This window comes from Dendrobates tinctorius, unplaced genomic scaffold (assembly GCF_039654945.1).
Source record: "Dendrobates tinctorius isolate UK_male_01 unplaced genomic scaffold, ASM3965494v1 ptg000184l, whole genome shotgun sequence".
Classification (NCBI taxonomy): domain Eukaryota; kingdom Metazoa; phylum Chordata; class Amphibia; order Anura; family Dendrobatidae; genus Dendrobates; species Dendrobates tinctorius.
The window spans coordinates 19,041,115-19,113,203 of NW_027361851.1; the positions used below are offsets into that span (position 1 = coordinate 19,041,115).

General features: G+C 36.0%; 13 non-coding genes across 13 annotated transcripts; all 13 read right to left on the reverse strand.

Moving 5' to 3' along the window:
- Nucleotides 1-7,632: 7,632 nt before the first annotated feature.
- Nucleotides 7,633-7,705, reverse strand: TRNAF-GAA (transfer RNA phenylalanine (anticodon GAA)). Its single transcript has one exon. It is a non-coding gene; the product is annotated as a tRNA-Phe (tRNA).
- Nucleotides 7,706-11,612: 3,907 nt separating this feature from the next.
- Nucleotides 11,613-11,685, reverse strand: TRNAF-GAA (transfer RNA phenylalanine (anticodon GAA)). The gene has a single exon. It is a non-coding gene; the product is annotated as a tRNA-Phe (tRNA).
- Nucleotides 11,686-19,621: 7,936 nt separating this feature from the next.
- On the reverse strand, nt 19,622-19,694 carry TRNAF-GAA (transfer RNA phenylalanine (anticodon GAA)). The gene has a single exon. It is a non-coding gene; the product is annotated as a tRNA-Phe (tRNA).
- An 8,957-nt stretch (nt 19,695-28,651) lies between these two features.
- TRNAL-UAG (transfer RNA leucine (anticodon UAG)) lies at nt 28,652-28,734 on the reverse strand. Its single transcript has one exon. It is a non-coding gene; the product is annotated as a tRNA-Leu (tRNA).
- A 1,902-nt stretch (nt 28,735-30,636) lies between these two features.
- On the reverse strand, nt 30,637-30,719 carry TRNAL-UAG (transfer RNA leucine (anticodon UAG)). The gene has a single exon. It is a non-coding gene; the product is annotated as a tRNA-Leu (tRNA).
- A 993-nt stretch (nt 30,720-31,712) lies between these two features.
- TRNAF-GAA (transfer RNA phenylalanine (anticodon GAA)) lies at nt 31,713-31,785 on the reverse strand. The gene has a single exon. It is a non-coding gene; the product is annotated as a tRNA-Phe (tRNA).
- Nucleotides 31,786-32,620: 835 nt separating this feature from the next.
- Nucleotides 32,621-32,703, reverse strand: TRNAL-UAG (transfer RNA leucine (anticodon UAG)). The gene has a single exon. It is a non-coding gene; the product is annotated as a tRNA-Leu (tRNA).
- A 1,903-nt stretch (nt 32,704-34,606) lies between these two features.
- TRNAL-UAG (transfer RNA leucine (anticodon UAG)) lies at nt 34,607-34,689 on the reverse strand. Its single transcript has one exon. It is a non-coding gene; the product is annotated as a tRNA-Leu (tRNA).
- A 1,922-nt stretch (nt 34,690-36,611) lies between these two features.
- TRNAL-UAG (transfer RNA leucine (anticodon UAG)) lies at nt 36,612-36,694 on the reverse strand. Its single transcript has one exon. It is a non-coding gene; the product is annotated as a tRNA-Leu (tRNA).
- A 30,279-nt stretch (nt 36,695-66,973) lies between these two features.
- On the reverse strand, nt 66,974-67,056 carry TRNAL-UAG (transfer RNA leucine (anticodon UAG)). Its single transcript has one exon. It is a non-coding gene; the product is annotated as a tRNA-Leu (tRNA).
- A 993-nt stretch (nt 67,057-68,049) lies between these two features.
- TRNAF-GAA (transfer RNA phenylalanine (anticodon GAA)) lies at nt 68,050-68,122 on the reverse strand. Its single transcript has one exon. It is a non-coding gene; the product is annotated as a tRNA-Phe (tRNA).
- An 835-nt stretch (nt 68,123-68,957) lies between these two features.
- TRNAL-UAG (transfer RNA leucine (anticodon UAG)) lies at nt 68,958-69,040 on the reverse strand. Its single transcript has one exon. It is a non-coding gene; the product is annotated as a tRNA-Leu (tRNA).
- Nucleotides 69,041-70,943: 1,903 nt separating this feature from the next.
- TRNAL-UAG (transfer RNA leucine (anticodon UAG)) lies at nt 70,944-71,026 on the reverse strand. Its single transcript has one exon. It is a non-coding gene; the product is annotated as a tRNA-Leu (tRNA).
- Between the last annotated feature and the right edge of the window lie 1,063 nt (nt 71,027-72,089).

A 72,089-nucleotide genomic window follows, 5' to 3' on the forward strand; every position in this document is an offset into this window, starting at 1 on the left:
TAGATAAGTTCCGTGGGGGGTCTAGTGTCCAAAATGGGGTCACTTGTGGGGAGTTTCAATAGTTTAGGTACATCAGGGGCTCTCCAAACGCACATGACAACCGCAGACCATTCCATCAAAGTCTGCGTTCCAAAACGTCACTGCTTCCCTTCCGAGCCCCGACGTGTGTCCATACAGTAGTTTTCTCCCACATATGGGGTGTCAGCGTACTCAGGACAAATTGGACAACAACTTTTGGGGTCCAATTTCTCCTGGTACCCTTGGGAAAATAAAAAAAATGGTGACTAAAAGATCATGTTTGTGGAAAAAATACGAATTTTTTATTTTCACGCCCGGGCGTTGTAAACTTCTGTGAAGCACTGGGGGGGTCAAAGTGCTCACCACACATCTAGATAAGTTCCTTGGGGGGTCTAGTTTACAAAATGGTGTCATTTGTGGGGGGTTTCCACTGTTTAGGTACATTAGGGGCTCTCCAAAGGCAACATGACACCCGCAGACCATTCCATCAAAGTCTGCATTCCAAAACGTCACTACTTCCCTTCCGAGCCCTGACGTGTGCCCATACAGTAGTTTTCTCCCACATATGGGGTAGCAGCGTACTCAGGACAAATTGGAAAACAACTTTTGGGGTCCAATTTCTCCTGGTACCCTTGGGAAAATAAAAAAAATGGTGACTAAAAGATCATGTTTGTGGAAAAAATACGAATTTTTTATTTTCACGCCCGGGCGTTGTAAACTTCTGTGAAGCACTGGGGGGGTCAAAGTGCTCACCACACATCTAGATAAGTTCCTTGGGGGGTCTAGTTTACAAAATGGTGTCATTTGTGGGGGGTTTCCACTGTTTAGGTACATTAGGGGCTCTCCAAAGGCAACATGACACCCGCAGACCATTCCATCAAAGTCTGCATTCCAAAACGTCACTACTTCCCTTCCGAGCCCTGACGTGTGCCCATACAGTAGTTTTCTCCCACATATGGGGTAGCAACGTACTCAGGACAAATTGGAAAACAACTTTTGGGGTCCAATTTCTCCTGGTACCCTTGGGAAAATAAAAAAATGGTGACTAAAAGATCATGTTTGTGGAAAAAATACGAATTTTTTATTTTCACGCCCGGGCGTTGTAAACTTCTGTGAAGCACTGGGGGGGTCAAAGTGCTCACCACACATCTAGATAAGTTCCTTGGGGGGTCTAGTTTACAAAATGGTGTCATTTGTGGGGGGTTTCCACTGTTTAGGTACATTAGGGGCTCTCCAAAGGCAATATCACACCCGCAGACCATTCCATCAAAGTCTGCATTCCAAAACGTCACTACTTCCCTTCCGAGCCCCGACGTGTGCCCATACAGTAGTTTTCTCCCACATATGGGGTATCAGCATACTCAGGACAAATTGGACAACAACTTTTGGGGTCCAATTTCTCCTGGTACCCTTGGGAAAATAAAAAAATGGTGACTAAAAGATCATGTTTGTGGAAAAAATACGAATTTTTTATTTTCACGCCTGGGCGTTGTAAACTTCTGTGAAGCACTGGGGGGGTCAAAGTGCTCACCACACATCTAGATAAGTTCCATGGGGGGTCTAGTTTCCAAAATGGTGTCATTTGTGGGGGGTTCCACTGTTTTGGTACATCAGGAGTTTTCCAAACGCGACATGGTGTCCGATCTCAATTCCAGCCAAAAACGTCAAATGGCGCTGCTTCCCTTCCGAGCTCTGCCATGCCCCCAAATAGTGGTTTACCCCCACATGTGGGGTATCAGCGTACTCAGGACAAATTGCACAATAACTTTTAGGGTCCTGTTACCCTTGGAAAAATAAGAATTGAGGGTGAAAAGATCATTTTTGTGGAAAAAATATGATTTTTTAATTGTATGGCTTTATGTTATAAACTTCTGTGAAGCCCATGGGGGTTCAAAGTTCTCACCACACATCTAGATAAGTTCCTTAGGGTGTCTAGTTTCCAAAATGGTGTCATTTGTGGGGGGTTTCCACTGTTTTGGTACATCAGGGGTTTTCCAAACGCGACATGGTGTCCGATCTCAATTCCAGCCAAAAACGTCAAATGGCGCTGCTTCCCTTCCGAGCTCTGCCATGCGCCCAAATAGTGGTTTACCCCCACATGTGGGGTATCAGCGTACTCAGGACAAATTGCACAATAACTTTTAGGGTCCTGTTACCCTTGGAAAAATAAGAATTGAGGGTGAAAAGATCATTTTTGTTTAAAAAATATGATTTTTTAATTGTATGGCTTTATGTTATAAACTTCTGTGAAGCCCATGGGGGTTCAAAGTTCTCACCACACATCTAGATAAGTTCCTTAGGGGGTCTAGTTTCCAAAATGGTGTCATTTGTGGGGGGTTTCCACTGTTTTGGTACATCAGGGGTTTTCCAAACGCGACATGGTGTCCGATCTCAATTCCAGCCAAAAACGTCAAATGGCGCTGCTTCCCTTCCGAGCTCTGCCATGCGCCCAAATAGTGGTTTACCCCCACATGTGGGGTATCAGCGTACTCAGGACAAATTGCACAATAACTTTTAGGGTCCTGTTACCCTTGGGAAAATAAAAATTGGGGTGAAAAGATCATTTTTGTGGAAAAAATATGATTTTTTAATTGTACCGCTGTACGTTATAAACTTCTGTAAAGCCCTTGTGGGTTCAAAGTTCTCACCACATATCTAGATAAGTTCCTTGGGGGGTCTAGTTTCCAAAATGGGGTCACTTGTAGGGGGTTTCCACTGTTTAGGTACATCAGGGACTCTCCAAACGTGACATGGCGTCCAATCTGAATTCCAGCCAATTTTGCATTGAAAAAGTCAAACGGCGCTCCTTCCATTCTGAGCTCTGCCATGCGCCGAAACAGTCGTTCCCCCCCACATATCAGGTATCTGCGTACTCAGGACAAATTGCACAATAACTTTTGCAGTTCAATTTCTCCTGTTACCCTTGGTAAAATAAAAAAAATTGAACCTGAAGTATTTTTTTTATGAAAAAAAGTTAGATGTTCATTTTTTTTTAAATATTCAAAAAAATTCCTGTGACGCACCTAAAGGGTTAATAAACTTCTTGAATGTGGTTTTGAGCACCTTAAGGGGTGCAGTTTTTAGAATGGTGTCACTTTTGTGTATTTTCTATCATATAGACCCCTCAAAGTGACTTCAAATGTGATGTGGTCCTAAAATTAAAATGGTGTTGTAAAAATGAGAAATCGCTGGTCAACTTTTAACCCTTATAACTTCCTAACAAAAAAAAATTTTGGTTCCAAAATTGTGCTGATGTAAAGTAAACATGTGGGAAATGTTAGTTATCAAGTTTTTTGTGTGCCTTATCTCTGTGATTTAAGGGCATAAAAATTCAAAGTTGGAAAATTGCGAAATTTTCAAAATTTTCGCCAAATTTCCGTTTTTCTCACAAATAAACGCAAGTTATTTGAATGAAATTTTACCACTAACATGAAGTACAATATGTCACGAGAAAACAATGTCAGAATCACCGGGATCCATGGAAGCGTTCGAGAGTTATGACCTCATAAAGGTACAGTGGTCAGAATTGTAAAAATTGGCCCGGTCATGAACGTGCAAACCACCCTTGGGGGTGAAGGGGTTAATATCTCCTTAAAATGTAAATGGTGAAGAAAAAGCATTTTGCCGAAACCCGGGACCTTTAGATGTTCAGTCTAACGCTCTCCCAACTGAGATATTTCGGCCATAGCTATACATTTTCTGGGGGGTTTGACACTCTGCAAATGTCAAGTGTCACACCTGGAGGGATATATTATAATTTTTCATTTGACTGTTTTTTGAAGCATGATTTCTATTTGAAACGCCTTCCATTTTGCTGTACACATTTAATAACATTCATTAACTATTTGTGAATGAGTAGAAAAAGACAGCAATTTTGCCATTGAATTTTTACATTTTCAGTTTGTCTCCATGCACCAGTATAATTCTGACCCTGTGCTTCTAGAATAGGTCATGGTCGCACATAAAACACAATTTGCATGCATAATGTTACATCAAGTTTTATTTTTTATGAGATGCAAACAATTGGAGCAAAAAAGAGACAAAAATTTAGAGAAAATATTTTATTGATTGTTAAAAGTGAGACCATTTGTCCCAAAATGTGCTGAAACATGTCAGAATGACATGGGCATTTCACATTTTTTAAACTATGATTACCTACTTGTTAAGTTTTTGTTTATTAAGTATCGTTATGGTCTATTGATGTATGAGGTGAAAACTATGAAAGTAGACTTACCAGCAAATCCGTTTCTAGATATATTTCATGACAGCACTGTAGAAGGTTGATTCCCTACCCTAATAGGGACAGAGAACACAAAGAGGTGAAATAGTCCCTCCTCATTGACTGTCCAAAGGATTTTTCTAGTGCCAAAAGAACAACAGACATATGCACAAAAAATCTGTTTGATGTTCCTAGAGTTCTTTTTTGAGAGGACAAATTCAGATTCACTCCAAAGACTCTCAGGAAATTTTTCAAAACCACATTACTAAGTTTTGTTTGACCTCATCTAATCAATAAATGAAGATAAAGTTTCTTAAAATTAAATGTTGATGTCAAGAAGTGGGATTTGAACCCACGCCTCCAGGGGAGACTCCGACCTGAACGCTGCGCCTTAGACCGCTCGGCCATCCTGACTTTGATATGCAATTGGAACTTAACTCCTTCCATGCTAGTCAGCAGAAATGTTACCATTTTTTGTGATTACAAACTTGTCACACCACCCCAAAAAAGTCAATAAATAACATTTTTTATATGCGTACTTTTCGTCTGCATTAATTTTTAAACCTCCATTTATTTTGTTTGGATATTAGAAATGTTAGATTTCTCACAAATGGGGTGATGCACCACATTTCTTCAGAAACTACTGTTTGGCCACACAGCAGGGCTTTGAAAGGAAGAGCCCTATTTGGGTTTTGCAATGCAGATTTTGCAGGAATACCTTGCAGATGAAATTTGCAGAGTACCAAAACAGCATAAAACCTCCCAAAGTGACCACATTTTAGAAATTATTTTGCACAATGAGTTAATCAACACCTGCAATTACTATTGTCAGCCTATAGGTGTTTTCACTCTGAACCATCCAGCATTGCAAGTATGCCAGTTTAGTGCCCAGCTTTTGCTTGCAGAGGCAAGCAACCCATACATTTTTAAGTGGGCTCTACTCACTGGAGCAATGTCAAATATGTAGATGCTTTGTCTCACCATTAAAGTAGAAACCTCCTATATTTCAAATTAAAGATGACGGACCTGTGTGGAGCTTGTGTTTTTTGCCTTTTTGACTTTGTCCACAGCATATTTTTTAAGGACATTTGTCTCAGTAATGCCTCAGTGTTTCAAAGTCAAACAAGCTGACTATAATCATTCAGCTAGTGTCTGATAAGTGCTGTCTGTTTCAGCTATCAGGTTACCTTTTAATCCTCTTACAGCTAAGTCAATCTGAAATAAAACAAAATAGAGGAAAAATTACTAAAAAACATTCATGTGTTCAAAAGGAAAAAGTTACCGTTTCTCAAATTTTTAACATTTTGTTTTCTGTAAATAGTTAAGATTTTTAGGCCTTTTGATCATGATCAGTCCATGTGCTTTGTTTAATATCTCCTTAAAATGTAAACGGTGAAGAAAAAGCATTTTGCCGAAACCCAGGATTGGACCAGGGACCTTTAGATCTTCAGTCTAACGCTCTCCCAACTGAGCTATTTCGGCCATATCTATACATTTTCTGGGGGGTTTGACACTCTGCAAATGTCAAGTGTCACACCTGGAGGGATATATTATAATTTTTCATTTGACTGTTTTTTGAAGCATGATTTCTATTTGAAACGCCTTCCATTTTGCTGTACATATTTAATAACATTCATTAACTATTTGTGAATGAGTAGAAAAAGACAGCAATTTTGCCATTGAATTTTTACATTTTCAGTTTGACTCCATGCACCAGTATAATTCTGACCCTGTGCTTCTAGAATAGGTCATGGTCGCACATAAAACACAATTTGCATGCATAATGTTACATCAAGTTTTATTTTTTATGAGATGCAAACAATTGGAGCAAAAAAGAGACAAAAATTTAGAGAAAATATTTTATTGATTGTTAAAAGTGAGACCATTTGTCCCAAAATGTGCTGAAACATGTCAGAATGACATGGGCAATTCACATTTTTTAAACTATGATTACCTACTTGTTAAGTTTTTGTTTATTAAGTATCGTTATGGTCTATTGATGTATGAGGTGAAAACTATGAAAGTAGACTTACCAGCAAATCCGTTTCTAGATATATTTCATGACAGCACTGTAGAAGGTTGATTCCCTACCCTAATAGGGACAGAGAACACAAAGAGGTGAAATAGTCCCTCCTCAATGACTGTCCAAAGGATTTTTCTAGTGCCAAAAGAACAACAGACATATGCACAAAAAATCTGTTTGATGTTCCTAGAGTTCTTTTTTGAGAGGAAAAATTCAGATTCACTCCAAAGACTCTCAGGAAATTTTTCAAAACCACATTACTAAGTTTTGTTTGACCTCATCTAATCAATAAATGAAGATAAAGTTTCTTGAAATTAAATGTTGATGTCAGAAGTGGGACCTGAACGCAGCGCCTTAGACCGCTCGGCCATCCCGACTTCGATATGCAATTGGAACTTAACTCCTTCCATGCTAGTCAGCAGAAATGTTACCATTCCTTGTGATTAAAAACTTGTCACACCACCCCAAAAAAGTCAATAAATAACATTTTTTATATGCGTACTTTTCGTCTGCATTAATTTTTAAACCTCCATTTATTTTGTTTGGATATTAGAAATGTTAGATTTCTCACAAATGCGGTGAAGCACCACATTTCTTCAGAAACTACTGTTTGGCCACACAGCAGGGCTTTGAAAGGAAGAGCCCTATTTGGGTTTTGCAATGCAGATTTTGCAGGAATACCTTGCAGATGAAATTTGCAGAGTACCAAAACAGCAGAAAACCTCCCAAAGTGACCACATTTTAGAAATTATTTTGCACAATGAGTTAATCAACACCTGCAATTACTATTGTCAGCCTATAGGTGTTTTCACTCTGAACCATCCAGCATTGCAAGTATGCCAGTTTAGTGCCCAGCTTTTGCTTGCAGAGACAAGCAACCCATACATTTTTAAGTGGGCTCTACTCACTGGAGCAATGTCAAATATGTAGATGCTTTGTCTCACCATTAAAGTAGAAACCTCCTATATTTCAAATTAAAGATGACGGACCTGTGTGGAGCTTGTGTTTTTTGCCTTTTTGACTTTGTCCACAGCATATTTTTTAAGGACATTTGTCTCAGTAATGCCTCAGTGTTTCAAAGTCAAACAAGCTGACTATAATCATTCAGCTAGTGTCTGATAAGTGCTGTCTGTTTCAGCTATCAGGTTACCTTTTAATCCTCTTACAGCTAAGTCAATCTGAAATAAAACAAAATAGAGGAAAAATTACTAAAAAACATTCATGTGTTCAAAAGGAAAAAGTTACCGTTTCTCAAATTTTTAACATTTTGTTTTCTGTAGATAGTTAAGATTTTTAGGCCTTTTGATCATGATCAGTCCATGTGCTTTGTTTAATATCTCCTTAAAATGTAAACGGTGAAGAAAAAGCATTTTGCCGAAACCCGGGATTGGACCAAGGACCTTTAGATCTTCAGTCTAACGCTCTCCCAACTGAGCTATTTCGGCCATATCTATACATTTGCTGGGGGGTTTGACACTCTGCAAATGTCAAGTGTCACACCTGGAGGGATATATTATAATTTTTCATTTGACTGTTTTTTGAAGCATGATTTCTATTTGAAACGCCTTCCATTTTGCTGTACATATTTAATAACATTCATTAACTATTTGTGAATGAGTAGAAAAAGACAGCAATTTTGCCATTGAATTTTTACATTTTCAGTTTGTCTCCATGCACCAGTATAATTCTGACCCTGTGCTTCTAGAATAGGTCATGGTCGCACATAAAACACAATTTGCATGCATAATGTTACATCAAGTTTTATTTTTTATGAGATGCAAACAATTGGAGCAAAATAGAGACAAAAATTTAGAGAAAATATTTTATTGATTGTTAATGTTAAAAGTGAGACCATTTGTCCCAAAATGTGCTGAAACATGTCAGAATGACATGGGCATTTCACATTTTTTAAACTATGATTACCTACTTGTTAAGTTTTTGTTTATTAAGTATCGTTATGGTCTATTGATGTATGAGGTGAAAACTATGAAAGTAGACTTACCAGCAAATCCGTTTCTAGATATATTTCATGACAGCACTGTAGAAGGTTGATTCCCTACCCTAATAGGGACAGAGAACACAAAGAGGTGAAATAGTCCCTCCTCATTGACTGTCCAAAGGATTTTTCTAGTGCCAAAAGAACAACAGACATATGCACAAAAAATCTGTTTGATGTTCCTAGAGTTCTTTTTTGAGAGGACAAATTCAGATTCACTCCAAAGACTCTCAGGAAATTTTTCAAAACCACATTACTAAGTTTTGTTTGACCTCATCTAATCAATAAATGAAGATAAAGTTTCTTGAAATTAAATGTTGATGTCAGAAGTGGGAGTCTGCGACCTGAACGCAGCGCCTTAGACCGCTCGGCCATCCTGACTTCGATATGCAATTGGAACTTAACTCCTTCCATGCTAGTCAGCAGAAATGTTACCATTTCTTGTGATTAAAAACTTGTCACACCACCCCAAAAAAGTCAATAAATAACATTTTTTATATGCGTTCTTTTCGTCTGCATTAATTTTTAAACCTCCATTTATTTTGTTTGGATATTAGAAATGTTAGATTTCTCACAAATGCGGTGATGCACCACATTTCTTCAGAAACTACTGTTTGGCCACACAGCAGGGCTTTGAAAGGAAGAGCCCTATTTGGGTTTTGCAATGCAGATTTTGCAGGAATACCTTGCAGATGAAATTTGCAGAGTACCAAAACAGCAGAAAACCTCCCAAAGTGACCACATTTTAGAAATTATTTTGCACAATGAGTTAATCAACACCTGCAATTACTATTGTCAGCCTATAGGTGTTTTCACTCTGAACCATCCAGCATTGCAAGTATGCCAGTTTAGTGCCCAGCTTTTGCTTGCAGAGACAAGCAACCCATACATTTTTAAGTGGGCTCTACTCACTGGAGCATTGTCAAATATGTAGATGCTTTGTCTCACCATTAAAGTAGAAACCTCCTATATTTCAAATTAAAGATGACGGACCTGTGTGGAGCTTGTGTTTTTTGCCTTTTTGACTTTGTCCACAGCATATTTTTTAAGGACATTTGTCTCAGTAATGCCTCAGTGTTTCAAAGTCAAACAAGCTGACTATAATCATTCAGCTAGTGTCTGATAAGTGCTGACTGTTTCAGCTATCAGGTTACCTTTTAATCCTCTTACAGCTAAGTCAATCTGAAATAAAACAAAATAGAGGAAAAATTACTAAAAAACATTCATGTGTTCAAAAGGAAAAAGTTACCGTTTCTCAAATTTTTAACATTTTGTTTTCTGTAGATAGTTAAGATTTTTAGGCCTTTTGATCATGATCAGTCCATGTGCTTTGTTTAATATCTCCTTAAAATGTAAACGGTGAAGAAAAAGCATTTTGCCGAAACCCGGGATCTTTAGATCTTCAGTCTAACGCTCTCCCAACTGAGCTATTTCGGCCATATCTATACATTTTCTGGTGGGTTTGACACTCTGCAAATGTCAAGTGTCACACCTGGAGGGATATATTATAATTTTTCATTTGACTGTTTTTTGAAGCATGATTTCTATTTGAAACGCCTTCCATTTTGCTGCACATATTTAATAACATTCATTAACTATTTGTGAATGAGTAGAAAAAGACAGCAATTTTGCCATTGAATTTTTACATTTTCAGTTTGTCTCCATGCACCAGTATAATTCTGACCCCGTGCTTCTAGAATAGGTCATGGTCGCACATAAAACACAATTTGCATGCATAATGTTACATCAAGTTTTATTTTTTATGAGATGCAAACAATTGGAGCAAAAAAGAGACAAAAATTTAGAGAAAATATTTTATTGATTGTTAATGTTAAAAGTGAGACCATTTGTCCCAAAATGTGCTGAAACATGTCAGAATGACATGGGCATTTCACATTTTTTAAACTATGATTAGCTACTTGTTATGTTTTTGTTTATTAAGTATCGTTATGGTCTATTGATGTATGAGGTGAAAACTATGAAAGTAGACTTACCAGCAAATCCGTTTCTAGATATATTTCATGACAGCACTGTAGAAGGTTGATTCCCTACCCTAATAGGGACAGAGAACACAAAGAGGTGAAATAGTCCCTCCTCATTGACTGTCCAAAGGATTTTTCTAGTGCCAAAAGAACAACAGACATACGCACAAAAAATCTGTTTGATGTTCCTAGAGTTCTTTTTTGAGAGGATAAATTCAGATTCACTCCAAAGACTCTCAGGAAATTTTTCAAAACCACATTACTAAGTTTTGTTTGACCTCATCTAATCAATAAATGAAGAAAAAAGTTTCTTGAAATTAAAAGTTGATGTCAGAGGTGGGATTTGAACCACTTGTAAACGGTGAAGAAAAAGCATTTTGCCGAAACCCGGGATTGGACCAGGGACCTTTAGATCTTCAGTCTAACGCTCTCCCAACTGCGCTATTTCGGCCATATCTATACATTTTCTGGGGGGTTTGACTCTCTGCAAATGTCAAGTGTCACACCTGGAGGGATATATTATAATTTTTCATTTGACTGTTTTTTGAAGCATGATTTCTATTTGAAACACCTTCCATTTTGCTGTACATATTTAATAACATTCATTAACTATTTGTGAATGAGTAGAAAAAGACAGCAATTTTGCCATTGAATTTTTACATTTTCAGTTTGTCTCCATGCACCAGTATAATTCTGACCCTGTGCTTCTAGAATAGGTCATGGTCGCACATAAAACACAATTTGCATGCATAATGTTACATCAAGTTTTATTTTTTATGAGATGCAAACAATTGGAGCAAAATAGAGACAAAAATTTAGAGAAAATATTTTATTGATTGTTAATGTTAAAAGTGATACCATTTGTCCCAAAATGTGCTGAAACATGTCAGAATGACATGGGCATTTCACATTTTTTAAACTATGATTACCTACTTGTTAAGTTTTTGTTTATTAAGTATCGTTATGGTCTATTGATGTATGAGGTGAAAACTATGAAAGTAGACTTACCAGCAAATCCGTTTCTAGATATATTTCATGACAGCACTGTAGAAGGTTGATTCCCTACCCTAATAGGGACAGAGAACACACAGAGGTGAAATAGTCCCTCCTCATTGACTGTCCAAAGGATTTTTCTAGTGCCAAAAGAACAACAGACATATGCACAAAAAATCTGTTTGATGTTCCTAGAGTTCTTTTTTGAGAGGACAAATTCAGATTCACTCCAAAGACTCTCAGGAAATTTTTCAAAACCACATTACTAAGTTTTGTTTGACCTCATCTAATCAATAAATGAAGAAAAAAGTTTCTTGAAATTAAAAGTTGATGTCAGAGGTGGGATTTGAGCCACTTGTAAACGGTGAAGAAAAAGCATTTTGCCGAAACCCGGGATTGGACCAGGGACCTTTAGATCTTCAGTCTAACGCTCTCCCAACTGAGCTATTTCGGCCATATCTATACATTTTCTGGGGGGTTTGACACTCTGCAAATGTCAAGTGTCACACCTGGAGGGATATATTATAATTTTTCATTTGACTGTTTTTTGAAGCATGATTTCTATTTGAAACGCCTTCCATTTTGCTGTACATATTTAATAACATTCATTAACTATTTGTGAATTAGTAGAAAAAGACAGCAATTTTGCCATTGAAGTTTTACATTTTCAGTTTGTCTCCATGCACCAGTATAATTCTGACCCTGTGCTTCTAGAATAGGTCATGGTCGCACATAAAACACAATTTGCATGCATAATGTTACATCAAGATTTATTTTTTATGAGATGCAAACAATTGGAGCAAAATAGAGACAAAAATTTAGAGAAAATATTTTATTGATTGTTAATGTTAAAAGTGAGACCATTTGTCCCAAAATGTGCTGAAACATGTCAGAATGACATGGGCATTTCACATTTTTTAAACTATGATTAACTACTTGTTAAGTTTTTGTTTATTAAGTATCGTTATGGTCTATTGATGTATGAGGTGAAAACTATGAAAGTAGACTTACCAGCAAATCCGTTTCTAGATATATTTCATGACAGCACTGTAGAAGGTTGATTCCCTACCCTAATAGGGACAGAGAACACAAAGAGGTGAAATAGTCCCTCCTCATTGACTGTCCAAAGGATTTTTCTAGTGCCAAAAGAACAACAGACATACGCACAAAAAATCTGTTTGATGTTCCTAGAGTTCTTTTTTGAGAGGATAAATTCAGATTCACTCCAAAGACTCTCAGGAAATTTTTCAAAACCACATTACTAAGTTTTGTTTGACCTCATCTAATCAATAAATGAAGAAAAAAGTTTCTTGAAATTAAAAGTTGATGTCAGAGGTGGGATTTGAACCACTTGTAAACGGTGAAGAAAAAGCATTTTGCCGAAACCCGGGATTGGACCAGGGACCTTTAGATCTTCAGTCTAACGCTCTCCCAACGGCGCTATTTCGGCCATATCTATACATTTTCTGGGGGGTTTGACACTCTGCAAATGTCAAGTGTCACACCTGGAGGGATATATTATAATTTTTCATTTGACTGTTTTTTGAAGCATGATTTCTATTTGAAACACCTTCCATTTTGCTGTACATATTTAATAACATTCATTAACTATTTGTGAATGAGTAGAAAAAGACAGCAATTTTGCCATTGAATTTTTACATTTTCAGTTTGTCTCCATGCACCAGTATAATTCTGACCCTGTGCTTCTAGAATAGGTCATGGTCGCACATAAAACACAATTTGCATGCATAATGTTACATCAAGTTTTATTTTTTATGAGATGCAAACAATTGGAGCAAAATAGAGACAAAAATTTAGAGAAAATATTTTATTGATTGTTAATGTTAAAAGTGAGACCATTTGTCCCAAAATGTGCTGAAACATGTCAGAATGACATGGGCATTTCACATTTTTTAAACTATGATTACCTACTTGTTAAGTTTTTGTTTATTAAGTATCGTTATGGTCTATTGATGTATGAGGTGAAAACTATGAAAGTAGACTTACCAGCAAATCCGTTTCTAGATATATTTCATGACAGCACTGTAGAAGGTTGATTCCCTACCCTAATAGGGACAGAGAACACACAGAGGTGAAATAGTCCCTCCTCATTGACTGTCCAAAGGATTTTTCTAGTGCCAAAAGAACAACAGACATATGCACAAAAAATCTGTTTGATGTTCCTAGAGTTCTTTTTTGAGAGGACAAATTCAGATTCACTCCAAAGACTCTCAGGAAATTTTTCAAAACCACATTACTAAGTTTTGTTTGACCTCATCTAATCAATAAATGAAGAAAAAAGTTTCTTGAAATTAAAAGTTGATGTCAGAGGTGGGATTTGAGCCACTTGTAAACGGTGAAGAAAAAGCATTTTGCCAAAACCCGGGATTGGACCAGGGACCTTTAGATATTCAGTCTAACGCTCTCCCAACTGAGCTATTTCGGCCATATCTATACATTTTCTGGGGGGTTTGACACTCTGCAAATGTCAAGTGTCACACCTGGAGGGATATATTATAATTTTTCATTTGACTGTTTTTTGAAGCATGATTTCTATTTGAAACGCCTTCCATTTTGCTGTACATATTTAATAACATTCATTAACTATTTGTGAATTAGTAGAAAAAGACAGCAATTTTGCCATTGAAGTTTTACATTTTCAGTTTGTCTCCATGCACCAGTATAATTCTGACCCTGTGCTTCTAGAATAGGTCATGGTCGCACATAAAACACAATTTGCATGCATAATGTTACATCAAGATTTATTTTTTATGAGATGCAAACAATTGGAGCAAAATAGAGACAAAAATTTAGAGAAAATATTTTATTGATTGTTAATGTTAAAAGTGAGACCATTTGTCCCAAAATGTGCTGAAACATGTCAGAATGACATGGGCATTTCACATTTTTTAAACTATGATTAACTACTTGTTAAGTTTTTGTTTATTAAGTATCGTTATGGTCTATTGATGTATGAGGTGAAAACTATGAAAGTAGACTTACCAGCAAATCCGTTTCTAGATATATTTCATGACAGCACTGTAGAAGGTTGATTCCCTACCCTAATAGGGACAGAGAACACAAAGAGGTGAAATAGTCCCTCCTCATTGACTGTCCAAAGGATTTTTCTAGTGCCAAAAGAACAACAGACATACGCACAAAAAATCTGTTTGATGTTCCTAGAGTTCTTTTTTGAGAGGATAAATTCAGATTCACTCCAAAGACTCTCAGGAAATTTTTCAAAACCACATTACTAAGTTTTGTTTGACCTCATCTAATCAATAAATGAAGAAAAAAGTTTCTTGAAATTAAAAGTTGATGTCAGAGGTGGGATTTGAACCACTTGTAAACGGTGAAGAAAAAGCATTTTGCCGAAACCCGGGATTGGACCAGGGACCTTTAGATCTTCAGTCTAACGCTCTCCCAACTGCGCTATTTCGGCCATATCTATACATTTTCTGGGGGGTTTGACACTCTGCAAATGTCAAGTGTCACACCTGGAGGGATATATTATAATTTTTCATTTGACTGTTTTTTGAAGCATGATTTCTATTTGAAACACCTTCCATTTTGCTGTACATATTTAATAACATTCATTAACTATTTGTGAATGAGTAGAAAAAGACAGCAATTTTGCCATTGAATTTTTACATTTTCAGTTTGTCTCCATGCACCAGTATAATTCTGACCCTGTGCTTCTAGAATAGGTCATGGTCGCACATAAAACACAATTTGCATGCATAATGTTACATCAAGTTTTATTTTTTATGAGATGCAAACAATTGGAGCAAAATAGAGACAAAAATTTAGAGAAAATATTTTATTGATTGTTAATGTTAAAAGTGAGACCATTTGTCCCAAAATGTGCTGAAACATGTCAGAATGACATGGGCATTTCACATTTTTTAAACTATGATTACCTACTTGTTAAGTTTTTGTTTATTAAGTATCGTTATGGTCTATTGATGTATGAGGTGAAAACTATGAAAGTAGACTTACCAGCAAATCCGTTTCTAGATATATTTCATGACAGCACTGTAGAAGGTTGATTCCCTACCCTAATAGGGACAGAGAACACACAGAGGTGAAATAGTCCCTCCTCATTGACTGTCCAAAGGATTTTTCTAGTGCCAAAAGAACAACAGACATATGCACAAAAAATCTGTTTGATGTTCCTAGAGTTCTTTTTTGAGAGGACAAATTCAGATTCACTCCAAAGACTCTCAGGAAATTTTTCAAAACCACATTACTAAGTTTTGTTTGACCTCATCTAATCAATAAATGAAGAAAAAAGTTTCTTGAAATTAAAAGTTGATGTCAGAGGTGGGATTTGAGCCACTTGTAAACGGTGAAGAAAAAGCATTTTGCCGAAACCCGGGATTGGACCAGGGACCTTTAGATATTCAGTCTAACGCTCTCCCAACTGAGCTATTTCGGCCATATCTATACATTTTCTGGGGGGTTTGACACTCTGCAAATGTCAAGTGTCACACCTGGAGGGATATATTATAATTTTTCATTTGACTGTTTTTTGAAGCATGATTTCTATTTGAAACGCCTTCCATTTTGCTGTACATATTTAATAACATTCATTAACTATTTGTGAATTAGTAGAAAAAGACAGCAATTTTGCCATTGAAGTTTTACATTTTCAGTTTGTCTCCATGCACCAGTATAATTCTGACCCTGTGCTTCTAGAATAGGTCATGGTCGCACATAAAACACAAATTGCATGCATAATGTTACATCAAGATTTATTTTTTATGAGATGCAAACAATTGGAGCAAAATAGAGACAAAAATTTAGAGAAAATATTTTATTGATTGTTAATGTTAAAAGTGAGACCATTTGTCCCAAAATGTGCTGAAACATGTCAGAATGACATGGGCATTTCACATTTTTTAAACTATGATTAACTACTTGTTAAGTTTTTGTTTATTAAGTATCGTTATGGTCTATTGATGTATGAGGTGAAAACTATGAAAGTAGACTTACCAGCAAATCCATTTCTAGATATATTTCATGACAGCACTGTAGAAGGTTGATTCCCTACCCTAATAGGGACAGAGAACACAAAGAGGTGAAATAGTCTCTCCTCATTGACTGTCCAAAGGATTTTTCTAGTGCCAAAAGAACAACAGACATATGCACAAAAAATCTGTTTGATGTTCCTAGAGTTCTTTTTTGAGAGGACAAATTCAGATTCACTCCAAAGACTCTCAGGAAATTTTTCAAAACCACATTACTAAGTTTTGTTTGACCTCATCTAATCAATAAATGAAGATAAAGTTTCTTGAAATTAAATGTTGATGTCAGAAGTGGGAGAAGTAGGAGTCTGCGACCTGAACGCAGCGCCTTAGACCGCTCGGCCATCCTGACTTCGATATGCAATTGGAACTTAACTCCTTCCATGCTAGTCAGCAGAAATGTTACCATTTCTTGTGATTAAAAACTTGTCACACCACCCCAAAAAAGTCAATAAATAACATTTTTTATATGCGTACTTTTCGTCTGCATTAATTTTTAAACCTCCATTTATTTTGTTTGGATATTAGAAATGTTAGATTTCTCACAAATGCGGTGATGCACCACATTTCTTCAGAAACTACTGTTTGGCCACACAGCAGGGCTTTGAAAGGAAGAGCCCTATTTGGGTTTTGCAATGCAGATTTTGCAGGAATACCTTGCAGATGAAATTTGCAGAGTACCAAAACAGCAGAAAACCTCCCAAAGTGACCACATTTTAGAAATAATTTTGCACAATGAGTTAATCAACACCTGCAATTACTATTGTCAGCCTATAGGTGTTTTCACTCTGAACCATCCAGCATTGCAAGTATGCCAGTTTAGTGCCCAGCTTTTGCTTGCAGAGACAAGCAACCCATACATTTTTAAGTGGGCTCTACTCACTGGAGCAATGTCAAATATGTAGATGCTTTGTCTCACCATTAAAGTAGAAACCTCCTATATTTCAAATTAAAGATGACGGACCTTTGTGGAGCTTGTGTTTTTTGCCTTTTTGACTTTGTCCACAGCATATTTTTTAAGGACATTTGTCTCAGTAATGCCTCAGTGTTTCAAAGTCAAACAAGCTGACTATAATCATTCAGCTAGTGTCTGATAAGTGCTGTCTGTTTCAGCTATCAGGTTACCTTTTAATCCTCTTACAGCTAAGTCAATCTGAAATAAAACAAAATAGAGGAAAAATTACTAAAAAACATTCATGTGTTCAAAAGGAAAAAGTTACCGTTTCTCAAATTTTTAACATTTTGTTTTCTGTAGATAGTTAAGATTTTTAGGCCTTTTGATCATGATCAGTCCATGTGCTTTGTTTAATATCTCCTTAAAATGTAAACGGTGAAGAAAAAGCATTTTGCCGAAACCCGGGATTGGACCAGGGACCTTTAGATCTTCAGTCTAACGCTTTCACAACTGAGCTATTTCGGCCATATCTATACATTTTCTGGTGGGTTTGACACTCTGCAAATGTCAAGTGTCACACCTGGAGGGATATATTATAATTTTTCATTTGACTGTTTTTTGAAGCATGATTTCTATTTGAAACGCCTTCCATTTTGCTGCACATATTTAATAACATTCATTAACTATTTGTGAATGAGTAGAAAAAGACAGCAATTTTGCCATTGAATTTTTACATTTTCAGTTTGTCTCCATGCACCAGTATAATTCTGACCCCGTGCTTCTAGAATAGGTCATGGTCGCACATAAAACACAATTTGCATGCATAATGTTACATCAAGTTTTATTTTTTATGATATGCAAACAATTGGAGCAAAAAAGAGACAAAAATTTAGAGAAAATATTTTATTGATTGTTAAAAGTGAGACCATTTGTCCCAAAATGTGCTGAAACATGTCAGAATGACATGGGCATTTCACATTTTTTAAACTATGATTACCTACTTGTTAAGTTTTTGTTTATTAAGTATCGTTATGGTCTATTGATGTATGAGGTGAAAACTATGAAAGTAGACTTACCAGCAAATCCGTTTCTAGATATATTTCATGACAGCACTGTAGAAGGTTGATTCCCTACCCTAATAGGGACAGAGAACACAAAGAGGTGAAATAGTCCCTCCTCATTGACTGTCCAAAGGATTTTTCTAGTGCCAAATGAACAACAGACATATGCACAAAAAATCTGTTTGATGTTCCTAGAGTTCTTTTTTGAGAGGACAAATTCAGATTCACTCCAAAGACTCTCAGGAAATTTTTCAAAACCACATTACTAAGTTTTGTTTGACCTCATCTAATCAATAAATGAAGATAAAGTTTCTTGAAATTAAATGTTGATGTCAGAAGTGGGATTGGAACCCAAGCCTCTAGGGGAGACTGCGACCTGAACGCAGCGCCTTAGACCGCTCGCCTTAGACCGCTTCGATATGCAATTGGAACTTAACTCCTTCCATGCTAGTCAGCAGAAATGTTACCATTCCTTGTGATTAAAAACTTGTCACACACCCCAAAAAAGTCAATAAATAACATTTTTTATATGCGTACTTTTCGTCTGCATTAATTTTTAAACCTCCATTTATTTTGTTTGGATATTAGAAATGTTAGATTTCTCACAAATGCGGTGATGCACCACATTTCTTCAGAAACTACTGTTTGGCCACACAGCAGGGCTTTGAAAGGAAGAGCCCTATTTGGGTTTTGCAATGCAGATTTTGCAGGAATACCTTGCAGATGAAATTTGCAGAGTACCAAAACAGCAGAAAACCTCCCAAAGTGATCACATTTTAGAAATTATTTTGCACAATGAGTTAATCAACACCTGCAATTACTATTGTCAGCCTATAGGTGTTTTCACTCTGAACCATCCAGCATTGCAAGTATGCCAGTTTAGTGCCCAGCTTTTGCTTGCAGAGACAAGCAACCCATACATTTTTAAGTGGGCTCTACTCACTGGAGCAATGTCAAATATGTAGATGCTTTGTCTCACCATTAAAGTAGAAACCTCCTATATTTCAAATTAAAGATGATGGACCTGTGTTCAGCTTGTGTTTTTTGCCTTTTTGACTTTGTCCACAGCATATTTTTTAAGGACATTTGTCTCAGTAATGCCTCAGTGTTTCAAAGTCAAACAAGCTGACTATAATCATTCAGCTAGTGTCTGATAAGTGCTGTCTGTTTCAGCTATCAGGTTACCTTTTAATCCTCTTACAGCTAAGTCAATCTGAAATAAAACAAAATAGAGGAAAAATTACTAAAAAACATTCATGTGTTCAAAAGGAAAAAGTTACCGTTTCTCAAATTTTTAACATTTTGTTTTCTGTAGATAGTTAAGATTTTTAGGCCTTTTGATCATTATCAGTCCATGTGCTTTGTTTAATATCTCCTTAAAATGTAAACGGTGAAGAAAAAGCATTTTGCCGAAACCCGGGATTGGACCAGGGACCTTTAGATCTTCAGTCTAACACTCTCCCAACTGAGCTATTTCGGCCATTTCTATACATTTTCTGGGGGGTTTGACACTCTGCAAATGTCAAGTGTCACACCTGGAGGGATATATTATAATTTTTCATTTGACTGTTTTTTGAAGCATGATTTCTATTTGAAACGCCTTCCATTTTGCTGTACATATTTAATAACATTCATTAACTATTTGTGAATGAGTAGAAAAAGACAGCAATTTTGCCATTGAATTTTTACATTTTCAGTTTGTCTCCATGCACCAGTATAATTCTGACCCTGTGCTTCTAGAATAGGTCATGGTCGCACATAAAACACAATTTGCATGCATAATGTTACATCAAGTTTTATTTTTTATGAGATGCAAACAATTGGAGCAAAAAAGAGACAAAAATTTAGAGAAAATATTTTATTGATTGTTAAAAGTGAGACCATTTGTCCCAAAATGTGCTGAAACATGTCAGAATGACATGGGCATTTCACATTTTTTAAACTATGATTACCTACTTGTTAAGTTTTTGTTTATTAAGTATCGTTATGGTCTATTGATGTATGAGGTGAAAACTATGAAAGTAGACTTACCAGCAAATCCGTTTCTAGATATATTTCATGACAGCACTGTAGAAGGTTGATTCCCTACCCTAATAGGGACAGAGAACACAAAGAGGTGAAATAGTCCCTCCTCATTGACTGTCCAAAGGATTTTTCTAGTGCCAAAAGAACAACAGACATATGCACAAAAAATCTGTTTGATGTTCCTAGAGTTCTTTTTTGAGAGGACAAATTCAGATTCACTCCAAAGACTCTCAGGAAATTTTTCAAAAACCACATTACTAAGTTTTGTTTGACCTCATCTAATCAATAAATGAAGATAAAGTTTCTTGAAATTAAATGTTGATGTCAGAAGTGGGATTTGAACCCACGCATCCAGGGGAGACTGCGACCTGAACGCAGCGCCTTAGACCGCTCGGTATTAGACCGCTCGCCTTAGACCGCTTCAATATGCAATTGGAACTTAACTCCTTCCATGCTAGTCAGCAGAAATGTTACCATTCCTTGTGATTAAAAACTTGTCACACCACCCCAAAAAAGTCAATAAATAACATTTTTTATATGCGTACTTTTGGTCTGCATTAATTTTTAAACCTCCATTTATTTTGTTTGGATATTAGAAATGTTAGATTTCTCACAAATGCGGTGATGCACCACATTTCTTCAGAAACTACTGTTTGGCCACACAGCAGGACTTTGAAAGGAAGAGCCCTATTTGGGTTTTGCAATGCAGATTTTGCAGGAATACCTTGCAGATGAAATTTGCAGAGTACCAAAACAGCAGAAAACCTCCCAAAGTGACCACATTTTAGAAATTATTTTGCACAATGAGTTAATCAACACCTGCAATTACTATTGTCAGCCTATAGGTGTTTTTACTCTGAACCATCCAGCATTGCAAGTATGCCAGTTTAGTGCCCAGCTTTTGCTTGCAGAGACAAGCAACCCATACATTTTTAAGTGGGCTCTACTCACTGGAGCAATGTCAAATATGTAGATGCTTTGTCTCACCATTAAAGTAGAAACCTCCTATATTTCAAATTAAAGATGACGGACCTGTGTTCAGCTTGTGTTTTTTGCCTTTTTGACTTTGTCCACAGCATATTTTTTAAGGACATTTGTCTCAGTAATGCCTCAGTGTTTCAAAGTCAAACAAGCTGACTATAATCATTCAGCTAGTGTCTGATAAGTGCTGTCTGTTTCAGCTATCAGGTTACCTTTTAATCCTCTTACAGCTAAGTCAATCTGAAATAAAACAAAATAGAGGAAAAATTACTAAAAAACATTCATGTGTTCAAAAGGAAAAAGTTACCGTTTCTCAAATTTTTAACATTTTGTTTTCTGTAGATAGTTAAGATTTTAAGGCCTTTTGATCATGATCAGTCCATGTGCTTTGTTTAATATCTCCTTAAAATGTAAATGGTGAAGAAAAAGCATTTTGCCGAAACCCGGGATTGGACCAGGGACCTTTAGATCTTCAGTCTAACGCTCTCCCAACTGAGCTATTTCTGCCTTATCTATACATTTTCGGGGGGGTTTGACACTCTGCAAATGTCAAGTGTCACACCTGGAGGGATATATTATAATTTTTCATTTGACTGTTTTTTGAAACATGATTTCTATTTGAAACGCCTTCCATTTTGCTGTACATATTTAATAACATTCATTAACTATTTGTGAATGAGTAGAAAAAGACAGCAATTTTGCCATTGAATTTTTACATTTTCAGTTTGTCTCCATGCACCAGTATAATTCTGACCCTGTGCTTCTAGAATAGGTCATGGTCGCACATAAAACACAATTTGCATGCATAATGTTACATCAAGTTTTATTTTTTATGAGATGCAAACAATTGGAGCTAAAAAGAGACAAAAATTTAGAGAAAATATTTTATTGATTGTTAATGTTAAAAGTGAGACCATTTGTCCCAAAATGTGCTGAAACATGTCAGAATGACATGGGCATTTCACATTTTTTAAACTATGATTACCTACTTGTTAAGTTTTTGTTTATTAAGTATCGTTATGGTCTATTGATGTATGAGGTGAAAACTATGAAAGTAGACTTACCAGCAAATCCGTTTCTAGATATATTTCATGACAGCACTGTAGAAGGTTGATTCCCTACCCTAATAGGGACAGAGAACACAAAGAGGTGAAATAGTCCCTCCTCATTGACTGTCCAAAGGATTTTTCTAGTGCCAAAAGAACAACAGACATATGCACAAAAAATCTGTTTGATGTTCCTAGAGTTCTTTTTTGAGAGGACAAATTCAGATTCACTCCAAAGACTCTCAGGAAATTTTTCAAAACCACATTACTAAGTTTTGTTTGACCTCATCTAATCAATAAATGAAGATAAAGTTTATTGAAATTAAATGTTGATGTCAGAAGTGGGATTTGAACCCACGCCTCCAGGGGAGACTGCGACCTGAACGCAGCGCCTTAGACTGCTCTGTATTAGACCGCTCGCCTTAGACCGCTTCGATATGCAATTGGAACTTAACTCCTTCCATGCTAGTCAGCAGAAATGTTACCATTCCTTGTGATTAAAAACTTGTCACACCACCCCAAAAAAGTCAATAAATAACATTTTTTATATGCGTACTTTTCGTCTGCATTAATTTTTAAACCTCCATTTATTTTGTTTGGATATTAGAAATGTTAGATTTCTCACAAATGCGGTGATGCACCACATTTCTTCAGAAACTACTGTTTGGCCACACAGCAGGGCTTTGAAAGGAAGAGCCCTATTTGGGTTTTGCAATGCAGATTTTGCAGGAATACCTTGCAGATGAAATTTGCAGAGTACCAAAACAGCAGAAAACCTCCCAAAGTGACCACATTTTAGAAATTATTTGCACAATGAGTTAATCAACACCTGCAATTACTATTGTCAGCCTATAGGTGTTTTCACTCTGAACCATCCAGCATTGCAAGTATGCCAGTTTAGTGGCCAGCTTTTGCTTGCAGAGACAAGCAACCCATACATTTTTAAGTGGGCTCTACTCACTGGAGCAATGTCAAATATGTAGATGCTTTGTCTCACCATTAAAGTAGAAACCTCCTATATTTCAAATTAAAGATGACGGACCTGTGTTCAGCTTGTGTTTTTTGCCTTTTTGACTTTGTCCACAGCATATTTTTTAAGGACATTTGTCTCAGTAATGTCTCAGTGTTTCAAAGTCAAACAAGCTGACTATAATCATTCAGCTAGTGTCTGATAAGTGCTGTCTGTTTCAGCTATCAGGTTACCTTTTAATCCTCTTACAGCTAAGTCAATCTGAAATAAAACAAAATAGAGGAAAAATTACTAAAAAACATTCATGTGTTCAAAAGGAAAAAGTTACCGTTTCTCAAATTTTTAACATTTTGTTTTCTGTAGATAGTTAAGATTTTTAGGCCTTTTGATCATGATCAGTCCATGTGCTTTGTTTAATATCTCCTTAAAATGTAAACGGTGAAGAAAAAGCATTTTGCCGAAACCCGGGATTGGACCAGGGACCTTTAGATCTTCAGTCTAACGCTCTCCCAACTGAGATATTTCTGCCATATCTATACATTTTCTGGGGGGTTTGACACTCTGCAAATGTCAAGTGTCACACCTGGAGGGATATATTATAATTTTTCATTTGACTGTTTTTTGAAGCATGATTTCTATTTGAAACGCCTTCCATTTTGCTGTACATATTTAATAACATTCATTAACTATTTGTGAATGAGTAGAAAAAGACAGCAATTTTGCCATTGAATTTTTACATTTTCAGTTTGTCTCCATGCACCAGTATAATTCTGACCCTGTGCTTCTAGAATAGGTCATGGTCGCACATAAAACACAATTTGCATGCATAATGTTACATCAAGTTTTATTTTTTATGAGATGCAAACAATTGGAGCAAAAAAGAGACAAAAATTTAGAGAAAATATTTTATTGATTGTTAAAAGTGAGACCATTTGTCCCAAAATGTGCTGAAACATGTCAGAATGACATGGGCATTTCACATTTTTTAAACTATGATTACCTACTTGTTAAGTTTTTGTTTATTAAGTATCGTTATGGTCTATTGATGTATGAGGTGAAAACTATGAAAGTAGACTTACCAGCAAATCCGTTTCTAGATATATTTCATGACAGCACTGTAGAAGGTTGATTCCCTACCCTAATAGGGACAGAGAACACAAAGAGGTGAAATAGTCCCTCCTCATTGACTGTCCAAAGGATTTTTCTAGTGCCAAAAGAACAACAGACATATGCACAAAAAATCTGTTTGATGTTCCTAGAGTTCTTTTTTGAGAGGACAAATTCAGATTCACTCCAAAGACTCTCAGGAAATTTTTCAAAACCACATTACTAAGTTTTGTTTGACCTCATCTAATCAATAAATGAAGATAAAGTTTCTTGAAATTAAATGTCAGAAGTGGGATTTGAACCCACGCCTCGAGGGGAGACTGCGACCTGAACGCAGCACCTTAGACCGCTCGGTATTAGACCGCTCGCCTTAGACCGCTTCGATATGCAATTGGAACTTAACTCCTTCCATGCTAGACAGCAGAAATGTTACCATTCCTTGTGATTAAAAACTTGTCACACCACCCCAAAAAAGTCAATAAATAACATTTTTTATATGCGTACTTTTCGTCTGCATTAATTTTTAAACCTCCATTTATTTTGTTTGGATATTAGAAATGTTAGATTTCTCACAAATGCGGTGATGCACCACATTTCTTCAGAAACTACTGTTTGGCCACTCAGCTGGGCTTTGAAAGGAAGAGCCCTATTTGGGTTTTGCAATGCAGATTTTGCAGGAATACCTTGCAGATGAAATTTGCAGAGTACCAAAACAGCAGAAAACCTCCCAAAGTGACCACATTTTAGAAATTATTTTGCACAATGAGTTAATCAACACCTGCAATTACTATTGTCAGCCTATAGGTGTTTTCACTCTGAACCATCCAGCATTGCAAGTATGCCAGTTTAGTGCCCAGCTTTTGCTTGCAGAGACAAGCAACCCATACATTTTTAAGTGGGCTCTACTCACTGGAGCAATGTCAAATATGTAGATGCTTTGTCTCACCATTAAAGTAGAAACCTCCTATATTTCAAATTAAAGATGACGGACCTGTGTGGAGCTTGTGTTTTTTGCCTTTTTGACTTTGTCCACAGCATATTTTTTAAGGACATTTGTCTCAGTAATGCCTCAGTGTTTCAAAGTCAAACAAGCTGACTATAATCATTCAGCTAGTGTCTGATAAGTGCTGACTGTTTCAGTTATCAGGTTACCTTTTAATCCTCTTACAGCTAAGTCAATCTGAAATAAAACAAAATAGAAGAAAAATTACTAAAAAACATTCATGTGTTCAAAAGGAAAAAGTTACCGTTTCTCAAATTTTTAACATTTTGTTTTCTGTAGATAGTTAAGATTTTTAGGCCTTTTGATCATGATCAGTCCATGTGCTTTGTTTAATATCTCCTTAAAATGTAAACGGTGAAGAAAAAGCATTTTGCCGAAACCCGGGACCTTTAGATCTTCAGTCTAACGCTCTCCCAACTGAGCTATTTCGGCCTTATCTATACATTTTCTGGGGGGTTTGACACTCTGCAAATGTCAAGTGTCACACCTGGAGGGATATATTATAATTTTTCATTTGACTGTTTTTTGAAGCATGATTTCTATTTGAAACGCCTTCCATTTTGCTGTACATATTTAATAACATTCATTAACTATTTGTGAATGAGTAGAAAAAGACAGCAATTTTGCCATTGAATTTTTACATTTTCAGTTTGTCTCCATGCACCAGTATAATTCTGACCCTGTGCTTCTAGAATAGGTCATGGTCGCACATAAAACACAATTTGCATGCATAATGTTACATCAAGTTTTATTTTTTATGAGATGCAAACAATTGGAGCAAAAAAGAGACAAAAATTTAGAGAAAATATTTTATTGATTGTTAATGTTAAAAGTGAGACCATTTGTCCCAAAATGTGCTGAAACATGTCAGAATGACATGGGCATTTCACATTTTTTAAACTATGATTACCTACTTGTTAAGTTTTTGTTTATTAAGTATCGTTATGGTCTATTGATGTATGAGGTGAAAACTATGAAAGTAGACTTACCAGCAAATCCGTTTCTAGATATATTTCATGACAGCGCTGTAGAAGGTTGATTCCCTACCCTAATAGGGACAGAGAACACAAAGAGGTGAAATAGTCCCTCCTCATTGACTGTCCAAAGGATTTTTCTAGTGCCAAAAGAACAACAGACATATGCACAAAAAATCTGTTTGATGTTCCTAGAGTTCTTTTTTGAGAGGACAAATTCAGATTCACTCCAAAGACTCTCAGGAAATTTTTCAAAACCACATTACTAAGTTTTGTTTGACCTCATCTAATCAATAAATGAAGATAAAGTTTCTTGAAATTAAATATTGATGTCAGAAGTGGGATTTGAACCCACGCCTCCAGGGGAGACTGCGACCTGAACGCAGCGCCTTAGAACGCTCGGTATTAGACCGCTCGCCTTAGACAGCTTCGATATGCAATTGGAACTTAACTCCTTCCATGCTAGTCAGCAGAAATGTTACCATTCCTTGTGATTAAAAACTTGTCACACCACCCCAAAAAAGTCAATAAATAACATTTTTTATATGCGTACTTTTCGTCTGCATTAATTTTTAAACCTCCATTTATTTTGTTTGGATATTAGAAATGTTAGATTTCTCACAAATGCGGTGATGCACCACATTTCTTCAGAAACTACTGTTTGGCCACACAGCAGGGCTTTGAAAGGAAGAGCCCTATTTGGGTTTTGCAATGCAGATTTTGCAGGAATACCTTGCAGATGAAATTTGCAGAGTACCAAAACAGCAGAAAACCTCCCAAAGTGACCACATTTTAGAAATTATTTTGCACAATGAGTTAATCAACACCTGCAATTACTATTGTCAGCCTATAGGTGTTTTCACTCTGAACCATCCAGCATTGCAAGTATGCCAGTTTAGTGCCCAGCTTTTGCTTGCAGAGACAAGCAACCCATACATTTTTAAGTGGGCTCTACTCACTGGAGCAATGTCAAATATGTAGATACTTTGTCTCACCATTAAAGTAGAAACCTCCTATATTTCAAATTAAAGATGACGGACCTGTGTTCAACTTGTGTTTTTTGCCTTTTTGACTTTGTCCACAGCATATTTTTTAAGGACATTTGTCTCAGTAATGCCTCAGTGTTTCAAAGTCAAACAAGCTGACTATAATCATTCAGCTAGTGTCTGATAAGTGCTGTCTGTTTCAGCTATCAGGTTACCTTTTAATCCTCTTACAGCTAAGTCAATCTGAAATAAAACAAAATAGAGGAAAAATTACTAAAAAACATTCATGTGTTCAAAAGGAAAAAGTTACCGTTTCTCAAATTTTTAACATTTTGTTTTCTGTAGATAGTTAAGATTTTTAGGCCTTTTGATCATGATCAGTCCATGTGCTTTGTTTAATATCTCCTTAAAATGTAAACGGTGAAGAAAAAGCATTTTGCCGAAACCCGGGATTGGACCAGGGACCTTTAGATCTTCAGTCTAACGCTCTCCCAACTGAGATATTTCTGCCATATCTATACATTTTCTCGGGGGTTTGACACTCTGCAAATGTCAAGTGTCATACCTGGAGGGATATATTATAATTTTTCATTTGACTGTTTTTTGAAGCATGATTTCTATTTGAAACGCCTTCCATTTTGCTGTACATATTTAATAACATTCATTAACTATTTGTGAATGAGTAGAAAAAGACAGCAATTTTGCCATTGAATTTTTACATTTTCAGTTTGTCTCCATGCACCAGTATAATTCTGACCCTGTGCTTCTAGAATAGGTCATGGTCGCACATAAAACACAATTTGCATGCATAATGTTACATCAAGTTTTATTTTTTATGAGATGCAAACAATTGGAGCAAAAAAGAGACAAAAATTTAGAGAAAATATTTTATTGATTGTTAAAAGTGAGACCATTTGTCCCAAAATGTGCTGAAACATGTCAGAAGGACATGGGCATTTCACATTTTTTAAACTATGATTACCTACTTGTTAAGTTTTTGTTAATTAAGTATCATTATGGTCTATTGATGTATGAGGTGAAAACTATGAAAGTAGACTTACCAGCAAATCCGTTTCTAGATATATTTCATGACAGCACTGTAGAAGGTTGATTCCCTACCCTAATAGGGACAGAGAACACAAAGAGGTGAAATAGTCCCTCCTCATTGACTGTCCAAAGGATTTTTCTAGTGCCAAAAGAACAACAGACATATGCACAAAAAATCTGTTTGATGTTCCTAGAGTTCTTTTTTGAGAGGACAAATTCAGATTCACTACAAAGACTCTCAGGAAATTTTTCAAAACCACATTACATGAAGATAAAGTTTCTTGAAATTAAATGTTGATTTCAGAAGTGGGATTTGAACCCACGCCTCCAGGGGAAACTGCAACCTAAACGCAGCGCCTTAGACCACTCGGCCATCCTGACTTGGAAATGCAATTGGAACTTAACTCCTTCCATGCTAGTCAGCAGAAATGTTACCATTCCTTGTGATTAAAAACTTGTCACACCACCCCAAAAAAGTCAATAAATAACATTTTTTATATGCGTACTTTTCGTCTGCATTAATTTTTAAACCTCCATTTATTTTGTTTGGATATTAGAAATGTTAGATTTCTCACAAATGCGGTGATGCACCACATTTCTTCAGAAACTACTGTTTGGCCACACAGCAGGGCTTTGAAAGGAAGAGCCCTATTTGGGTTTTGCAATGCAGATTTTGCAGGAATACCTTGCAGATGAAATTTGCAGAGTACCAAAACAGCAGAAAACCTCCCAAAGTGACCACATTTTAGAAATTATTTTGCACAATGAGTTAATCAACACCTGCAATTACTATTGTCAGCCTATAGGTGTTTTCACTCTGAACCATCCAGCATTGCAAGTATGCCAGTTTAGTGCCCAGCTTTTGCTTGCAGAGACAAGCAACCCATACATTTTTAAGTGGGCTCTACTCACTGGAGCAATGTCAAATATGTAGATGCTTTGTCTCACCATTAAAGTAGAAACCTCCTATATTTCAAATTAAAGATGACGGACCTGTGTGGAGCTTGTGTTTTTTGCCTTTTTGACTTTGTCCACAGCATATTTTTTAAGGACATTTGTCTCAGTAATGCCTCAGTGTTTCAAAGTCAAACAAGCTGACTATAATCATTCAGCTAGTGTCTGATAAGTGCTGTCTGTTTCAGCTATCAGGTTACCTTTTAATCCTCTTACAGCTAAGTCAATCTGAAATAAAACAAAATAGAGGAAAAATTACTAAAAAACATTCATGTGTTCAAAAGGAAAAAGTTACCGTTTCTCAAATTTTTAACATTTTGTTTTCTGTAGATAGTTAAGATTTTTAGGCCTTTTGATCATGATCAGTCCATGTGCTTTGTTTAATATCTCCTTAAAATGTAAACGGTGAAGAAAAAGCATTTTGCCGAAACCCGGGATTAGACCAGGGACCTTTAGATCTTCAGTCTAATGCTCTCCCAACTTTGCTATTTCAGCCATATCTATAAATTTTCTGGGGGGTTTGACACTCTGCAAATGTCAAGTGTCACACCTGGAGGGATATATTATAATTTTTCATTTGACTGTTTTTTGAAGCATGATTTCTATTTGAAACGCCTTCCATTTTGCTGTACATATTTAATAACATTCATTAACTATTTGTGAATGAGTAGAAAAAGACAGCAATTTTGCCATTGAATTTTTACATTTTCAGTTTGTCTCCATGCACCAGTATAATTCTGACCCTGTGCTTCTAGAATAGGTCATGGTCGCACATAAAACACAATTTGCATGCATAATGTTACATCAAGTTTTATTTTTTATGAGATGCAAACAATTGGAGCAAAAAAGAGACAAAAATTTAGAGAAAATATTTTATTGATTGTTAAAAGTGAGACCATTTGTCCCAAAATGTGCTGAAACATGTCAGAATGACATGGGCATTTCACATTTTTTAAACTATGATTACCTACTTGTTAAGTTTTTGTTTATTAAATATCGTTATGGTCTATTGATGTATGAGGTGAAAACTATGAAAGTAGACTTACCAGCAAATCCGTTTCTAGATATATTTCATGACAGCACTGTAGAAGGTTGATTCCCTACCCTAATAGGGACAGAGAACACAAAGAGGTGAAATAGTCCCTCCTCATTGACTGTCCAAAGGATTTTTCTAGTGCCAAAAGAACAACAGACATATGGACAAAAATCTGTTTGATGTTCCTAGAGTTCTTTTTTGAGAGGACAAATTCAGATTCACTCCAAAGACTCTCAGGAAATTTTTCAAAACCACATTACATGAAGATAAAATTTCTTGAAATTAAATGTTGATGTCAGAAGTGGGATTTGAACCCACGCCTCCAGGGGAAACTGCAACCTAAACGCAGCGCCTTAGACCACTCTGCCATCTTGACTTCGATATGCAATTGGAACTTAACTCCTTCCATGCTAGTCAGCAGAAATGTTACCATTCCTTGTGATTAAAAACTTGTCACACCACCCCAAAAAAGTCAATAAATAACATTTTTTATATGCGTACTTTTCGTCTGCATTAATTTTTAAACCTCCATTTATTTTGTTTGGATATTAGAAATGTTAGATTTCTCACAAATGCGGTGATGCACCACATTTCTTCAGAAACTACTGTTTGGCCACACAGCAGGGCTTTGAAAGGAAGAGCCCTATTTGGGTTTTGCAATGCAGATTTTGCAGGAATACCTTGCAGATGAAATTTGCAGAGTACCAAAACAGCAGAAAACCTCCCAAAGTGACCACATTTTAGAAATTATTTTGCACAATGAGTTAATCAACACCTGCAATTACTATTGTCAGCCTATAGGTGTTTTCACTCTGAACCATCCAGCATTGCAAGTATGCCAGTTTAGTGCCCAGCTTTTGCTTGCAGAGACAAGCAACCCATACATTTTTAAGTGGGCTCTACTCACTGGAGCAATGTCAAATATGTAGATGCTTTGTCTCACCATTAAAGTAGAAACCTCCTATATTTCAAATTAAAGATGACGGACCTGTGTGGAGCTTGTGTTTTTTGCCTTTTTGACTTTGTCCACAGTATATTTTTTAAGGACATTTGTCTCAGTAATGCCTCAGTGTTTCAAAGTCAAACAAGCTGACTAATCATTCAGCTAGTGTCTGATAAGTGCTGTCTGTTTCAGCTATCAGGTTACCTTTTAATCCTCTTACAGCTAAGTCAATCTGAAATAAAACAAAATAGAGGAAAAATTACTAAAAAACATTCATGTGTTCAAAAGGAAAAAGTTACCGTTTCTCAAATTTTTAACATTTTGTTTTCTGTAGATAGTTAAGATTTTTAGGCCTTTTGATCATGATCAGTCCATGTGCTTTGTTTAATATCTCCTTAAAATGTAAACGGTGAAGAAAAAGCATTTTGCCGAAACCCGGGATTGGACCAGGGACCTTTAGATCTTCAGTCTAACGCTCTCCCAACTGAGCTATTTCGGCCATATCTATACATTTTCTGGGGGGTTTGACACTCTGCAAATGTCAAGTGTCACACCTGGAGGGATATATTATAATTTTTCATTTGACTGTTTTTTGAAGCATGATTTCTATTTGAAACGCCTTCCATTTTGCTGTACATATTTAATAACATTCATTAACTATTTGTGAATGAGTAGAAAAAGACAGCAATTTTGCCATTGAATTTTTACATTTTCAGTTTGTCTCCATGCACCAGTATAATTCTGACCCTGTGCTTCTAGAATAGGTCATGGTCGCACATAAAACACAATTTGCATGCATAATGTTACATCAAGTTTTATTTTTTATGAGATGCAAACAATTGGAGCAAAAAAGAGACAAAAATTTAGAGAAAATATTTTATTGATTGTTAAAAGTGAGACCATTTGTCCCAAAATGTGCTGAAACATGTCAGAATGACATGGGCATTTCACATTTTTTAAACTATGATTACCTACTTGTTAAGTTTTTGTTTATTAAATATCGTTATGGTCTATTGATGTATGAGGTGAAAACTATGAAAGTAGACTTACCAGCAAATCCGTTTCTAGATATATTTCATGACAGCACTGTAGAAGGTTGATTCCCTACCCTAATAGGGACAGAGAACACAAAGAGGTGAAATAGTCCCTCCTCATTGACTGTCCAAAGGATTTTTCTAGTGCCAAAAGAACAACAGACATATGCACAAAAAATCTGTTTGATGTTCCTAGAGTTCTTTTTTGAGAGGACAAATTCAGATTCACTCCAAAGACTCTCAGGAAATTTTTCAAAACCACATTACATGATGATAAAGTTTCTTGAAATTAAATGTTGATGTCAGAAGTGGGATTTGAACCCACGCCTCCAGGGGAAACTGCAACCTAAACGCAGCGCCTTAGACCACTCGGCCATCTTGACTTCGATATGCAATTGGAACTTAACTCCTTCCATGCTAGTCAGCAGAAATGTTACCATTCCTTGTGATTAAAAACTTGTCACACCACCCCAAAAAAGTCAATAAATAACATTTTTTATATGCGTACTTTTCGTCTGCATTAATTTTTAAACCTCCATTTATTTTGTTTGGATATTAGAAATGTTAGATTTCTCACAAATGCGGTGATGCACCACATTTCTTCAGAAACTACTGTTTGGCCACACAGCAGGGCTTTGAAAGGAAGAGCCCTATTTGGGTTTTGCAATGCAGATTTTGCAGGAATACCTTGCAGATGAAATTTGCAGAGTACCAAAACAGCAGAAAACCTCCCAAAGTGACCACATTTTAGAAATTATTTTGCACAATGAGTTAATCAACACCTGCAATTACTATTGTCAGCCTATAGGTGTTTTCACTCTGAACCATCCAGCATTGCAAGTATGCCAGTTTAGTGCCCAGCTTTTGCTTGCAGAGACAAGCAACCCATACATTTTTAAGTGGGCTCTACTCACTGGAGCAATGTCAAATATGTAGATGCTTTGTCTCACCATTAAAGTAGAAACCTCCTATATTTCAAATTAAAGATGACGGACCTGTGTGGAGCTTGTGTTTTTTGCCTTTTTGACTTTGTCCACAGCATATTTTTTAAGGACATTTGTCTCAGTAATGCCTCAGTGTTTCAAAGTCAAACAAGCTGACTATAATCATTCAGCTAGTGTCTGATAAGTGCTGTCTGTTTCAGCTATCAGGTTACCTTTTAATCCTCTTACAGCTAAGTCAATCTGAAATAAAACAAAATAGAGGAAAAATTACTAAAAAACATTCATGTGTTCAAAAGGAAAAAGTTACCGTTTCTCAAATTTTTAACATTTTGTTTTCTGTAGATAGTTAAGATTTTTAGGCCTTTTGATCATGATCAGTCCATGTGCTTTGTTTAATATCTCCTTAAAATGTAAACGGTGAAGAAAAAGCATTTTGCCGAAACCCGGGATTGGACTAGGGACCTTTAGATCTTCAGTCTAACGCTCTCCCAACTGAGCTATTTCGGCCATATCTATACATTTTCTGGGGGGTTTGACACTCTGCAAATGTCAAGTGTCACACCTGGAGGGATATATTATAATTTTTCATTTGACTGTTTTTTGAAGCATGATTTCTATTTGAAACGCCTTCCATTTTGCTGTACATATTTAATAACATTCATTAACTATTTGTGAATGAGTAGAAAAAGACAGCAATTTTGCCATTGAATTTTTACATTTTCAGTTTGTCTCCATGCACCAGTATAATTCTGACCCTGTGCTTCTAGAATAGGTCATGGTCGCACATAAAACACAATTTGCATGCATAATGTTACATCAAGTTTTATTTTTTATGAGATGCAAACAATTGGAGCAAAAAAGAGACAAAAATTTAGAGAAAATATTTTATTGATTGTTAAAAGTGAGACCATTTGTCCCAAAATGTGCTGAAACATGTCAGAATGACATGGGCATTTCACATTTTTTAAACTATGATTACCTACTTGTTAAGTTTTTGTTTATTAAATATCGTTATGGTCTATTGATGTGTGAGGTGAAAACTATGAAAGTAGACTTACCAGCAAATCCGTTTCTAGATATATTTCATGACAGCACTGTAGAAGGTTGATTCCCTACCCTAATAGGGACAGAGAACACAAAGAGGTGAAATAGTCCCTCCTCATTGACTGTCCAAAGGATTTTTCTAGTGCCAAAAGAACAACAGACATATGCACAAAAAATCTGTTTGATGTTCCTAGAGTTCTTTTTTGAGAGGACAAATTCAGATTCACTCCAAAGACTCTCAGGAAATTTTTCAAAACCACATTACATGAAGATAAAGTTTCTTGAAATTAAATGTTGATGTCAGAAGTGGGATTTGAACCCACGCCTCCAGGGGAAACTGCAACCTAAACGCAGCGCCTTAGACCACTCGGCCATCTTGACTTCGATATGCAATTGGAACTTAACTCCTTCCATGCTAGTCAGCAGAAATGTTACCATTCCTTGTGATTAAAAACTTGTCACACCACCCCAAAAAAGTCAATAAATAACATTTTTTATATGCGTACTTTTCGTCTGCATTAATTTTTAAACCTCCATTTATTTTGTTTGGATATTAGAAATGTTAGATTTCTCACAAATGCGGTGATGCACCACATTTCTTCAGAAACTACTGTTTGGCCACACAGCAGGGCTTTGAAAGGAAGAGCCCTATTTGGGTTTTGCAATGCAGATTTTGCAGGAATACCTTGCAGATGAAATTTGCAGAGTACCAAAACAGCAGAAAACCTCCCAAAGTGACCACATTTTAGAAATTATTTTGCACAATGAGTTAATCAACACCTGCAATTACTATTGTCAGCCTATAGGTGTTTTCACTCTGAACCATCCAGCATTGCAAGTATGCCAGTTTAGTGCCCAGCTTTTACTTGCAGAGACAAGCAACCCATACATTTTTAAGTGGGCTCTACTCACTGGAGCAATGTCAAATATGTAGATGCTTTGTCTCACCATTAAAGTAGAAACCTCCTATATTTCAAATTAAAGATGACGGACCTGTGTGGAGCTTGTGTTTTTTGCCTTTTTGACTTTGTCCACAGCATATTTTTTAAGGACATTTGTCTCAGTAATGCCTCAGTGTTTCAAAGTCAAACAAGCTGACTATAATCATTCAGCTAGTGTCTGATAAGTGCTGTCTGTTTCAGCTATCAGGTTACCTTTTAATCCTCTTACAGCTAAGTCAATCTGAAATAAAACAAAATAGAGGAAAAATTACTAAAAAACATTCATGTGTTCAAAAGGAAAAAGTTACCGTTTCTCAAATTTTTAACATTTTGTTTTCTGTAGATAGTTAAGATTTTTAGGCCTTTTGATCATGATCAGTCCATGTGCTTTGTTTAATATCTCCTTAAAATGTAAGCGGTGAAGAAAAAGCATTTTGCCGAAACCCGGGATTGGACTAGGGACCTTTAGATCTTCAGTCTAACGCTCTCCCAACTGAGCTATTTCGGCCATATCTATACATTTTCTGGGGGGTTTGACACTCTGCAAATGTCAAGTGTCACACCTGGAGGGATATATTATAATTTTTCATTTGACTGTTTTTTGAAGCATGATTTCTATTTGAAACGCCTTCCATTTTGCTGTACATATTTAATAACATTCATTAACTATTTGTGAATGAGTAGAAAAAGACAGCAATTTTGCCATTGAATTTTTACATTTTCAGTTTGTCTCCATGCACCAGTATAATTCTGACCCTGTGCTTCTAGAATAGGTCATGGTCGCACATAAAACACAATTTGCATGCATAATGTTACATCAAGTTTTATTTTTTATGAGATACAAACAATTGGAGCAAAAAAGAGACAAAAATTTAGAGAAAATATTTTATTGATTGTTAAAAGTGAGACCATTTGTCCCAAAATGTGCTGAAACATGTCAGAATGACATGGGCATTTCACATTTTTTAAACTATGATTACCTACTTGTTAAGTTTTTGTTTATTAAATATCGTTATGGTCTATTGATGTGTGAGGTGAAAACTATGAAAGTAGACTTACCAGCAAATCCGTTTCTAGATATATTTCATGACAGCACTGTAGAAGGTTGATTCCCTACCCTAATAGGGACAGAGAACACAAAGAGGTGAAATAGTCCCTCCTCATTGACTGTCCAAAGGATTTTTCTAGTGCCAAAAGATTTTTCTAGTGCCAAAAGAACAACAGACATATGCACAAAAAATCTGTTTGATGTTCCTAGAGTTCTTTTTTGAGAGGACAAATTCAGATTCACTCCAAAGACTCTCAGGAAATTTTTCAAAACCACATTACATGAAGATAAAGTTTCTTGAAATTAAATGTTGATGTCAGAAGTGGGATTTGAACCCACGCCTCCAGGGGAAACTGCAACCTAAACGCAGCGCCTTAGACCACTCTGCCATCTTGACTTCGATATGCAATTGGAACTTAACTCCTTCCATGCTAGTCAGCAGAAATGTTACCATTCCTTGTGATTAAAAACTTGTCACACCACCCCAAAAAAGTCAATAAATAACATTTTTTATATGCGTACTTTTCGTCTGCATTAATTTTTAAACCTCCATTTATTTTGTTTGGATATTAGAAATGTTAGATTTCTCACAAAAGCGGTGATGCACCACATTTCTTCAGAAACTACTGTTTGGCCACACAGCAGGGCTTTGAAAGGAAGAGCCCTATTTGGGTTTTGCAATGCAGATTTTGCAGGAATACCTTGCAGATGAAATTTGCAGAGTACCAAAACAGCAGAAAACCTCCCAAAGTGACCACATTTTAGAAATTATTTTGCACAATGAGTTAATCAACACCTGCAATTACTATTGTCAGCCTATAGGTGTTTTCACTCTGAACCATCCAGCATTGCAAGTATGCCAGTTTAGTGCCCAGCTTTTGCTTGCAGAGACAAGCAACCCATACATTTTTAAGTGGGCTCTACTCACTGGAGCAATGTCAAATATGTAGATGCTTTGTCTCACCATTAAAGTAGAAACCTCCTATATTTCAAATTAAAGATGACGGACCTGTGTGGAGCTTGTGTTTTTTGCCTTTTTGACTTTGTCCACAGCATATTTTTTAAGGACATTTGTCTCAGTAATGCCTCAGTGTTTCAAAGTCAAACAAGCTGACTATAATCATTCAGCTAGTGTCTGATAAGTGCTGTCTGTTTCAGCTATCAGGTTACCTTTTAATCCTCTTACAGCTAAGTCAATCTGAAATAAAACAAAATAGAGGAAAAATTACTAAAAAACATTCATGTGTTCAAAAGGAAAAAGTTACCGTTTCTCAAATTTTTAACATTTTGTTTTCTGTAGATAGTTAAGATTTTTAGGCATTTTGATCATGATCAGTCCATGTGCTTTGTTTAATATCTCCTTAAAATGTAAACGGTGAAGAAAAAGCATTTTGCCGAAACCCAGGATTGGACCAGGGACCTTTAGATCTTCAGTCTAACGCTCTCCCAACTGAGCTATTTCGGCCATATCTATACATTTTCTGGGGGGTTTGACACTCTGCAAATGTCAAGTGTCACACCTGGAGGGATATATTATAATTTTTCATTTGACTGTTTTTTGAAGCATGATTTCTATTTGAAACGCCTTCCATTTTGCTGTACATATTTAATAACATTCATTAACTATTTGTGAATGAGTAGAAAAAGACAGCAATTTTGCCATTGAATTTTTACATTTTCAGTTTGTCTCCATGCACCAGTATAATTCTGACCCTGTGCTTCTAGAATAGGTCATGGTCGCACATAAAACACAATTTGCATGCATAATGTTACATCAAGTTTTATTTTTTATGAGATGCAAACAATTGGAGCAAAAAAGAGACAAAATTTTAGAGAAAATATTTTATTGATTGTTAAAAGTGAGACCATTTGTCCCAAAATGTGCTGAAACATGTCAGAATGACATGGGCATTTCACATTTTTTAAACTATGATTACCTACTTGTTAAGTTTTTGTTTATTAAATATCGTTATGGTCTATTGATGTATGAGGTGAAAACTATGAAAGTAGACTTACCAGCAAATCCGTTTCTAGATATATTTCATGACAGCACTGTAGAAGGTTGATTCCCTACCCTAATAGGGACAGAGAACACAAAGAGGTGAAATAGTCCCTCCTCATTGACTGTCCAAAGGATTTTTCTAGTGCCAAAAGAACAACAGACATATGCACAAAAAATCTGTTTGATGTTCCTAGAGTTCTTTTTTGAGAGGACAAATTCAGATTCACTCCAAAGACTCTCAGGAAATTTTTCAAAACCACATTACATGAAGATAAAGTTTCTTGAAATTAAATGTTGATGTCAGAAGTGGGATTTGAACCCACGCCTCCAGGGGAAACTGCAACCTAAACGCAGCGCATTAGACCACTCAGCCATCTTGACTTCGATATGCAATTGGAACTTAACTCCTTCCATGCTAGTCAGCAGAAATGTTACCATTCCTTGTGATTAAAAACTTGTCACACCACCCCAAAAAAGTCAATAAATAACATTTTTTATATGCGTACTTTTCGTCTGCATTAATTTTTAAACCTCCATTTATTTTGTTTGGATATTAGAAATGTTAGATTTCTCACAAATGCGGTGATGCACCACATTTCTTCAGAAACTACTGTTTGGCCACACAGCAGGGCTTTGAAAGGAAGAGCCCTATTTGGGTTTTGCAATGCAGATTTTGCAGGAATACCTTGCAGATGAAATTTGCAGAGTACCAAAACAGCAGAAAACCTCCCAAAGTGACCACATTTTAGAAATTATTTTGCACAATGAGTTAATCAACACCTGCAATTACTATTGTCAGCCTATAGGTGTTTTCACTCTGAACCATCCAGCATTGCAAGTATGCCAGTTTAGTGCCCAGCTTTTGCTTGCAGAGACAAGCAACCCATACATTTTTAAGTGGGCTCTACTCACTGGAGCAATGTCAAATATGTAGATGCTTTGTCTCACCATTAAAGTAGAAACCTCCTATATTTCAAATTAAAGATGACGGACCTGTGTGGAGCTTGTGTTTTTTGCCTTTTTGACTTTGTCCACAGCATATTTTTTAAGGACATTTGTCTCAGTAATGCCTCAGTGTTTCAAAGTCAAACAAGCTGACTATAATCATTCAGCTAGTGTCTGATAAGTGCTGTCTGTTTCAGCTATCAGGTTACCTTTTAATCCTCTTACAGCTAAGTCAATCTGAAATAAAACAAAATAGAGGAAAAATTACTAAAAAACATTCATGTGTTCAAAAGGAAAAAGTTACCGTTTCTCAAATTTTTAACATTTTGTTTTCTGTAGATAGTTAAGATTTTTAGGCCTTTTGATCATGATCAGTCCATGTGCTTTGTTTAATATCTCCTTAAAATGTAAACGGTGAAGAAAAAGCATTTTGCCGAAACCCGGGATTGGACTAGGGACCTTTAGATGTTCAGTCTAACGCTCTCCCAACTGAGCTATTTCGGCCATATCTATACATTTTCTGGGGGGTTTGACACTCTGCAAATGTCAAGTGTCACACCTGGAGGGATATATTATAATTTTTCATTTGACTGTTTTTTGAAGCATGATTTCTATTTGAAACGCCTTCCATTTTGCTGTACATATTTAATAACATTCATTAACTATTTGTGAATGAGTAGAAAAAGACAGCAATTTTGCCATTGAATTTTTACATTTTCAGTTTGTCTCCATGCACCAGTATAATTCTGACCCTGTGCTTCTAGAATAGGTCATGGTCGCACATAAAACACAATTTGCATGCATAATGTTACATCAAGTTTTATTTTTTATGAGATGCAAACAATTGGAGCAAAAAAGAGACAAAAATTTAGAGAAAATATTTTATTGATTGTTAAAAGTGAGACCATTTGTCCCAAAATGTGCTGAAACATGTCAGAATGACATGGGCATTTCACATTTTTTAAACTATGATTACCTACTTGTTAAGTTTTTGTTTATTAAATATCGTTATGGTCTATTGATGTGTGAGGTGAAAACTATGAAAGTAGACTTACCAGCAAATCCGTTTCTAGATATATTTCATGACAGCACTGTAGAAGGTTGATTCCCTACCCTAATAGGGACAGAGAACACAAAGAGGTGAAATAGTCCCTCCTCATTGACTGTCCAAAGGATTTTTCTAGTGCCAAAAGAACAACAGACATATGCACAAAAAATCTGTTTGATGTTCCTAGAGTTCTTTTTTGAGAGGACAAATTCAGATTCACTCCAAAGACTCTCAGGAAATTTTTCAAAACCACATTACATGCCTCCAGGGGAGACTGCGACCTAAACGCAGCGCCTTAGACCACTCGGCCATCCTGACTTCGATATGCAATTGGAACTTAACTCCTTCCATGCTAGTCAGCAGAAATGTTACCATTCCTTGTGATTAAAAACTTGTCACACCACCCCAAAAAAGTCAATAAATAACATTTTTTATATGCGTACTTTTCGTCTGCATTAATTTTTAAACCTCCATTTATTTTGTTTGGATATTAGAAATGTTAGATTTCTCACAAATGCGGTGATGCACCACATTTCTTCAGAAACTACTGTTTGGCCACACAGCAGGGCTTTGAAAGGAAGAGCCCTATTTGGGTTTTGCAATGCAGATTTTGCAGGAATACCTTGCAGATGAAATTTGCAGAGTACCAAAACAGCAGAAAACCTCCCAAAGTGACCACATTTTAGAAATTATTTTGCACAATGAGTTAATCAACACCTGCAATTACTATTGTCAGCCTATAGGTGTTTTCACTCTGAACCATCCAGCATTGCAAGTATGCCAGTTTAGTGCCCAGCTTTTGCTTGCAGAGACAAGCAACCCATACATTTTTAAGTGGGCTCTACTCACTGGAGCAATGTCAAATATGTAGATGCTTTGTCTCACCATTAAAGTAGAAACCTCCTATATTTCAAATTAAAGATGACGGACCTGTGTGGAGCTTGTGTTTTTTGCCTTTTTGACTTTGTCCACAGCATATTTTTTAAGGACATTTGTCTCAGTAATGCCTCAGTGTTTCAAAGTCAAACAAGCTGACTATAATCATTCAGCTAGTGTCTGATAAGTGCTGTCTGTTTCAGCTATCAGGTTACCTTTTAATCCTCTTACAGCTAAGTCAATCTGAAATAAAACAAAATAGAGGAAAAATTACTAAAAAACATTCATGTGTTCAAAAGGAAAAAGTTACCGTTTCTCAAATTTTTAACATTTTGTTTTCTGTAGATAGTTAAGATTTTTAGGCCTTTTGATCATGATCAGTCCATGTGCTTTGTTTAATATCTCCTTAAAATGTAAACGGTGAAGAAAAAGCATTTTGCCAAAACCCAGGATTGGACCAGGGACCTTTAGATCTTCAGTCTAACGCTCTCCCAACTGAGATATTTCGGCCATATCTATACATTTTCTGGGGGGTTTGACACTCTGCAAATGTAAAGTGTCACACCTGGAGGGATATATTATAATTTTTCATTTGACTGTTTTTTGAAGCATGATTTCTATTTGAAACGCCTTCCATTTTGCTGTACATATTTAATAACATTCATTAACTATTTGTGAATGAGTAGAAAAAGACAGCAATTTTGCCATTGAATTTTTACATTTTCAGTTTGTCTCCATGCACCAGTATAATTCTGACCCTGTGCTTCTAGAATAGGTCATGGTCGCACATAAAACACAATTTGCATGCATAATGTTACATCAAGTTTTATTTTTTATGAGATGCAAACAATTGGAGCAAAAAAGAGACAAAAATTTAGAGAAAATATTTTATTGATTGTTAAAAGTGAGACCATTTGTCCCAAAATGTGCTGAAACATGTCAGAATGACATGGGCATTTCACATTTTTTAAACTATGATTACCTACTTGTTAAGTTTTTGTTTATTAAATATCGTTATGGTCTATTGATGTGTGAGGTGAAAACTATGAAAGTAGACTTACCAGAAAATCCGTTTCTAGATATATTTCATGACAGCACTGTAGAAGGTTGATTCCCTACCCTAATAGGGACAGAGAACACAAAGAGGTGAAATAGTCCCTCCTCATTGACTGTCCAAAGGATTTTTCTAGTGCCAAAAGAACAACAGACATATGCACAAAAAATCTGTTTGATGTTCCTAGAGTTCTTTTTTGAGAGGACAAATTCAGATTCACTCCAAAGACTCTCGGGAAATTTTTCAAAACCACATTACATGAAGATAAAGTTTCTTGAAATTAAATGTTGATGTCAGAAGTGGGATTTGAACACACGCCTCCAGGAGAGACTGCGACCTGAACGCAGCGCCTTAGACCGCTCGGCCATCCTGACTTCGATATGAAATTGGAACTTAACTCCTTCCATGCTAGTCAGCAGAAATGTTACCATTCCTTGTGATTAAAAACTTGTCACACCACCCCAAAAAAGTCAATAAATAACATTTTTTATATGCGTACTTTTCGTCTGCATTAATTTTTAAACCTCCATTTATTTTGTTTGGATATTAGAAATGTTAGATTTCTCACAAATGCGGTGATGCACCACATTTCTTCAGAAACTACTGTTTGGCCACACAGCAGGGCTTTGAAAGGAAGAGCCCTATTTGGGTTTTGCAATGCAGATTTTGCAGGAATACCTTGCAGATGAAATTTGCAGAGTACCAAAACAGCAGAAAACCTCCCAAAGTGACCACATTTTAGAAATTATTTTGCACAATGAGTTAATCAACACCTGCAATTACTATTGTCAGCCTATAGGTGATTTCACTCTGAACCATCCAGCATTGCAAGTATGCCAGTTTAGTGCCCAGCTTTTGCTTGCAGAGACAAGCAACCCATACATTTTTAAGTGGGCTCTACTCACTGGAGCAATGTCAAATATGTAGATGCTTTGTCTCACCATTAAAGTAGAAACCTCCTATATTTCAAATTAAAGATGACGGACCTGTGTGGAGCTTGTGTTTTTTGCCTTTTTGACTTTGTCCACAGCATATTTTTTAAGGACATTTGTCTCAGTAATGCCTCAGTGTTTCAAAGTCAAACAAGCTGACTATAATCATTCAGCTAGTGTCTGATAAGTGCTGTCTGTTTCAGCTATCAGGTTACCTTTTAATCCTCTTACAGCTAAGTCAATCTGAAATAAAACAAAATAGAGGAAAAATTACTAAAAAACATTCATGTGTTCAAAAGGAAAAAGTTACCGTTTCTCAAATTTTTAACATTTTGTTTTCTGTAGATAGTTAAGATTTTTAGGCCTTTTGATCATGATCAGTCCATGTGCTTTGTTTAATATCTCCTTAAAATGTAAACGGTGAAGAAAAAGCATTTTGCCGAAACCCGGGATTGGACTAGGGACCTTTAGATGTTCAGTCTAACGCTCTCCCAACTGAGCTATTTCGGCCATATCTATACATTTTCTGGGGGGTTTGACACTCTGCAAATGTCAAGTGTCACACCTGGAGGGATATATTATAATTTTTCATTTGACTGTTTTTTGAAGCATGATTTCTATTTGAAACGCCTTCCATTTTGCTGTACATATTTAATAACATTCATTGACTATTTGTGAATGAGTAGAAAAAGACAGCAATTTTGCCATTGAATTTTTACATTTTCAGTTTGTCTCCATGCACCAGTATAATTCTGACCCTGTGCTTCTAGAATAGGTCATGGTCGCACATAAAACACAATTTGCATGCATAATGTTACATCAAGTTTTATTTTTTATGAGATGCAAACAATTGGAGCAAAAAAGAGACAAAAATTTAGAGAAAATATTTTATTGATTGTTAAAAGTGAGACCATTTGTCCCAAAATGTGCTGAAACATGTCAGAATGACATGGGCATTTCACATTTTTTAAACTATGATTACCTACTTGTTAAGTTTTTGTTAATTAAGTATCGTTATGGTCTATTGATGTATGAGGTGAAAACTATGAAAGTAGACTTACCAGCAAATCCGTTTCTAGATATATTTCATGACAGCACTGTAGAAGGTTGATTCCCTACCCTAATAGGGACAGAGAACACAAAGAGGTGAAATAGTCCCTCCTCATTGACTGTCCAAAGGATTTTTCTAGTGCCAAAAGAACAACAGACATATGCACAAAAAATCTGTTTGATGTTCCTAGAGTTCTTTTTTGAGAGGACAAATTCAGATTCACTCCAAAGACTCTCAGGAAATTTTTCAAAACCACATTACATGCCTCCAGGGGAGACTGCGACCTGAACGCAGCGCCTTAGACCGCTCGGCCATCCTGACTTCGATATGCAATTGGAACTTAACTCCTTCCATGCTAGTCAGCAGAAATGTTACCATTCCTTGTGATTAAAAACTTGTCACACCACCCCAAAAAAGTCAATAAATAACATTTTTTATATGCGTACTTTTCGTCTGCATTAATTTTTAAACCTCCATTTATTTTGTTTGGATATTAGAAATGTTAGATTTCTCACAAATGCGGTGATGCACATCTCCTTAAAATGTAAATGGTGAAGAAAAAGCATTTTGCCAAAACCCGGGACCTTTAGATCTTCAGTCTAATGCTCTCCCAACTGAGCTATTTCGGCCATATCTATACATTTTCTGGGGGGTATGACACTCTGCAAATGTCAAGTGTCACACCTGGAGGGATATATTATAATTTTTCATTTGACTGTTTTTTGAAGCATGATTTCTATTTGAAACGCCTTCCATTTTGCTGTACATATTTAATAACATTCATTAACTATTTGTGAATGAGTAGAAAAAGACAGCAATTTTGCCATTGAATTTTTACATTTTCAGTTTGTCTCCATGCACCAGTATAATTCTGACCCTGTGCTTCTAGAATAGGTCATGGTCGCACATAAAACACAATTTGCATGCATAATGTTACATCAAGTTTTATTTTTTATGAGATGCAAACAATTGGAGCAAAAAAGAGACAAAAATTTAGAGAAAATATTTTATTGATTGTTAAAAGTGAGACCATTTGTCCCAAAATGTGCTGAAACATGTCAGAATGACATGGGCATTTCACATTTTTTAAACTATGATTACCTACTTGTTAAGTTTTTGTTAATTAAGTATCGTTATGGTCTATTGATGTATGAGGTGAAAACTATGAAAGTAGACTTACCAGCAAATCCGTTTCTAGATATATTTCATGACAGCACTGTAGAAGGTTGATTCCCTACCCTAATAGGGACAGAGAACACAAAGAGGTGAAATAGTCCCTCCTCATTGACTGTCCAAAGGATTTTTCTAGTGCCAAAAGAACAACAGACATATGCACAAAAAATATGTTTGATGTTCCTAGAGTTCTTTTTTGAGAGGACAAATTCAGATTCACTCCAAAGACTCTCAGGAAATTTTTCAAAACCACATTACATGCCTCCAGGGGAGACTGCGACCTGAACGCAGCGCCTTAGACCGCTCGGCCATCCTGACTTCGATATGCAATTGGAACTTAACTCCTTCCATGCTAGTCAGCAGAAATGTTACCATTCCTTGTGATTAAAAACTTGTCACACCACCCCAAAAAAGTCAATAAATAACATTTTTTATATGCGTACTTTTCGTCTGCATTAATTTTTAAACCTCCATTTATTTTGTTTGGATATTAGAAATGTTAGATTTCTCACAAATGCGGTGATGCACATCTCCTTAAAATGTAAATGGTGAAGAAAAAGCATTTTGCCAAAACCCGGGACCTTTAGATCTTCAGTCTAATGCTCTCCCAACTGAGCTATTTCGGCCATATCTATACATTTTCTGGGGGGTATGACACTCTGCAAATGTCAAGTGTCACACCTGGAGGGATATATTATAATTTTTCATTTGACTGTTTTTTGAAGCATGATTTCTATTTGAAACGCCTTCCATTTTGCTGTACATATTTAATAACATTCATTAACTATTTGTGAATGAGTAGAAAAAGACAGCAATTTTGCCATTGAATTTTTACATTTTCAGTTTGTCTCCATGCACCAGTATAATTCTGACCCTGTGCTTCTAGAATAGGTCATGGTCGCACATAAAACACAATTTGCATGCATAATGTTACATCAAGTTTTATTTTTTATGAGATGCAAACAATTGGAGCAAAAAAGAGACAAAAATTTAGAGAAAATATTTTATTGATTGTTAAAAGTGAGACCATTTGTCCCAAAATGTGCTGAAACATGTCAGAATGACATGGGCATTTCACATTTTTTAAACTATGATTACCTACTTGTTAAGTTTTTGTTTATTAAGTATCGTTATGGTCTATTGATGTATGAGGTGAAAACTATGAAAGTAGACTTACCAGCAAATCCGTTTCTAGATATATTTCATGACAGCACTGTAGAAGGTTGATTCCCTACCCTAATAGGGACAGAGAACACAAAGAGGTGAAATAGTCCCTCCTCATTGACTGTCCAAAGGATTTTTCTAGTGCCAAAAGAACAACAGACATATGCACAAAAAATGTGTTTGATGTTCCTAGAGTTGTTTTTTGAGAGGACAAATTCAGATTCACTCCAAAGACTCTCAGGAAATTTTTCAAAACCACATTACTAAGTTTTGTTTGACCTCATCTAATCAATAAATGAAGATAAAGTTTCTTGAAATTAAATGTTGATGTCAGAAGTGGGATTTGAACCCACTCCTCCAGGGGAGACTGCGACCTGAACGTTGCGCCTTAGACCGCGACCTGAACGTTGCGCCTTAGACCGCTCGGCCATCCTGACTTTGATATGCAATTGGAACTTAACTCCTTCCATGCTAGTCAGCAGAAATGTTACCATTCCTTGTGATTACAAACTTGTCACACCACCCCAAAAAAGTCAATAAATAACATTTTTTATATGCGTACTTTTCGTCTGCATTAATTTTTAAACCTCCATTTATTTTGTTTGGATATTAGAAATGTTAGATTTCTCACAAATACGGTGATGCACCACATTTCTTCAGAAACTACTGTTTGGCCACACAGCAGGGCTTTGAAAGGAAGAGCCCTATTTGGGTTTTGCAATGCAGATTTTGCAGGAATACCTTGCAGATGAAATTTGCAGAGTACCAAAATAGCAGAAAACCTCCCAAAGTGACCACATTTTAGAAATTATTTTGCACAATGAGTTAATCAACACCTGCAATTACTATTGTCAGCCTATAGGTGTTTTCACTCTGAACCATCCAGCATTGCAAGTATGCCAGTTTAGTGCCCAGCTTTTGCTTGCAGAGGCAAGCAACCCATACATTTTTAAGTGGGCTCTACTCACTGGAGCAATGTCAAATATGTAGATGCTTTGTCTCACCATTAAAGTAGAAACCTCCTATATTTCAAATTAAAGATGACGGACCTGTGTGGAGCTTGTGTTTTTTGCCTTTTTGACTTTGTCCACAGCATATTTTTTAAGGACATTTGTCTCAGTAATGCCTCAGTGTTTCAAAGTCAAACAAGCTGACTATAATCATTCAGCTAGTGTCTGATAAGTGCTGTCTGTTTCAGCTATCAGGTTACCTTTTAATCCTCTTACAGCTAAGTCAATCTGAAATAAAACAAAATAGAGGAAAAATTACTAAAAAACATTCATGTGTTCAAAAGGAAAAAGTTACCGTTTCTCAAATTTTTAACATTTTGTTTTCTGTAGATAGTTAAGATTTTTAGGCCTTTTGATCATGATCAGTCCATGTGCTTTGTTTAATATCTCCTTAAAATGTAAATGGTGAAGAAAAAGCATTTTGCCGAAACCCGGGACCTTTAGATCTTCAGTCTAACGCTCTCCCAACTGAGCTATTTCGGCCATATCTATACATTTTCTGGGGGGTTTGACACTCTGCAAATGTCAAGTGTCACACCTGGAGGGATATATTATAATTTTTCATTTGACTGTTTTTTGAAGCATGATTTCTATTTGAAACGCCTTCCATTTTGCTGTACATATTTAATAACATTCATTAACTATTTGTGAATGAGTAGAAAAAGACAGCAATTTTGCCATTGAATTTTTACATTTTCAGTTTGTCTCCATGCACCAGTATAATTCTGACCCTGTGCTTCTAGAATAGGTCATGGTCGCACATAAAACACAATTTGCATGCATAATGTTACATCAAGTTTTATTTTTTATGAGATGCAAACAATTGGAGCAAAAAAGAGACAAAAATTTAGAGAAAATATTTTATTGATTGTTAAAAGTGAGACCATTTGTCCCAAAATGTGCTGAAACATGTCAGAATGACATGGGCATTTCACATTTTTTAAACTATGATTACCTACTTGTTAAGTTTTTGTTTATTAAGTATCGTTATGGTCTATTGATGTATGAGGTGAAAACTATGAAAGTAGACTTACCAGCAAATCCGTTTCTAGATATATTTCATGACAGCACTGTAGAAGGTTGATTCCCTACCCTAATAGGGACAGAGAACACAAAGAGGTGAAATAGTCCCTCCTCATTGACTGTCCAAAGGATTTTTCTAGTGCCAAAAGAACAACAGACATATGCACAAAAAATGTGTTTGATGTTCCTAGAGTTCTTTTTTGAGAGGACAAATTCAGATTCACTCCAAAGACTCTCAGGAAATTTTTCAAAACCACATTACTAAGTTTTGTTTGACCTCATCTAATCAATAAATGAAGATAAAGTTTCTTGAAATTAAATGTTGATGTCAGAAGTGGGATTTGAACCCACGCCTCCAGGGGAGACTGCGACCTGAACGCTGCGCCTTAGACCGCTCGGCCATCCTGACTTTGATATGCAATTGGAACTTAACTCCTTCCATGCTAGTCAGCAGAAATGTTACCATTCCTTGTGATTACAAACTTGTCACACCACCCCAAAAAAGTCAATAAATAACATTTTTTATATGCGTACTTTTCGTCTGCATTAATTTTTAAACCTCCATTTATTTTGTTTGGATATTAGAAATGTTAGATTTCTCACAAATACGGTGATGCACCACATTTCTTCAGAAACTACTGTTTGGCCACACAGCAGGGCTTTGAAAGGAAGAGCCCTATTTGGGTTTTGCAATGCAGATTTTGCAGGAATACCTTGCAGATGAAATTTGCAGAGTACCAAAATAGCAGAAAACCTCCCAAAGTGACCACATTTTAGAAATTATTTTGCACAATGAGTTAATCAACACCTGCAATTACTATTGTCAGCCTATAGGTGTTTTCACTCTGAACCATCCAGCATTGCAAGTATGCCAGTTTAGTGCCCAGCTTTTGCTTGCAGAGGCAAGCAACCCATACATTTTTAAGTGGGCTCTACTCACTGGAGCAATGTCAAATATGTAGATGCTTTGTCTCACCATTAAAGTAGAAACCTCCTATATTTCAAATTAAAGATGACGGACCTGTGTGGAGCTTGTGTTTTTTGCCTTTTTGACTTTGTCCACAGCATGTTTTTTAAGGACATTTGTCTCAGTAATGCCTCAGTGTTTCAAAGTCAAACAAGCTGACTATAATCATTCAGCTAGTGTCTGATAAGTGCTGTCTGTTTCAGCTATCAGGTTACCTTTTAATCCTCTTACAGCTAAGTCAATCTGAAATAAAACAAAATAGAGGAAAAATTACTAAAAAACATTCATGTGTTCAAAAGGAAAAAGTTACCGTTTCTCAATTTTTTAACATTTTGTTTTCTGTAGATAGTTAAGATTTTTAGGCCTTTTGATCATGATCAGTCCATGTGCTTTGTTTAATATCTCCTTAAAATGTAAATGGTGAAGAAAAAGCATTTTGCCGAAACCCGGGACCTTTAGATCTTCAGTCTAACGCTCTCCCAACTGAGCTATTTCGGCCATATCTATACATTTTCTGGGGGGTTTGACACTCTGCAAATGTCAAGTGTCACACCTGGAGGGATATATCATAATTTTTCATTTGACTGTTTTTTGAAGCATGATTTCTATTTGAAACGCCTTCCATTTTGCTGTACATATTTAATAACATTCATTAACTATTTGTGAATGAGTAGAAAAAGACAGCAATTTTGCCATTGAATTTTTACATTTTCAGTTTGTCTCCATGCACCAGTATAATTCTGACCCTGTGCTTCTAGAATAGGTCATGGTCGCACATAAAACACAATTTGCATGCATAATGTTACATCAAGTTTTATTTTTTATGAGATGCAAACAATTGGAGCAAAAAAGAGACAAAAATTTAGAGAAAATATTTTATTGATTGTTAAAAGTGAGACCATTTGTCCCAAAATGTGCTGAAACATGTCAGCATGACATGGGCATTTCACATTTTTTAAACTATGATTACCTACTTGTTAAGTTTTTGTTTATTAAGTATCGTTATGGTCTATTGATGTATGAGGTGAAAACTATGAAAGTAGACTTACCAGCAAATCCGTTTCTAGATATATTTCATGACAGTACTGTAGAAGGTTGATTCCCTACCCTAATAGGGACAGAGAACACAAAGAGGTGAAATAGTCCCTCCTCATTGACTGTCCAAAGGATTTTTCTAGTGCCAAAAGAACAACAGACATATGCACAAAAAATCTGTTTGATGTTCCTAGAGTACTTTTTTGAGAGGACAAATTCAGATTCACTCCAAAGACTCTCAGGAAATTTTTCAAAACCACATTACTGAGTTTTGTTTGACCTCATCTAATCAATAAATGAAGATAAAGTTTCTTGAAATTAAATGTTGATGTCAAAAGTGGGATTTGAACACACAACTCCACCTGAATGCAGCGCCTTAGACCGCTCGGCCATCCTGACTTTGATATGCAATTGGAACTTAACTCCTTCCATGCTAGTCAGCAGAAATGTTACCATTCCTTGTGATTAAAAACTTGTCACACCACCCCAAAAAGTCAATAAATAACATTTTTTATATGCGTACTTTTCGTCTGCATTAATTTTTAAACCTCCATTTATTTTGTTTGGATATTAGAAATGTTAGATTTCTCACAAATGCGGTGATGCACCACATTTCTTCAGAAACTACTGTTTGGCCACACAGCAGGGATTTGAAAGGAAGAGCCCTATTTGGGTTTTGCAATGCAGATTTTGCAGGAATACCTTGCAGATGAAATTTGCAGAGTACCAAAACAGCGGAAAACCTCCCAAAGTGACCACATTTTAGAAATTATTTTGCACAATGAGTTAATCAACACCTGCAATTACTATTGTCAGCCTATAGGTGTTTTCACTCTGAACCATCCAGCATTGCAAGTATGCCAGTTTAGTGCCCAGCTTTTGCTTGCAGAGACAAGCAACCCATACATTTTTAAGTGGGCTCTACTCACTGGAGCAATGTCAAATATGTAGATGCTTTGTCTCACCATTAAAGTAGAAACCTCCTATATTTCAAATTGAAGATGACGGACCTGTGTGGAGCTTGTGTTTTTTGCCTTTTTGACTTTGTCCACAGCATATTTTTTAAGGACATTTGTCTCAGTAATGCCTCAGTGTTTCAAAGTCAAACAAGCTGACTATAATCATTCAGCTAGTGTCTGATAAGTGCTGTCTGTTTCAGCTATCAGGTTACCTTTTAATCCTTTTACAGCTAAGTCAATCTGAAATAAAACAAAATAGAGGAAAAATTACTAAAAAACATTCATGTGTTCAAAAGGAAAAAGTTACCGTTTCTCAAATTTTTAACATTTTGTTTTCTGTAGATAGTTAAGATTTTTAGGCCTTTTGATCATGATCAGTCCATGTGCTTTGTTTAATATCTCCTTAAAATGTAAACGGTGAAGAAAAAGCATTTTGCCGAAACCCGGGATTGGACCAAGGACCTTTAGATCTTCAGTCTAACGCTCTCCCAACTCAGCTATTTCGGCCATATCTATACATTTGCTGGGGGGTTTGACACTCTGCAAATGTCAAGTGTCACACCTGCAGGGATATATTATAATTTTTCATTTGACTGTTTTTTGAAGCATGATTTCTATTTGAAACGCCTTCCATTTTGCTGTACATATTTAATAACATTCATTAACTATTTGTGAATGAGTAGAAAAAGACAGCAATTTTGCCATTGAATTTTTACATTTTCAGTTTGTCTCCATGCACCAGTATAATTCTGACCCTGTGCTTCTAGAATAGGTCATGGTCGCACATAAAACACAATTTGCATGCATAATGTTACATCAAGTTTTATTTTTTATGAGATGCAAACAATTGGAGCAAAATAGAGACAAAAATTTAGAGAAAATATTTTATTGATTGTTAATGTTAAAAGTGAGACCATTTGTCCCAAAATGTGCTGAAACATGTCAGAATGACATGGGCATTTCACATTTTTTAAACTATGATTACCTACTTGTTAAGTTTTTGTTTATTAAGTATCGTTATGGTCTATTGATGTATGAGCTGAAAACTATGAAAGTAGACTTACCAGCAAATCCGTTTCTAGATATATTTCATGACAGCACTGTAGAAGGTTGATTCCCTACCCTAATAGGGACAGAGAACACAAAGAGGTGAAATAGTCCCTCCTCATTGACTGTCCAAAGGATTTTTCTAGTGCCAAAAGAACAACAGACATATGCACAAAAAATCTGTTTGATGTTCCTAGAGTTCTTTTTTGAGAGGGCAAATTCAGATTCACTCCAAAGACTCTCAGGAAATTTTTCAAAACCACATTACTAAGTTTTGTTTGACCTCATCTAATCAATAAATGAAGATAAAGTTTCTTGAAATTAAATGTTGATGTCAGAAGTGGGAGAAGTGGGAGTCTGCGACCTGAACGCAGCGCCTTAGACCGCTCGGCCATCCTGACTTCGATATGCAATTGGAACTTAACTCCTTCCATGCTAGTCAGCAGAAATGTTACCATTCCTTGTGATTACAAACTTGTCACACCACCCCAAAAAAGTCAATAAATAACATTTTTTATATGCGTACTTTTCGTCTGCATTAATTTTTAAACCTCCATTTATTTTGTTTGGATATTAGAAATGTTAGATTTCTCACAAATACGGTGATGCACCACATTTCTTCAGAAACTACTGTTTGGCCACACAGCAGGGCTTTGAAAGGAAGAGCCCTATTTGGGTTTTGCAATGCAGATTTTGCAGGAATACCTTGCAGATGAAATTTGCAGAGTACCAAAACAGCAGAAAACCTCCCAAAGTGACCACATTTTAGAAATTATTTTGCACAATGAGTTAATCAACACCTGCAATTACTATTGTCAGCCTATAGGTGTTTTCACTCTGAACCATCCAGCATTGCAAGTATGCCAGTTTAGTGCCCAGCTTTTGCTTGCAGAGGCAAGCAACCCATACATTTTTAAGTGGACTCTACTCACTGGAGCAATGTCAAATATGTAGATGCTTTGTCTCACCATTAAAGTAGAAACCTCCTATATTTCAAATTAAAGATGACGGACCTGTGTGGAGCTTGTGTTTTTTGCCTTTTTGACTTTGTCCACAGCATATTTTTTAAGGACATTTGTCTCAGTAATGCCTCAGTGTTTTAAAGTCAAACAAGCTGACTATAATCATTCAGCTAGTGTCTGATAAGTGCTGTCTGTTTCAGCTATCAGGTTACCTTTTAATCCTCTTACAGCTAAGTCAATCTGAAATAAAACAAAATAGAGGAAAAATTACTAAAAAACATTCATGTGTTCAAAAGGAAAAAGTTACCATTTCTCAAATTTTTAACATTTTGTTTTCTGTAGACAGTTAAGATTTTTAGGCCTTTTGATCATGATCAGTCCATGTGCTTTGTTTAATATCTCCTTAAAATGTAAACGGTGAAGAAAAAGCATTTTGCCGAAACCCGGGATTGGACCAGCGACCTTGAGATCTTCAGTCTAACGCTCTCCCAACTGAGCAATTTCGGCCATATCTATCCATTTTCTGGGGGGTTTGACACTCTGCAAATGTCAAGTGTCACACCTGGAGGGATATATTATAATTTTTCATTTGACTGTTTTTTGAAGCATGATTTCTATTTGAAACACCTTCCATTTTGCTGTACATATTCAATAACATTCATTAACTATTTGTGAATGAGTAGAAAAAGACAGCAATTTTGCCATTGAATTTTTACATTTTCAGTTTGTCTCCATGCACCAGTATAATTCTGACCCTGTGCTTCTAGAATAGGTCATGGTCGCACATAAAACACAATTTGCATGCATAATGTTACATCAAGTTTTATTTTTTATGAGATGCAAACAATTGGAGCAAAAAAGAGACAAAAATTTAGAGAAAATATTTTATTGATTGTTAAAAGTGAGACCATTTGTCCCAAAATGTGCTGAAACATGTCAGAATGACATGGGCATTTCACATTTTTTAAACTATGATTACCTACTTGTTAAGTTTTTGTTTATTAAGTATCGTTATGGTCTATTGATGTATGAGGTGAAAACTATGAAAGTAGACTTACCAGCAAATCCGTTTCTAGATATATTTCATGACAGCACTGTAGAAGGTTGATTCCCTACCCTAATAGGGACAGAGAACACAAAGAGGTGAAATAGTCCCTCCTCATTGACTGTCCAAAGGATTTTTCTAGTGCCAAAAGAACAACAGACATATGCACAAAAAATGTGTTTGATGTTCCTAGAGTTCTTTTTTGAGAGGACAAATTCAGATTCACTCCAAAGACTCTCAGGAAATTTTTCAAAACCACATTACTAAGTTTTGTTTGACCTCATCTAATCAATAAATGAAGATAAAGTTTCTTGAAATTAAATGTTGATGTCAGAAGTGGGATTTGAACCCACGCCTCCAGGGGAGACTGCGACCTGAACGCTGCGCCTTAGACCGCTCGGCCATCCTGACTTTGATATGCAATTGGAACTTAACTCCTTCCATGCTAGTCAGCAGAAATGTTACCATTCCTTGTGATTACAAACTTGTCACACCACCCCAAAAAAGTCAATAAATAACATTTTTTATATGCGTACTTTTCGTCTGCATTAATTTTTAAACCTCCATTTATTTTGTTTGGATATTAGAAATGTTAGATTTCTCACAAATACGGTGATGCACCACATTTCTTCAGAAACTACTGTTTGGCCACACAGCAGGGCTTTGAAAGGAAGAGCCCTATTTGGGTTTTGCAATGCAGATTTTGCAGGAATACCTTGCAGATGAAATTTGCAGAGTACCAAAATAGCAGAAAACCTCCCAAAGTGACCACATTTTAGAAATTATTTTGCACAATGAGTTAATCAACACCTGCAATTACTATTGTCAGCCTATAGGTGTTTTCACTCTGAACCATCCAGCATTGCAAGTATGCCAGTTTAGTGCCCAGCTTTTGCTTGCAGAGGCAAGCAACCCATACATTTTTAAGTGGGCTCTACTCACTGGAGCAATGTCAAATATGTAGATGCTTTGTCTCACCATTAAAGTAGAAACCTCCTATATTTCAAATTAAAGATGACGGACCTGTGTGGAGCTTGTGTTTTTTGCCTTTTTGACTTTGTCCACAGCATGTTTTTTAAGGACATTTGTCTCAGTAATGCCTCAGTGTTTCAAAGTCAAACAAGCTGACTATAATCATTCAGCTAGTGTCTGATAAGTGCTGTCTGTTTCAGCTATCAGGTTACCTTTTAATCCTCTTACAGCTAAGTCAATCTGAAATAAAACAAAATAGAGGAAAAATTACTAAAAAACATTCATGTGTTCAAAAGGAAAAAGTTACCGTTTCTCAATTTTTTAACATTTTGTTTTCTGTAGATAGTTAAGATTTTTAGGCCTTTTGATCATGATCAGTCCATGTGCTTTGTTTAATATCTCCTTAAAATGTAAATGGTGAAGAAAAAGCATTTTGCCGAAACCCGGGACCTTTAGATCTTCAGTCTAACGCTCTCCCAACTGAGCTATTTCGGCCATATCTATACATTTTCTGGGGGGTTTGACACTCTGCAAATGTCAAGTGTCACACCTGGAGGGATATATCATAATTTTTCATTTGACTGTTTTTTGAAGCATGATTTCTATTTGAAACGCCTTCCATTTTGCTGTACATATTTAATAACATTCATTAACTATTTGTGAATGAGTAGAAAAAGACAGCAATTTTGCCATTGAATTTTTACATTTTCAGTTTGTCTCCATGCACCAGTATAATTCTGACCCTGTGCTTCTAGAATAGGTCATGGTCGCACATAAAACACAATTTGCATGCATAATGTTACATCAAGTTTTATTTTTTATGAGATGCAAACAATTGGAGCAAAAAAGAGACAAAAATTTAGAGAAAATATTTTATTGATTGTTAAAAGTGAGACCATTTGTCCCAAAATGTGCTGAAACATGTCAGCATGACATGGGCATTTCACATTTTTTAAACTATGATTACCTACTTGTTAAGTTTTTGTTTATTAAGTATCGTTATGGTCTATTGATGTATGAGGTGAAAACTATGAAAGTAGACTTACCAGCAAATCCGTTTCTAGATATATTTCATGACAGTACTGTAGAAGGTTGATTCCCTACCCTAATAGGGACAGAGAACACAAAGAGGTGAAATAGTCCCTCCTCATTGACTGTCCAAAGGATTTTTCTAGTGCCAAAAGAACAACAGACATATGCACAAAAAATCTGTTTGATGTTCCTAGAGTACTTTTTTGAGAGGACAAATTCAGATTCACTCCAAAGACTCTCAGGAAATTTTTCAAAACCACATTACTGAGTTTTGTTTGACCTCATCTAATCAATAAATGAAGATAAAGTTTCTTGAAATTAAATGTTGATGTCAAAAGTGGGATTTGAACACACAACTCCACCTGAATGCAGCGCCTTAGACCGCTCGGCCATCCTGACTTTGATATGCAATTGGAACTTAACTCCTTCCATGCTAGTCAGCAGAAATGTTACCATTCCTTGTGATTAAAAACTTGTCACACCACCCCAAAAAGTCAATAAATAACATTTTTTATATGCGTACTTTTCGTCTGCATTAATTTTTAAACCTCCATTTATTTTGTTTGGATATTAGAAATGTTAGATTTCTCACAAATGCGGTGATGCACCACATTTCTTCAGAAACTACTGTTTGGCCACACAGCAGGGATTTGAAAGGAAGAGCCCTATTTGGGTTTTGCAATGCAGATTTTGCAGGAATACCTTGCAGATGAAATTTGCAGAGTACCAAAACAGCGGAAAACCTCCCAAAGTGACCACATTTTAGAAATTATTTTGCACAATGAGTTAATCAACACCTGCAATTACTATTGTCAGCCTATAGGTGTTTTCACTCTGAACCATCCAGCATTGCAAGTATGCCAGTTTAGTGCCCAGCTTTTGCTTGCAGAGACAAGCAACCCATACATTTTTAAGTGGGCTCTACTCACTGGAGCAATGTCAAATATGTAGATGCTTTGTCTCACCATTAAAGTAGAAACCTCCTATATTTCAAATTGAAGATGACGGACCTGTGTGGAGCTTGTGTTTTTTGCCTTTTTGACTTTGTCCACAGCATATTTTTTAAGGACATTTGTCTCAGTAATGCCTCAGTGTTTCAAAGTCAAACAAGCTGACTATAATCATTCAGCTAGTGTCTGATAAGTGCTGTCTGTTTCAGCTATCAGGTTACCTTTTAATCCTTTTACAGCTAAGTCAATCTGAAATAAAACAAAATAGAGGAAAAATTACTAAAAAACATTCATGTGTTCAAAAGGAAAAAGTTACCGTTTCTCAAATTTTTAACATTTTGTTTTCTGTAGATAGTTAAGATTTTTAGGCCTTTTGATCATGATCAGTCCATGTGCTTTGTTTAATATCTCCTTAAAATGTAAACGGTGAAGAAAAAGCATTTTGCCGAAACCCGGGATTGGACCAAGGACCTTTAGATCTTCAGTCTAACGCTCTCCCAACTCAGCTATTTCGGCCATATCTATACATTTGCTGGGGGGTTTGACACTCTGCAAATGTCAAGTGTCACACCTGCAGGGATATATTATAATTTTTCATTTGACTGTTTTTTGAAGCATGATTTCTATTTGAAACGCCTTCCATTTTGCTGTACATATTTAATAACATTCATTAACTATTTGTGAATGAGTAGAAAAAGACAGCAATTTTGCCATTGAATTTTTACATTTTCAGTTTGTCTCCATGCACCAGTATAATTCTGACCCTGTGCTTCTAGAATAGGTCATGGTTGCACATAAAACACAATTTGCATGCATAATGTTACATCAAGTTTTATTTTTTATGAGATGCAAACAATTGGAGCAAAATAGAGACAAAAATTTAGAGAAAATATTTTATTGATTGTTAATGTTAAAAGTGAGACCATTTGTCCCAAAATGTGCTGAAACATGTCAGAATGACATGGGCATTTCACATTTTTTAAACTATGATTACCTACTTGTTAAGTTTTTGTTTATTAAGTATCGTTATGGTCTATTGATGTATGAGCTGAAAACTATGAAAGTAGACTTACCAGCAAATCCGTTTCTAGATATATTTCATGACAGCACTGTAGAAGGTTGATTCCCTACCCTAATAGGGACAGAGAACACAAAGAGGTGAAATAGTCCCTCCTCATTGACTGTCCAAAGGATTTTTCTAGTGCCAAAAGAACAACAGACATATGCACAAAAAATCTGTTTGATGTTCCTAGAGTTCTTTTTTGAGAGGGCAAATTCAGATTCACTCCAAAGACTCTCAGGAAATTTTTCAAAACCACATTACTAAGTTTTGTTTGACCTCATCTAATCAATAAATGAAGATAAAGTTTCTTGAAATTAAATGTTGATGTCAGAAGTGGGAGAAGTGGGAGTCTGCGACCTGAACGCAGCGCCTTAGACCGCTCGGCCATCCTGACTTCGATATGCAATTGGAACTTAACTCCTTCCATGCTAGTCAGCAGAAATGTTACCATTTCTTGTGATTAAAAACTTGTCACACCACCCCAAAAAAGTCAATAAATAACATTTTTTATATGCGTACTTTTCGTCTGCATTAATTTTTAAACCTCCATTTATTTTGTTTGGATATTAGAAATGTTAGATTTCTCACAAATGCGGTGATGCACCACATTTCTTCAGAAACTACTGTTTGGCCACACAGCAGGGCTTTGAAAGGAAGAGCCCTATTTGGGTTTTGCAATGCAGATTTTGCAGGAATACCTTGCAGATGAAATTTGCAGAGTACCAAAACAGCAGAAAACCTCCCAAAGTGACCACATTTTAGAAATAATTTTGCACAATGAGTTAATCAACACCTGCAATTACTATTGTCAGCCTATAGGTGTTTTCACTCTGAACCATCCAGCATTGCAAGTATGCCAGTTTAGTGCCCAGCTTTTGCTTGCAGAGACAAGCAACCCATACATTTTTAAGTGGGCTCTACTCACTGGAGCAATGTCAAATATGTAGATGCTTTGTCTCACCATTAAAGTAGAAACCTCCTATATTTCAAATTAAAGATGACGGACCTGTGTGGAGCTTGTGTTTTTTTGCCTTTTTGACTTTGTCCACAGCATATTTTTTAAGGACATTTGTCTCAGTAATGCCTCAGTGTTTCAAAGTCAAACAAGCTGACTATAATCATTCAGCTAGTGTCTGATAAGTGCTGTCTGTTTCAGCTATCAGGTTACCTTTTAATCCTCTTACAGCTAAGTCAATCTGAAATAAAACAAAATAGAGGAAAAATTACTAAAAAACATTCATGTGTTCAAAAGGAAAAAGTTACCGTTTCTCAAATTTTTAACATTTTGTTTTCTGTAGATAGTTAAGATTTTTAGGCCTTTTGATCATGATCAGTCCATGTGCTTTGTTTAATATCTCCTTAAAATGTAAACGGTGAAGAAAAAGCATTTTGCCGAAACCCGGGACCTTTAGATCTTCAGTCTAACGCTCTCCCAACTGAGCTATTTCGGCCATATCTATACATTTTCTGGGGGGTTTGACACTCTGCAAATGTCAAGTGTCACACCTGGAGGGATATATTATAATTTTTCATTTGACTGTTTTTTGAAGCATGATTTCTATTTGAAACGCCTTCCATTTTGCTGTACATATTTAATAACATTCATTAACTATTTGTGAATGAGTAGAAAAAGACAGCAATTTTGCCATTGAATTTTTACATTTTCAGTTTGTCTCCATGCACCAGTATAATTCTGACCCTGTGCTTCTAGAATAGGTCATGGTCGCACATAAAACACAATTTGCATGCATAATGTTACATCAAGTTTTATTTTTTATGAGATGCAAACAATTGGAGCAAAAAAGAGACAAAAATTTAGAGAAAATATTTTATTGATTGTTAAAAGTGAGACCATTTGTCCCAAAATGTGCTGAAACATGTCAGAATGACATGGGCATTTCACATTTTTTAAACTATGATTACCTACTTGTTAAGTTTTTGTTTATTAAGTATCGTTATGGTCTATTGATGTATGAGGTGAAAACTATGAAAGTAGACTTACCAGCAAATCCGTTTCTAGATATATTTCATGACAGCACTGTAGAAGGTTGATTCCCTACCCTAATAGGGACAGAGAACACAAAGAGGTGAAATAGTCCCTCCTCATTGACTGTCCAAAGGATTTTTCTAGTGCCAAAAGAACAACAGACATATGCACAAAAAATCTGTTTGATGTTCCTAGAGTTCTTTTTTGAGAGGACAAATTCAGATTCACTCCAAAGACTCTCAGGAAATTTTTCAAAACAACATTACTAAGTTTTGTTTGACCTCATCTAATCAATAAATGAAGATAAAGTTTCTTGAAATTAAATGTTGATGTCAGAAGTGGGATTGGAACCCAAGCCTCCAGGGGAGACTGCGACCTGAACGCAGCGCCTTAGACCGCTCGCCTTAGACCGCTTCGATATGCAATTGGAACTTAACTCCTTCCATGCTAGTCAGCAGAAATGTTACCATTCCTTGTGATTAAAAACTTGTCACACACCCCAAAAAAGTCAATAAATAACATTTTTTATATGCGTACTTTTCGTCTGCATTAATTTTTAAACCTCCATTTATTTTGTTTGGATATTAGAAATGTTAGATTTCTCACAAATGCGGTGATGCACCACATTTCTTCAGAAACTACTGTTTGGCCACACAGCAGGGCTTTGAAAGGAAGAGCCCTATTTGGGTTTTGCAATGCAGATTTTGCAGGAATACCTTGCAGATGAAATTTGCAGAGTACCAAAACAGCAGAAAACCTCCCAAAGTGATCACATTTTAGAAATTATTTTGCACAATGAGTTAATCAACACCTGCAATTACTATTGTCAGCCTATAGGTGTTTTCACTCTGAACCATCCAGCATTGCAAGTATGCCAGTTTAGTGCCCAGCTTTTGCTTGCAGAGACAAGCAACCCATACATTTTTAAGTGGGCTCTACTCACTGGAGCAATGTCAAATATGTAGATGCTTTGTCTCACCATTAAAGTAGAAACCTCCTATATTTCAAATTAAAGATGACGGACCTGTGTTCAGCTTGTGTTTTTTGCCTTTTTGACTTTGTCCACAGCATATTTTTTAAGGACATTTGTCTCAGTAATGCCTCAGTGTTTCAAAGTCAAACAAGCTGACTATAATCATTCAGCTAGTGTCTGATAAGTGCTGTCTGTTTCAGCTATCAGGTTACCTTTTAATCCTCTTACAGCTAAGTCAATCTGAAATAAAACAAAATAGAGGAAAAATTACTAAAAAACATTCATGTGTTCAAAAGGAAAAAGTTACCGTTTCTCAAATTTTTAACATTTTGTTTTCTGTAGATAGTTAAGATTTTTAGGCCTTTTGATCATTATCAGTCCATGTGCTTTGTTTAATATCTCCTTAAAATGTAAACGGTGAAGAAAAATCATTTTGCCGAAACCCGGGATTGGACCAGGGACCAGGGACCTTTAGATCTTCAGTCTAACACTCTCCCAACTGAGCTATTTCGGCCATTTCTATACATTTTCTGGGGGGTTTGACACTCTGCAAATGTCAAGTGTCACACCTGGAGGGATATATTATAATTTTTCATTTGACTGTTTTTTGAAGCATGATTTCTATTTGAAACGCCTTCCATTTTGCTGTACATATTTAATAACATTCATTAACTATTTGTGAATGAGTAGAAAAAGACAGCAATTTTGCCATTGAATTTTTACATTTTCAGTTTGTCTCCATGCACCAGTATAATTCTGACCCTGTGCTTCTAGAATAGGTCATGGTCGCACATAAAACACAATTTGCATGCATAATGTTACATCAAGTTTTATTTTTTATGAGATGCAAACAATTGGAGCAAAAAAGAGACAAAAATTTAGAGAAAATATTTTATTGATTGTTAAAAGTGAGACCATTTGTCCCAAAATGTGCTGAAACATGTCAGAATGACATGGGCATTTCACATTTTTTAAACTATGATTACCTACTTGTTAAGTTTTTGTTTATTAAGTATCGTTATGGTCTATTGATGTATGAGGTGAAAACTATGAAAGTAGACTTACCAGCAAATCCGTTTCTAGATATATTTCATGACAGCACTGTAGAAGGTTGATTCCCTACCCTAATAGGGACAGAGAACACAAAGAGGTGAAATAGTCCCTCCTCATTGACTGTCCAAAGGATTTTTCTAGTGCCAAAAGAACAACAGACATATGCACAAAAAATCTGTTTGATGTTCCTAGAGTTCTTTTTTGAGAGGACAAATTCAGATTCACTCAAAAGACTCTCAGGAAATTTTTCAAAAACCACATTACTAAGTTTTGTTTGACCTCATCTAATCAATAAATGAAGATAAAGTTTCTTGAAATTAAATGTTGATGTCAGAAGTGGGATTTGAACCCACGCCTCCAGGGGAGACTGCGACCTGAACGCAGCGCCTTAGACCGCTCGGTATTAGACCGCTCGCCTTAGACCGCTTCAATATGCAATTGGAACTTAACGCCTTCCATGCTAGTCAGCAGAAATGTTACCATTCCTTGTGATTAAAAACTTGTCACACCACCCCAAAAAAGTCAATAAATAACATTTTTTATATGCGTACTTTTCGTCTGCATTAATTTTTAAACCTCCATTTATTTTGTTTGGATATTAGAAATGTTAGATTTCTCACAAATGCGGTGATGCACCACATTTCTTCAGAAACTACTGTTTGGCCACACAGCAGGGCTTTGAAAGGAAGAGCCCTATTTGGGTTTTGCAATGCAGATTTTGCAGGAATACCTTGCAGATGAAATTTGCAGAGTACCAAAACAGCAGAAAACCTCCCAAAGTGACCACATTTTAGAAATTATTTGCACAATGAGTTAATCAACACCTGCAATTACTATTGTCAGCCTATAGGTGTTTTCACTCTGAACCATCCAGCATTGCAAGTATGCCAGTTTAGTGGCCAGCTTTTGCTTGCAGAGACAAGCAACCCATACATTTTTAAGTGGGCTCTACTCACTGGAGCAATGTCAAATATGTAGATGCTTTGTCTCACCATTAAAGTAGAAACCTCCTATATTTCAAATTAAAGATGACGGACCTGTGTTCAGCTTGTGTTTTTTGCCTTTTTGACTTTGTCCACAGCATATTTTTTAAGGACATTTGTCTCAGTAATGTCTCAGTGTTTCAAAGTCAAACAAGCTGACTATAATCATTCAGCTAGTGTCTGATAAGTGCTGTCTGTTTCAGCTATCAGGTTACCTTTTAATCCTCTTACAGCTAAGTCAATCTGAAATAAAACAAAATAGAGGAAAAATTACTAAAAAACATTCATGTGTTCAAAAGGAAAAAGTTACCGTTTCTCAAATTTTTAACATTTTGTTTTCTGTAGATAGTTAAGATTTTTAGGCCTTTTGATCATGATCAGTCCATGTGCTTTGTTTAATATCTCCTTAAAATGTAAACGGTGAAGAAAAAGCATTTTGCCGAAACCCGGGATTGGACCAGGGACCTTTAGATCTTCAGTCTAACGCTCTCCCAACTGAGCTATTTCTGCCATATCTATACATTTTCTGGGGGGTTTGACACTCTGCAAATGTCAAGTGTCACACCTGGAGGGATATATTATAATTTTTCATTTGACTGTTTTTTGAAGCATGATTTCTATTTGAAACGCCTTCCATTTTGCTGTACATATTTAATAACATTCATTAACTATTTGTGAATGAGTAGAAAAAGACAGCAATTTTGCCATTGAATTTTTACATTTTCAGTTTGTCTCCATGCACCAGTATAATTCTGACCCTGTGCTTCTAGAATAGGTCATGGTCGCACATAAAACACAATTTGCATGCATAATGTTACATCAAGTTTTATTTTTTATGAGATGCAAACAATTGGAGCAAAAAAGAGACAAAAATTTAGAGAAAATATTTTATTGATTGTTAAAAGTGAGACCATTTGTCCCAAAATGTGCTGAAACATGTCAGAATGACATGGGCATTTCACATTTTTTAAACTATGATTACCTACTTGTTAAGTTTTTGTTTATTAAGTATCGTTATGGTCTATTGATGTATGAGGTGAAAACTATGAAAGTAGACTTACCAGCAAATCCGTTTCTAGATATATTTCATGACAGCACTGTAGAAGGTTGATTCCCTACCCTAATAGGGACAGAGAACACAAAGAGGTGAAATAGTCCCTCCTCATTGACTGTCCAAAGGATTTTTCTAGTGCCAAAAGAACAACAGACATATGCACAAAAAATCTGTTTGATGTTCCTAGAGTTCTTTTTTGAGAGGACAAATTCAGATTCACTCCAAAGACTCTCAGGAAATTTTTCAAAACCACATTACTAAGTTTTGTTTGACCTCATCTAATCAATAAATGAAGATAAAGTTTCTTGAAATTAAATGTCAGAAGTGGGATTTGAACCCACGCCTCGAGGGGAGACTGCGACCTGAACGCAGCACCTTAGACCGCTCGGTATTAGACCGCTCGCCTTAGACCGCTTCGATATGCAATTGGAACTTAACTCCTTCCATGCTAGACAGCAGAAATGTTACCATTCCTTGTGATTAAAAACTTGTCACACCACCAAAAAAAAGTCAATAAATAACATTTTTTATATGCGTACTTTTCGTCTGCATTAATTTTTAAACCTCCATTTATTTTGTTTGGATATTAGAAATGTTAGATTTCTCACAAATGCGGTGATGCACCACATTTCTTCAGAAACTACTGTTTGGCCACACAGCAGGGCTTTGAAAGGAAGAGCCCTATTTGGGTTTTGCAATGCAGATTTTGCAGGAATACCTTGCAGATGAAATTTGCAGAGTACCAAAACAGCAGAAAACCTCCCAAAGTGACCACATTTTAGAAATTATTTTGCACAATGAGTTAATCAACACCTGCAATTACTATTGTCAGCCTATAGGTGTTTTCACTCTGAACCATCCAGCATTGCAAGTATGCCAGTTTAGTGCCCAGCTTTTGCTTGCAGAGACAAGCAACCCATACATTTTTAAGTGGGCTCTACTCACTGGAGCAATGTCAAATATGTAGATGCTTTGTCTCACCATTAAAGTAGAAACCTCCTATATTTCAAATTAAAGATGACGGACCTGTGTGGAGCTTGTGTTTTTTGCCTTTTTGACTTTGTCCACAGCATATTTTTTAAGGACATTTGTCTCAGTAATGCCTCAGTGTTTCAAAGTCAAACAAGCTGACTATAATCATTCAGCTAGTGTCTGATAAGTGCTGTCTGTTTCAGCTATCAGGTTACCTTTTAATCCTCTTACAGCTAAGTCAATCTGAAATAAAACAAAATAGAGGAAAAATTACTAAAAAACATTCATGTGTTCAAAAGGAAAAAGTTACCGTTTCTCAAATTTTTAACATTTTGTTTTCTGTAGATAGTTAAGATTTTTAGGCCTTTTGATCATGATCAGTCCATGTGCTTTGTTTAATATCTCCTTAAAATGTAAACGGTGAAGAAAAAGCATTTTGCCGAAACCCGGGATTAGACCAGGGACCTTTAGATCTTCAGTCTAACGCTCTCCCAACTTTGCTATTTCGGCCATATCTATACATTTTCTGGGGGGTTTGACACTCTGCAAATGTCAAGTGTCACACCTGGAGGGATATATTATAATTTTTCATTTGACTGTTTTTTGAAGCATGATTTCTATTTGAAACGCCTTCCATTTTGCTGTACATATTTAATAACATTCATTAACTATTTGTGAATGAGTAGAAAAAGACAGCAATTTTGCCATTGAATTTTTACATTTTCAGTTTGTCTCCATGCACCAGTATAATTCTGACCCTGTGCTTCTAGAATAGGTCATGGTCGCACATAAAACACAATTTGCATGCATAATGTTACATCAAGTTTTATTTTTTATGAGATGCAAACAATTGGAGCAAAAAAGAGACAAAAATTTAGAGAAAATATTTTATTGATTGTTAAAAGTGAGACCATTTGTCCCAAAATGTGCTGAAACATGTCAGAATGACATGGGCATTTCACATTTTTTAAACTATGATTACCTACTTGTTAAGTTTTTGTTTATTAAATATCGTTATGGTCTATTGATGTATGAGGTGAAAACTATGAAAGTAGACTTACCAGCAAATCCGTTTCTAGATATATTTCATGACAGCACTGTAGAAGGTTGATTCCCTACCCTAATAGGGACAGAGAACACAAAGAGGTGAAATAGTCCCTCCTCATTGACTGTCCAAAGGATTTTTCTAGTGCCAAAAGAACAACAGACATATGGACAAAAATCTGTTTGATGTTCCTAGAGTTCTTTTTTGAGAGGACAAATTCAGATTCACTCCAAAGACTCTCAGGAAATTTTTCAAAACCACATTACATGAAGATAAAATTTCTTGAAATTAAATGTTGATGTCAGAAGTGGGATTTGAACCCACGCCTCCAGGGGAAACTGCAACCTAAACGCAGCGCCTTAGACCACTCTGCCATCTTGACTTCGATATGCAATTGGAACTTAACTCCTTCCATGCTAGTCAGCAGAAATGTTACCATTCCTTGTGATTAAAAACTTGTCACACCACCCCAAAAAAGTCAATAAATAACATTTTTTATATGCGTACTTTTCGTCTGCATTAATTTTTAAACCTCCATTTATTTTGTTTGGATATTAGAAATGTTAGATTTCTCACAAATGCGGTGATGCACCACATTTCTTCAGAAACTACTGTTTGGCCACACAGCAGGGCTTTGAAAGGAAGAGCCCTATTTGGGTTTTGCAATGCAGATTTTGCAGGAATACCTTGCAGATGAAATTTGCAGAGTACCAAAACAGCAGAAAACCTCCCAAAGTGACCACATTTTAGAAATTATTTTGCACAATGAGTTAATCAACACCTGCAATTACTATTGTCAGCCTATAGGTGTTTTCACTCTGAACCATCCAGCATTGCAAGTATGCCAGTTTAGTGCCCAGCTTTTGCTTGCAGAGACAAGCAACCCATACATTTTTAAGTGGGCTCTACTCACTGGAGCAATGTCAAATATGTAGATGCTTTGTCTCACCATTAAAGTAGAAACCTCCTATATTTCAAATTAAAGATGACGGACCTGTGTTCAGCTTGTGTTTTTTGCCTTTTTGACTTTGTCCACAGTATATTTTTTAAGGACATTTGTCTCAGTAATGCCTCAGTGTTTCAAAGTCAAACAAGCTGACTAATCATTCAGCTAGTGTCTGATAAGTGCTGTCTGTTTCAGCTATCAGGTTACCTTTTAATCCTCTTACAGCTAAGTCAATCTGAAATAAAACAAAATAGAGGAAAAATTACTAAAAAACATTCATGTGTTCAAAAGGAAAAAGTTACCGTTTCTCAAATTTTTAACATTTTGTTTTCTGTAGATAGTTAAGATTTTTAGGCCTTTTGATCATGATCAGTCCATGTGCTTTGTTTAATATCTCCTTAAAATGTAAACGGTGAAGAAAAAGCATTTTGCCGAAACCCGGGATTGGACCAGGGACCTTTAGATCTTCAGTCTAACGCTCTCCCAACTGAGCTATTTCGGCCATATCTATACATTTTCTGGGGGGTTTGACACTCTGCAAATGTCAAGTGTCACACCTGGAGGGATATATTATAATTTTTCATTTGACTGTTTTTTGAAGCATGATTTCTATTTGAAACGCCTTCCATTTTGCTGTACATATTTAATAACATTCATTAACTATTTGTGAATGAGTAGAAAAAGACAGCAATTTTGCCATTGAATTTTTACATTTTCAGTTTGTCTCCATGCACCAGTATAATTCTGACCCTGTGCTTCTAGAATAGGTCATGGTCGCACATAAAACACAATTTGCATGCATAATGTTACATCAAGTTTTATTTTTTATGAGATGCAAACAATTGGAGCAAAAAAGAGACAAAAATTTAGAGAAAATATTTTATTGATTGTTAAAAGTGAGACCATTTGTCCCAAAATGTGCTGAAACATGTCAGAATGACATGGGCATTTCACATTTTTTAAACTATGATTACCTACTTGTTAAGTTTTTGTTTATTAAATATCGTTATGGTCTATTGATGTATGAGGTGAAAACTATGAAAGTAGACTTACCAGCAAATCCGTTTCTAGATATATTTCATGACAGCACTGTAGAAGGTTGATTCCCTACCCTAATAGGGACAGAGAACACAAAGAGGTGAAATAGTCCCTCCTCATTGACTGTCCAAAGGATTTTTCTAGTGCCAAAAGAACAACAGACATATGCACAAAAAATCTGTTTGATGTTCCTAGAGTTCTTTTTTGAGAGGACAAATTCAGATTCACTCCAAAGACTCTCAGGAAATTTTTCAAAACCACATTACATGATGATAAAGTTTCTTGAAATTAAATGTTGATGTCAGAAGTGGGATTTGAACCCACGCCTCCAGGGGAAACTGCAACCTAAACGCAGCGCCTTAGACCACTCGGCCATCTTGACTTCGATATGCAATTGGAACTTAACTCCTTCCATGCTAGTCAGCAGAAATGTTACCATTCCTTGTGATTAAAAACTTGTCACACCACCCCAAAAAAGTCAATAAATAACATTTTTTATATGCGTACTTTTCGTCTGCATTAATTTTTAAACCTCCATTTATTTTGTTTGGATATTAGAAATGTTAGATTTCTCACAAATGCGGTGATGCACCACATTTCTTCAGAAACTACTGTTTGGCCACACAGCAGGGCTTTGAAAGGAAGAGCCCTATTTGGGTTTTGCAATGCAGATTTTGCAGGAATACCTTGCAGATGAAATTTGCAGAGTACCAAAACAGCAGAAAACCTCCCAAAGTGACCACATTTTAGAAATTATTTTGCACAATGAGTTAATCAACACCTGCAATTACTATTGTCAGCCTATAGGTGTTTTCACTCTGAACCATCCAGCATTGCAAGTATGCCAGTTTAGTGCCCAGCTTTTGCTTGCAGAGACAAGCAACCCATACATTTTTAAGTGGGCTCTACTCACTGGAGCAATGTCAAATATGTAGATGCTTTGTCTCACCATTAAAGTAGAAACCTCCTATATTTCAAATTAAAGATGACGGACCTGTGTGGAGCTTGTGTTTTTTGCCTTTTTGACTTTGTCCACAGCATATTTTTTAAGGACATTTGTCTCAGTAATGCCTCAGTGTTTCAAAGTCAAACAAGCTGACTATAATCATTCAGCTAGTGTCTGATAAGTGCTGTCTGTTTCAGCTATCAGGTTACCTTTTAATCCTCTTACAGCTAAGTCAATCTGAAATAAAACAAAATAGAGGAAAAATTACTAAAAAACATTCATGTGTTCAAAAGGAAAAAGTTACCGTTTCTCAAATTTTTAACATTTTGTTTTCTGTAGATAGTTAAGATTTTTAGGCCTTTTGATCATGATCAGTCCATGTGCTTTGTTTAATATCTCCTTAAAATGTAAACGGTGAAGAAAAAGCATTTTGCCGAAACCCGGGATTGGACTAGGGACCTTTAGATCTTCAGTCTAACGCTCTCCCAACTGAGCTATTTCGGCCATATCTATACATTTTCTGGGGGGTTTGACACTCTGCAAATGTCAAGTGTCACACCTGGAGGGATATATTATAATTTTTCATTTGACTGTTTTTTGAAGCATGATTTCTATTTGAAACGCCTTCCATTTTGCTGTACATATTTAATAACATTCATTAACTATTTGTGAATGAGTAGAAAAAGACAGCAATTTTGCCATTGAATTTTTACATTTTCAGTTTGTCTCCATGCACCAGTATAATTCTGACCCTGTGCTTCTAGAATAGGTCATGGTCGCACATAAAACACAATTTGCATGCATAATGTTACATCAAGTTTTATTTTTTATGAGATGCAAACAATTGGAGCAAAAAAGAGACAAAAATTTAGAGAAAATATTTTATTGATTGTTAAAAGTGAGACCATTTGTCCCAAAATGTGCTGAAACATGTCAGAATGACATGGGCATTTCACATTTTTTAAACTATGATTACCTACTTGTTAAGTTTTTGTTTATTAAATATCGTTATGGTCTATTGATGTGTGAGGTGAAAACTATGAAAGTAGACTTACCAGCAAATCCGTTTCTAGATATATTTCATGACAGCACTGTAGAAGGTTGATTCCCTACCCTAATAGGGACAGAGAACACAAAGAGGTGAAATAGTCCCTCCTCATTGACTGTCCAAAGGATTTTTCTAGTGCCAAAAGAACAACAGACATATGCACAAAAAATCTGTTTGATGTTCCTAGAGTTCTTTTTTGAGAGGACAAATTCAGATTCACTCCAAAGACTCTCAGGAAACTTTTCAAAACCACATTACATGAAGATAAAGTTTCTTGAAATTAAATGTTGATGTCAGAAGTGGGATTTGAACCCACGCCTCCAGGGGAAACTGCAACCTAAACGCAGCGCCTTAGACCACTCGGCCATCTTGACTTCGATATGCAATTGGAACTTAACTCCTTCCATGCTAGTCAGCAGAAATGTTACCATTCCTTGTGATTAAAAACTTGTCACACCACCCCAAAAAAGTCAATAAATAACATTTTTTATATGCGTACTTTTCGTCTGCATTAATTTTTAAACCTCCATTTATTTTGTTTGGATATTAGAAATGTTAGATTTCTCACAAATGCGGTGATGCACCACATTTCTTCAGAAACTACTGTTTGGCCACACAGCAGGGCTTTGAAAGGAAGAGCCCTATTTGGGTTTTGCAATGCAGATTTTGCAGGAATACCTTGCAGATGAAATTTGCAGAGTACCAAAACAGCAGAAAACCTCCCAAAGTGACCACATTTTAGAAATTATTTTGCACAATGAGTTAATCAACACCTGCAATTACTATTGTCAGCCTATAGGTGTTTTCACTCTGAACCATCCAGCATTGCAAGTATGCCAGTTTAGTGCCCAGCTTTTGCTTGCAGAGACAAGCAACCCATACATTTTTAAGTGGGCTCTACTCACTGGAGCAATGTCAAATATGTAGATGCTTTGTCTCACCATTAAAGTAGAAACCTCCTATATTTCAAATTAAAGATGACGGACCTGTGTGGAGCTTGTGTTTTTTGCCTTTTTGACTTTGTCCACAGCATATTTTTTAAGGACATTTGTCTCAGTAATGCCTCAGTGTTTCAAAGTCAAACAAGCTGACTATAATCATTCAGCTAGTGTCTGATAAGTGCTGTCTGTTTCAGCTATCAGGTTACCTTTTAATCCTCTTACAGCTAAGTCAATCTGAAATAAAACAAAATAGAGGAAAAATTACTAAAAAACATTCATGTGTTCAAAAGGAAAAAGTTACCGTTTCTCAAATTTTTAACATTTTGTTTTCTGTAGATAGTTAAGATTTTTAGGCCTTTTGATCATGATCAGTCCATGTGCTTTGTTTAATATCTCCTTAAAATGTAAGCGGTGAAGAAAAAGCATTTTGCCGAAACCCGGGATTGGACTAGGGACCTTTAGATCTTCAGTCTAACGCTCTCCCAACTGAGCTATT